The sequence below is a fragment of the Ornithodoros turicata genome, chromosome 1 (genome assembly GCF_037126465.1).
Source record: "Ornithodoros turicata isolate Travis chromosome 1, ASM3712646v1, whole genome shotgun sequence".
Taxonomy (NCBI): domain Eukaryota; kingdom Metazoa; phylum Arthropoda; class Arachnida; order Ixodida; family Argasidae; genus Ornithodoros; species Ornithodoros turicata.
The window spans coordinates 223561448-223633536 of NC_088201.1; the positions used below are offsets into that span (position 1 = coordinate 223561448).

At 45.8% G+C, this 72089-nt stretch overlaps 2 protein-coding genes and 1 long non-coding RNA gene across 3 annotated transcripts; 2 read left to right on the forward strand and 1 right to left on the reverse strand.

Moving 5' to 3' along the window:
• Positions 1 to 22779: 22779 nt before the first annotated feature.
• LOC135377063 (uncharacterized) lies at positions 22780 to 50110 on the forward strand. Its single transcript, XM_064609409.1, has 5 exons — positions 22780 to 22826; positions 26388 to 26498; positions 35000 to 35110; positions 40559 to 40693; positions 48536 to 50110. Exons 2-5 carry the CDS (start codon positions 26393 to 26395, stop codon positions 49957 to 49959), a joined length of 1776 nt encoding a protein of 591 aa, XP_064465479.1. The 5' UTR covers positions 22780 to 22826; positions 26388 to 26392; the 3' UTR covers positions 49960 to 50110.
• Positions 50111 to 60136: 10026 nt separating this feature from the next.
• Positions 60137 to 60919, forward strand: LOC135377064 (uncharacterized). The gene is made up of 3 exons (XR_010417997.1): positions 60137 to 60152; positions 60727 to 60821; positions 60901 to 60919. It is a non-coding gene; the product is annotated as an uncharacterized LOC135377064 (long non-coding RNA).
• A 6425-nt stretch (positions 60920 to 67344) lies between these two features.
• Positions 67345 to 68927, reverse strand: LOC135377065 (uncharacterized). The gene is made up of 3 exons (XM_064609411.1): positions 68447 to 68927; positions 67976 to 68012; positions 67345 to 67694 (listed from the first exon to the last, which is right to left on the reverse strand). Exons 1-3 carry the CDS (start codon positions 68771 to 68773, stop codon positions 67618 to 67620), a joined length of 441 nt encoding a protein of 146 aa, XP_064465481.1. The 5' UTR covers positions 68774 to 68927; the 3' UTR covers positions 67345 to 67617.
• Positions 68928 to 72089: the final 3162 nt, after the last annotated feature.

The following is a 72089-nucleotide window of genomic DNA, read 5'->3' on the forward strand; positions in this document are numbered from 1 at the left end:
GCTTTTGCCCGTACAATAAATGTACAGAATTATTGGACATACGGACTCCGCAGGGCGTATGGACTCCGCAGGGTGTATGGACTCCGCAGGGTGTATGGACTCCGCAGGGTGTATGGACTCCGCAGGGTGTATGGACTCCGCAGGGCGTACAGAGTCCGCAGGGTGTATGGAATACAGACCATAGGTGTCCATACATGCTGTGCGGACACCCTAGCCTGTACCGCACGATGTACGGAATAGGCCATACGATACCATACAGGCTGTACAGAAATCAGGGGCATGTGGAGGTCATTTGGGTCGCATAAAGCAAGCAGAGATCACATGAAGTAGCAAAATACTTACAAATTCTTCATTTATTGTACTATAATTTTACATGTTTGGAAACTCGAGAGACGGTTCTTGCAGCTCATGTGCTGGTGTATGTCACGAAACGCAAGGTAAGCACCTGAAGGACAAAAATACATGTCACATTACTACAAGGTAGGTGCATTTGTCGTGCAACACTGTCTAGTTCCTGAACTTGTGGTAATCAGTCGACCACAGCTTTCCAAGTCTCACTGTGCGCAGTGATTGCCTGCAAGTTGATGCCCTTAGCGCCAGCGATATAGTGGGTTTCCGTGGGTGCCAGTCATATCATGGGATCCTTCAGGAGCCTTCTAGAATATATTACAGAGTGTTAAATAAAAATGCTATGAGATCGAAAGGGATGTCATTTTTGCAGTTGAGTTATGTGGCCCAGCAGAGGTCATCCTACATAGACCATGTAGCCTCTTGATGATTTGCTACTTAGAGTTCACTAATTAACTCTTCAATGACGAGAGTTACGATAAAAAGTGAGCGTTCAGTGTGATATAATCCTTGATGAAGGTCATTCCACCTTCTAAAAACCCTGAAGTGATTGTGCTCATTAAATATCCATTTCTGGACATTGCCATGCAAGAGTGGCGACGACATACTATTCGCCTGACAAGTGCATGTCCTTGGTCTTCTACAGCTTTACATGTACAGCAAAGGAGTTGATCTTACCAACATATCAGCACCTGCTGGAATATCTTCATCTCTCTAAATCATGTGGCCCTCAGATATGGATGCAACCCTATTTCCCCCACGCATCTGGTTCCCGCGTGTGACCTAATTCACACACCAATATTCAGGAATGGATATTCCAACGTGCACGATCGATTCAAGGTCTTTGTAAGGTGGAACTACTGTCATTGAGGAATTGTCTATCACTCTGAAGGCTCAAGTCCCCTAATTAGAGAGTTAGCTAATTAACTATTAATCTCATATTAATAAAGTACCCTGTACAGTTTTTAGGGTCTGGGGTTTTCGGGTTTAGCAGTTTCTTTCCCAAATGTACCCCCGAATCACACATGTAACCATTCGGGTAAAACCTGATTTCTAACCCGAGCTGCAGGTCCCTTTTGTCACGCAACGCACGACTGGAGTAATGGAAGACCGGGAGGGATATCCGATGGAAGGAGGTGACCTCAAAGCTGTGAGGGTGAAACGCATGAGACGCACTTTCCCCAGCGTCAGAATGTGGCATGTATGCTGTGGCCGTGTACGCGTTGCGAAGAAACGCCCAGGGACGACCACCTGAAACGCAAGACACACGCTGCGCAAGTGACAGACACCAGTTTTGCCACGTTCGCGTGCAAGCACCAGTAGTCCAGAGATTCCGGCGTAATGTCCCTGCGCATGCATCTGAGGCGCAAGTCAAGAAGTCTTTGGAAAAACGCTGCGAATGCTAACTGCAGGTTTGAGTTACTGTAGACCTTTTAACACAGTCCTCATTTTGTCACAAACAGCGTCAGTTTAAAAGCGGGTTCCTTTTTACATTTATATGTGTATAACAAGCATGATAAAGCAAATTTTTAACTGTATCTTATAATACATTCCACACCCAAGTTGGATGCAAATGTTTCCCACCTGATTTCTACCCCTGAATTTGACAAGATATGCTTCCCAAAGGACCTCAGACTATACATATAAGTATATATGTATAAACCATATGATTTACTTACTACAAGTTCTTGAGGTAGTCTGCTAGCAGCCTATTCCTTTTAGCTAAGCGCTGACTGGCTGTGAGTCCTTTTGGGCAGATAGCCTTGCCGACGTACACCTCAAAGGCGTCTACAGAGAACGAGAAAGCACACCTCATCAACCAAACTTTCTGAAAACTGGCTACACCAAAGCAACATAGAATGGCCATAGGCCGTTCTAGGTTTGGGATAAAGCAACTACTGATGCTCATGTCGGTCGCAGTGAGAGGTACAAGCCACCAATAGATGGACACAAAAAAGGGCAACTCTCACAATTCAGGCCAGTGCAATCAGGAATGCATGTGTAGGGCAAATTGCTTGCTTACTTGTGAGAGATGTGAGCTTTCGTGGTGTGAGGGCTCGTCTGCCATCAGTCCCCTCCTTGAGACGCCTTTGACAGGGCTTCCCTGTGATACTGCGATTATGCAGCTCGTCAGGGCTCCATATTGTCCTGGTCAGCTCCCTAAGGAACCTGGAGTCTCAACTGGACTTCATCATCCACTCCATCTTGCCCGACGGAACAAGGCCTCCACAGCCCAGATGAAGCTGAAATTGAGCAGTGTCCGTATTACATTATGCATGTTACATAACATCACATGCACGTTGCTCTTCTGCACCACCACGCTCCAGAAATTTACGAGGGTTAAGGAAACATCCAACACCTCACCATTTGAAAGCAAGGGTTCAGCAAAACTAGTACGGTTATGTGTTACGTTATGTTAACCCCAGGTTATGTGAAAGATTAGAATGGGCGATGACACTTCTCATTCATCATCTAGCAATACAGTTCTTGTCTGTGTATGGTTGTCAAAGGTTGGAAGGTTGGAACGATAACCTTTTTAGAACAGAATGTCTTTGTGGATAGGGTGGTGCACCTGCAAAACTGTTAAGCTTTGCATGGTAAATATTTTTCACCTGACTTCCAACGGCTGCCATCACTGGCAGCAATGAAGCGTCATTAGTTTGACTGTCAACTGTCATGCCAGGTGAGCCTCCTTCCTGGTAAGACATGATCAATGGATACCATCAGTACTTCAGGTCTACCATAGCAAATGGGATCCTCACCTGTACTGTGCAAGGTGAACATGCTGAAGGTGCTTGGTCTTGACCAGTGGTGGGAATAGTGGATGGTGCAGCAGGCGACAGAAATGTTGACGTGTGACGACGACGTGTTGTTGGACAGAAATCCCGCTTAGACAGCCAACAAGGAAAGGAACTAAGGACTCAAACACTCGATATGCTGTATAGTTTCGGATTATTACAGAGAGTCTTTTTTCGCTACGGTTCAGTGCTATCGTTTGCTCATGTTCGGAACCCACATGGGGCTAATACAGTACAGTACGGATGAATTAGACTTTAAAAGCTTCGCTGGAATAATCTAGCTCTACCTAACTGAACCGTTACGAAAGCAATACTTCTGCGCGGCATGTGCTTTGTTCAATACGTGCATAGTCCTCGGGGCACCGTTACTACAGTACAATTAACTTACAAAGAAACCAATCAGTCCCATCGGATCGATGCATTACGTTTTAAATTCATCCAGGGGTAATTATAAGCGATCATGAAATGCAATGTTCGACAGAAGTAGCTCACCTGGCGCAGTTTCGTATTAAATACAAACAAACACAATTTTTTGTGAACTACATACGTCATGCCCAAGATATGCACTGGCTTCTATTATAAAGAATGAAAACATACCTTTCAGCATGATGATTTGTGCCGGATAGTAGTCCTCAAAGGCGCCATCGGGGCTTCTCCAGTACGCATAAACCACGTGGGAAGGGTTAAAGTAATTCAGAGAGTCGGGACGGAAGCTCTTAATTCGTGAGACTGCTAGAATCGCTTCTATCGTGCCTCATACTTCACGTAGGCGTACATTGCGCACACTCAGAAGTATGCACAAAATTTCACAGTAAATTCAAATAACAACAAGTGCAACGCGCCAATTCAACCCGGCCAGCCAAACAAAGAGCAACCAGCGTCCACCTGGCGTGGCTAAATGAAGAAGCCCTCTCTAGGAATAAAACGAAAAAGATGTGCTCTCTTCTGAATCTCACGTTTCTTTTATTGCAATTGTTTTTCATTACTTTTCTTTTGTGGAGCATTTCAAAGCACCAGGGGAACTGTTTACTGAATACCGTGCTAGCTAATGCGAGTTTCGGTTTCAGTATCACGATTGAGCAGGACGTGCATGCTGCGCTTGTTAATTGCAACATTCCGGCCCTTCCATGGGATAAACTATCGCCAATTTTACAATGGCCAGCATGATTCCCAGTCAGTGCCGTGTTCCCAGTAGTCCAGCTAAGGCCATGTCATGCCTATCGCTATCACAATCAGCTTCCCACGCCGGATTCCGACGTTGTCCCCGTGTTTGCGAAAGCCGTATATTGCCGGACAACGCGCTGCATACTGTGAAAAAAAAACAAAAAAAAACAGCTTCAAGGTCGAGTTTGAACTCTAATTAATGCCTGAACAATGGACGATCACAGTCAGGTTGGTTCAAGTGAAGAGCATAACTTGTGCAGCCCCGAAACACAACCGCGAAATGTGAAACGAAGAAAGCAGTACTTAAACAAAGGTGAGCCGTTCACAGTCCCGCGTTCAACACGGTATTACAGACTGGTTAAGTCATTACGGAATGCTGAACAGGGTTCCAGCAATGACTGCACCACATCTGATGCAGCGGTGCCCTACGCAAATACGAGTACGGCGGGTGCAGCAGTGAACAACGTAGAGACTGAAAGCGAGCCGGCCGACTTTGTTATGCACCTCCTGGACAGCGGCATACGCCTAGGCACGGAAGTTAACGAAGCACATGGAGGGACGGATGACGACACCGTACCGCTACTGGGACAAGCGGTAGATCCAAACAGGGACGCTAGCGGAGCGCATAGAGAGACAAACGAAGATGACTCTGAGCTGTTACTGGGGCAAGCGGTAGACCCAGACGGGGAAGCTAATGGAGCACGCGGTGGGACAGAGGAAGAGAACACTGTTCCGTTACTGGAGCAAGCGGAACTTCTCGCTAATTGTATCAGTGAATTTGGTGAAGAGACGATCCCGCACTCGACGATAAAGAAAGCTGAAGCAGTAGCACTTCTAACTGCCTTTGCAGCCGGTCATTCATTGACATGGGCAGCAGTCGAGGATTTGTTAAAGTTGATCAATACACTATTTGGGTGTGAAGTTGTCCCGCGCAGCCTTTATATGCTGAGGAAGCTTTGGGCTCCGAAGACAGGAGCTGATGTCAGATATCATTACTATTGCGAAGACTGCAGCATGCTTCTTCAAGGAAATGATGATGCGAAGCTAACATGTGATGTATGCCACAGAGCATACGAACAGAAAGAACTAGGAAATGCTGGTAGCTTCTTCAGCATTTTGAACTTCTCGCAACAAATGAAGCATGTTGTGAAGAAAAACTGTGACACGCTTTATGACAACCTGAAGGCCATAGCCGCTTCTCCAGATAAAGATGTCGTGACCGACATCACTAGTGCCGCTCTTTGTACGAAACTGCGGGATGATGGGGCTCTCTCTGCTATGGACCTCACTATTACCTTTAATACAGACGGGAGTCCTGTGTGGTCCTCATCGAAGGTGTCTGTGTGGCCGATTCAGTATATCCTCAATGAACTTCCACCACAAGTTACGTTCAAAAACTGCATGCTGATCGGTCTGTGGTTCGGGAAGAAGCATCCCAACATGGCAATGTTTTTGGAAAAGTTCGTGGAGGAGATCAACAAGAACAAGACAATTGTGTGGAGGCACAAGGAGGAAGTGATCACATCTATGGTGCTACCAATCCGTTGCTGTGTGGACACCCCTGCACGTGCCATGGTGCAGAACCATGTTTCTTTCAATGGGTATCTCCCCTGCATATGGTGCTATGTTCCTGGAACATATATTGATGGTGAGATGTGCTTTTCTCTGTGTGTTTCTTTATTTCTTCATGGTGAGATTGCAGTATTTACTTATGTACTTTTTTTTTTATTTAGGGGGCATGAGGTTCCCAGCGGAAGAGCCACACAGCGAGCGCACCAATGAAATGGTTGTGAGGGACATGAAAATGGCCCCTGACATGCAGTGCACCATCAACGGAGTGAAGGGGCCATCTCCATTGATAAATCTGACAACCTTCGACTTGGTGTGGAGTCAAACTGTTGACTACATGCACTGTGTACTGCTGGGTGTCACAAAGCAAGTCACAGAGCACATTCTGACCCTCATCAGCACAGGTGAGCAACCTATTAATGGTTACGAGTTAAGCTATTATTAGTATGATTAGCAACTTAGATGTGGGAGTGACACCAAATGTAATGTGGACATTGCTTGACAATAACACGTGTGTTTATGACATGCGATCCATCAATTGTGTTACAGGTGACGTTGCTGCGATAAACAGGCGGCTCGTGACCATTCGACCACCACACTGCTTCACACGGCTTCCTCGCTCACTGGCTGAGCGGGCCTACTGGAAATCCAGCGAGTGGTGGCATTGGTTACTGTTCTACTGCTTGCCTTGCACCGCGGGAATTATTTCTTCATTATACTGGAAGCACCTGAGCCTCCTTGTCGAAGCCACGCACCACCTACTCCTGACAGAAATAAGGCCATGCTTGCTCTGTTGCTTCACAATCTACCAGATTGGAATCGTGATTGTGAAGCTAGAGTACAGAAAAGTGAAGAATCTATTTCTGACTATATTCACGCAAAGATTAAAATACTCTGCAAGTGCCCTTACCAGCTCAGGGAACGTGACAAATCAAGCCTAAAATACAAAGACCCAAAGGACTACACCAAACATCAAGACAAAGACAAGAAACACAGCTACACTGCTTCAATAAGACACGACTTACCATCTAGACACCCCGTGAGACCCGTCATCGAGATTCTTGTAAACAACAGACCGGTCGACGCCCTGGTTGACACGGGTGCAGACATCTCAATCTTAAGAAAACAGGAAGCAGAGCTTTGGGGTATTAACATAAAACCATGGAGTGACTCAGCAATGATCGCCGTCGATAACGAGTCCATGCCGTTCGGCGAAGCCGTCGTGGAAGTGAAGTTAGCGAACACAACTGTTTCTCTCCAAGTTGCTATCGTCACTAACATCATATATCCTTTCATACTTGGTAGCGACTGGCGCACATCTGCCAAGTTTGGAATCACCGTTTGGCCTAATGGACACGTCTCCATCCAGTCACCTCCAAAGTCCCACCAGGAGAAGATCTTCAACAGCATGTTCTTAAAGAAAGACTTCCTCCAGGAACTTTCTCTATCTCACGCTGAAGAATTCAGGAAAGGATCTTCTACAACACGACATCCAAGGATCAAGACACTTCGACAGACATCAAAACACATCACATCCTTCACGCTTCCAACAACGTGCAAGTAAATAACAACAAAGCCTTGACATCAACGTGTTCATCAACACAACGTAAATCTCCACCAAGGAACTGTCCATTCCCACTTCTCCCTGGCACCAACATCGTGGCACCCCAGGACGGCCCCAACATCGTGGCATCCCAGGACAAGGTGAAGATACCATCTCGTCAAGCAACATCAGTCTCCGCAAGAACAAGTTCGTCAAACAGTTTTCCGGTGAACAACAGTGTTTGTGAACGTGTTAGTGAATTCCGTAATGTTATCAACCTTCATACAACACAGCCATCTCAGGTATGTGAAAATGTCATGTTGCATAACGACGAAAAGGATGAGTCATCTGACCTCTTGCTTGTGAATACCGTACAAGTCAATGACATCATTCCTTTGGATAGGGTTGTTGTACGAGAGTCAGATGCAAAAACTGAAGTACAGCATGCTGAAATCTTCAACTACTTGGACAAACTTAAAGACAAAGCAACCTCAGACATAAATGACACACAGCTTAAGAAACTCCATGACATCATTCTTAAGCACGCCAACGTGTTTTCTAAGCAAAAGTATGACATCGGATTTTGTCAAAAGACCGAACTTTGCATCGATCTCTCTGACAGCATTCCTGTTTGCGTAAAGTCTTACCGCTACTCATGGAATGACAGTAAATTCATCAAGGAAGAAATCGACAACTGGCTTAAATTAGGTCTTGTTCGAAAATCGGAGTCTCATTACGCTTCCCCAGTTTTCGTTGTTGATCAACCATTTCATCCGTCAACACCACGCAGACTTGTTGTTGACTACCGTAAGGTAAATGGGAAAACCGTCAAGAGAGGTCTAACCTTAAATCTAAACCGTCTTAAATCTAGGTTGTTCTGCATTTCGGGACAAAAGATGCTGCATGCTTCTGCCAAGGGCCCTGGCATGAATCATGTTCTTTTGTTTTATTTTATCCTGTTTCAGAACAGCTTCGATTTTAAACTGTTAAATTTCTGCATTACCGTTATTGTAGCGTTTCATTTTTCCTCACTGTACTGTAGCTCATTCGGTCCTTCATCACCCAGATTGCTAGGTATATCTTTCCTGACATTTATTCATTGTATGTATCATACCAGAGTGTTAGTAAACTGTCTGTGTGTTATCCAAATGCCGTATTCCTGAATCTTATTTTGAGTTTGGCAGATAGCCAGGGACATCGGGTCCATCACCAGCGTTAACACCTTTCTTCACCCCTTTCCCTTCGTCTATCTTGCCTCACATGGCGCAGTCGACAGGATACGGCAAGTGATTTCTTCAGATTTTTCACTTCTGGTTGATATCGTATTAATTTTTGCAAGAACTTCGACTTTGAAGTCTTATGCTTTTGACGTAGTTCGAAAGGCTTGTTCGATTTAGGCTTAGCCTCGTCGTTCGAATGCATAGCATTGCATTTTTCGAACAGTTCTATCCCTTCGTAACCTCTAGTTCACTTTTTGTCACGTATTAATTGCGTCTTTAGTTTTTCGTTGCATTTGTGAATTTTTCAGTCGTTCGCAATTTCGAACGCGACGTTCGACGTTAGTTAGGTTCAACTGCTAACACCTATCTGGAGCATGGTGCAGTATTGTTTCCGTCTCTCGGTTTTTCGTTGTGTCTTAACGACAAATATCGTCTTTTGAGTTTGCTCTTTCATGGAAAGTCCGAAGGTGTTGAGACTTCTTTTGCGTCCAGCACAAGAGTTGTTTGAAGAGTGCGTCTTACGTAATCTCACACTCCCGGAGAACGCTGATCCTCGTCAAGCAGCAATGCTCATCATGCAAGACGATGAAAGGAGGTAACATGCATCTACGAGAGCTATTCCCACCAAAGACGACAACGAGGAATACCAAACATCGGAAGAATGCGAATCATCAGAAGACGAGCATCAGGATGAACAAGTCTCATCAATGAACAAAACAAGTAAGAAGACACGTACCGCGAGTTCCTCTCCTCCGATCACCATCGATCAGGTAGCCGAGATTTTCAAACAGGTGGTTTCCACACCACAGAGGATAGTAACCACCCCCGACCTTAGTCAGATACTGAAGTTCTTTTATGGCCGGCCCAACGATGATTTTCGCGCATGGCTTTCATCAATTGAGGTGTTACGTATCCAGTACGGTTGGGACGATTATACCGCTTTAGCCATTGCAAAGAGTAAGCTTCGTGGTGCGACCAAGGATTGGGACGATGGATCCGGAAGAAGTTGTGTCACATGGCAAGACTGGGTCAAAGGCTTGAAAGATCAATTTGATTATGATCCAGATCTACCAGATTGGAATCGCGATTGTGAAGCTAGAGTACAGAAAAGTGAAGAAACTATTTCTGACTATATTCAGGCAAAGATTAAAATACTCTGCAAGTGCCCTTACCAGCTCAGGGAACGTGACAAGATCCGTTACATCACCATGGGTCTACAGAGCGAGGCAACGAGGACAAGTCTAACTTCCTACTACATGTCTACTGGATGTGACTGTCTCACCCTGATCAAGCTGGCACGACAGATCGAACCTTCTCAGAAACACCGTGATCCAAAGTGGCGTCAACAAGGAGCCAAGCCAAAGGACTACACGAAGACCCCGGACCTGCTTCTTCGCCCAGGTGTGACCACAAGCATGACAATATCTGTCCTCTCGTTAACGTCTCGTTCTCATACACGCGTTTCCGGATGAGACAGCCCCCTTAAGAATGTTCATGGCCCGTTGTTTGGCTTAATGTTGGTGTTTTAATGTAGCCTCTAAGCATATTATTTCAACGACTTCAAAGAGAGGAACCACACGAGACCATTCAAATGACACCTTTCTATAAATGTGTGCGTTAGCGTGCATGTTATGGGTTGGAAGGGACGTTCTCTTCACTATGTAGTGAAGGCTACGTAGTTAAGGGCGTATGTATTGTATTTCACTGAAGCAGTATTCCTTTTTCTTTTTAATATGACGGTTAGCGTTATCGTAAACATATTTTTTGCACTGACCACGCCCACTTGTTATATGTTTTCCCGTTTTCGTTCAAGCAACCCTCTTCTACCGATTGTGGATAACCATAGATTCAGATGTACAAAAGAGTGTGTCGCCTGTTGCCTACCTCTCTCTCTCTCTCTCTCTCCTCTCTCTTTTCAGCGATCTGTTCCGTCATCGCAGGAGCTCCTCCTCTCCATGTCGGCTCACAGTGGGTTTCGAACCCTGAGAAATAATCTCCTTCACATTCCGTTCTCTCCCTTCGTTGTGAGCCTCATTACAATCTCGGAATGACGTCTTTTCCGATTTGAAGTTGAGTAGCCAATTACGATGACGCGCGTGTCGTGCGCGTGATTGACGGAACTCACGACTGACGTCCTTATAAACGGCACGAACGCTGTTCGATCTTAATTCTTCAGCATCGACGTCTGGTAAGTTCATGTTCCTGTCTTCACTATGCTTGACAGAAGCTGCTTTTTGAAAACAAAACCCGACTATGTAGCACTATGGTAAGCACTCTCTTAACGTGACGTTGTTGGAAATGCACTTTCTTCAACTCCCTTCTTACCTGAAAGCTGGACACTTTTGGTAAGATTGACGGATCTTAACGCTGTGCTAGTGTACCGTCGAAAGATATACACATATTGCATCACACTCCTCTGTGGCTATAAATGTGGTTTTTTCCGACTCCGCGCCTGCTTGTAAGCACGCGGATATTTCGGTGCATTTTGTCACGGGGGATAACGTTTTTTTCGATTCTATTCTCATTAGTGTTTCTTTCTGCTAGTGTTTCCCTTTTTGCATCGTTGTTCAGCCAGTGTCATTTCAGTAAAGTTCATTTCAGTTTCACTTTAAACAGCACAATTTCCGGAGTACGAGAGCAGTTTATAGCCGTCCTCGTTACGAGGAATCATTCACTCTTGCTAGAATTGGATGATCGTGACATGCGTGGATGATAAAAACAAAAAACAAAACTTGTTGGGGTTGTTAGCACTGCATGAGAACTTCTCGAAAAAAAAAAAGGGGGGAAGATAACTTGAGTGAGCGAGAATGAAAACTGCCGAGGTCCTGGACATGCCCGTTGCCTGAACACTATGCCGCGTGACACCGCTCAAGGGAAAGGGAAAAATACGAAGTTGTTGTTGGCCGCAGTGACTCAACACTCTTAAAAATAAACTTCACCACATAGCACGCTCCTAGTGAACCATCATCTCGAATGACAACGTTCTCGTCCGGAGATTTGCAGAAAACGGGAGGCGTACGCCTTTTTGCAACACGGGAACGTTTCTGCAAGAGTGCCACAAAAAGGCGTACACCTCCCGTTTTCAAGAAATCAAGGGAGGGAACGATGTCACTCGCGATTATGGTTCGCTAGGAGCCTGCAATGTGGTTCTTTTTTTAAGAGTGTAGTAGTTACAGTTACATTCCCAGAGATAGTTTCTAACCACTTTTCAGCTACTATGCAATGGTTTAACTGTCTTTCCAAGTAACCTCCCAACAGTGTAACCTCCCAAGTAACCTCCCAAGTAACCTCCCAATGGAGTACGTTCCACGAGACACGTGATGTTGTGTACAGTGCGTTGTCCGTACATTTCACACTACAGTGAAGTACGTACGCACAGTACTGTATACGTACGCTACCGTACTATACAGCGTGTCCTTTTTTTTTCTATGCAGATTTTTCATTTAAAAAAAACTAGAAGGGCTAAAGACATCCCGTATTCACTGCTATCATCTCTGTGCTGACGGACGTTTTTTTGGCCATATCTGTTGCTCAGCGAATGACTATTCATTGTGGTGCTCCAATTAAGCGCGTTGCGGCATTACATGGAGAATACGTCAAAGCACTGATTAGAGAAGAGTAACAAAAACGTAACAACAACAAAAAAAAAGACATGGAATGTAATAACACTAGAAAACAAAATGCAATGTCGCTAACAACTAATTGCGTAACAACATTAGCATCGATTAGTAATACCACAAAGGGAAAAAAAGAACGGAGAGCGGTTTTGAATGATGTGCCATTTACAACTGAGGTGATGGATGAGGGAAAGAAGGAAAAGAAAAATGTCATGGGAGAAGAACTTAGTATTTCTCAGCGTTCTCCAAGCGCTGGCTTGTGTAATGTGCTGGTCGGATGTTAGGAAGACTAAGAGCAGGGGCGGCGTGTGCAAAGGTTCATGAAACAGATGGAGTATTTGGAGGTTACGGCGGTGATCTGATGGCTCAAAGTACGAGAACTGACTTTAGAGCGGTGACGCCAGAGGTGCGAGGATAGTCCGATAGGATGAAACGAGCAGCGCGATTTTGTACTGGTTCGATTGGCATTTGAAAGGATAGATTGATGATGGGGGCAAGGCCTGCACCCGAAATGACCCAGGCAGCGGTTCGAGTCACTGATAATGTCGTTAAGATGAGCGTGCCATTGAAGGGTGGGCGTGATTTGACGACCAAGGTACTTGTAGGAGAGTGTGCGACTAACTAATGTGTTACCGAGTTAAAGTGTAAAGGTACAAGCGTAAGAGTACAAGAGTAAGTGTCCAAGGGTACAAGGGCACTATACTTACCTAAAAATCGTTAATTAACTTTCTAGTTACAAAAGGGTTGTCCCAGTGAGAACATCTGGTCTCATTCGTCACCTCATCCTGTTTGCCGTTCGCGGCACCAAAATCCTTTGGATAGATTGTCAAAAAAAAAAAAAGAATAAAAGAAAGAAGAAAATCGTGAAGGAACACCACCTTTTGTTTTATTTTGTCCATTTGGCATCTTGGGGGACACGTCTTTTCTTCACCCCCAGCTCCTTCACCCTTTCGCATATTGTGAGTGTAGGAAAGACTTTTCTCTGGAAACGCCCAATGAAAAAAAAAAAAGGTGTTCTTTCACGAATTTTCCGCAACGCGATATATGGAAATGATTTTTATTCTGAAAACACCTTAATAGTACCAGGTGACCGAAGGGGACTAGGTATTCTCATTGGGACGAAGTTGTAGCTTTTATAACTAAAAAGTGAATTAAGGATTCTTAGGTAATTATTCATTCGACGCTTGAAGTAACAGTTGGTCAAGCGCGTCCGTCGGCCCAGAGATGGTAGAAGTGAAAACGGCATGTCTAGAGCCATTACAGGAAGCAGGTAGAACTCTGCAACAGTTTAAGCATAACATACGCGACGACCGTTACCACATGTATAAATTATAATATAGCGATGACGTATTCCATTTAACTTATGTTATCCTACTTGTCCCGTACTCAACATTGTCAACATAAAAAAAAAAAAATATTTTAGGGGCCTTCCAGTGTTGAAGTGGCGCAAGACTGCTTCGTGTGTGTGTGATCCAGGCACTCAAGTTGACGTGACAGAAATAGCTGAAAGCAAGTATACAAAGTCCACAGATGGAAGCACTAGATTTGTTACGTTTTGGAGACTTTGTGACACTTTTTGGAGTCTTTGGACAGGTGCAGAACATTAGTATGACGTCAACAATAGGAGAAGAAACCGATGAGTACTACTATAGCTTGTTTGAAGGGTACAGGACTACTTCCTGTTGAGGTGTAGTTATGACTTTATGACTAAGGAACGCTAATTAATTTTCTAGATATGCATCCTCTACACTTGAATGCCCAATGAAACAGCGAACGTTCATTGTCTTTGAAGCCCCACTACTGGAATTGTTCAATGTGTGTAAGAGCTGTAGTGAGCCATGCAAGGTTACCACATCATATTGGTCCTAAATTTGCGGAGTTCCCCTATCTCGGACGCAACTGTCATTTCTCTTTATTGCTCTTCCGATCCTACCTTCTCAGAGATTAGTGTGATTCACCATACACTGCATGGGCACTGCCTTTCTCAACTCATGCTTTCGGTTTCTTGTTCTGTTGAATAAATATCCACTTTAGTTTGCAGCCATCACGCTGTCTACTGTGTTTACCCCTCATCTATATTTATGTGCTATAACGGTATAGCACATCAACATACCAACAACCTACCAACAACTACCAAACAACCTTGCCTAGTACTACTTTTGGAAGGAAACTACACGATGTGGTAACATCCACATATATAAAGTTTTAGTCGACTGAGATTTGCTGTTTTTGTGCAACCTTCATTGTACATTTCTTTTGTCTCACTTAGCATGCCTGAAGAAATGTTCTCATCATCAGGTCATTGTTTGGTCTGCAGCATTATTGTTCCTGTAATCTTTTCACCAACAGAGAACACAAAAGTGAATAAATGGTAAAATATACCTAGCTTGTTAAATTCAAAACCAAAAGGCAAAACTGTTTATACGCCTCTTGTTTATTTTGTTGCAGGTTTTACAACTCTATCAAGTACGTCAAAACATCAGAGGGCAGGAAGTCCTACTCTGTTTCCTAAATCCCTGGACGATAAAAAAGAAAGATATAGTTTGAGTTGTGACGAAACCTTGATTCTGCTCTTATATTATGTTTCATTGAAATATTAACGATGCATTTGTAGTGTACACTGAAGCCAGTTTCAATTTGCAGGGCTGTCAAAAGTACATCTCAATTACAGTGACACATAACTTATTCAATACATTATTTAGCCAATTTGGAGCACTATGCACACCAATGGTGCATGGTTATCTTTGAACCCAGATAAAGGGTTATTAATAATTGAAGTCAGCCCTCAAGTCCTTCTTTATAAATGTTAGTTGGTGACGTGATAATGAATCAGTTACAAGTACTCCGTTTAGCAAAACAGAGTTAAGTGTTAAATCCCAATCTTGGTTCAAATATTAATTGACATTTGGAAACGTGGTCACTAAGAAGTATACTAAAAGGTAATGAACACAGTTCAGCTGAATGACACTGATGAAAATTATCTTCCTTACTCCTCACATATACAATTGAGACATGAGTATAACCTACAAATACATCTATGCCCACAGGTTACTTAACCCTCCAGGAAAAAAACTAGAAATTATAATATGCTGTGAGAGCAAAGAAAAAGCAATGAGAAAAACTTGCAGCAAGCACGAAATGAAAATATGCTGATATCAACATTTCTACAAATCAGCGCACTGATGGGAAAGCATCCCTAATTGCACGCATGACGCAGATCGAGATCCAGTGGAGTACTTTCTATTGTATTTTCTCGGAACACCCCATATCCTTCTTGCTAATGGAAGACAGGTGGTGTAACGGAATTCCCTGCAGAAATAAGTTTTCCGTCCAGTTTGCCGTTCAAGTAGCGCGTAAAGACCGTGCTCTTCAGTTTCTCGGATGTATGTAAAAGACACCTGCAGTACTTCGGTGTCAAGGCACAGTATTTCGAAATATTCGTTAGTTCTGATGCAATTGTCTGTCTGCCTTCCACGCGCATTCTCTACCTCTCGGCAGCAAAAACCGTAGTATCCGTCGGATTGCATTTCACACATGAACACCTGAAAGACGAAAAAACAGCGCTTGTTTCGGCTTACACAAGTGCTTCTCCCTGGTACATGGAAATTTCACAAAGCAGTGCATGTTCACGGCACGGTGAGCTACTGCTGAGGACAAATGTGTTTCCGATTAATCTTTGGACGAGGAATCTTCTGCTGCGAAGAACACACTTTCCATCACGCTAATGCACGAACAACAGTTCTGTGTGAGCGACCGTTCTCGAATGTGGTATTCCAGCGCACTTATGTTCAAGGGGCTCGACATTCTCGACGTAGAAAGTGGTCACAAATGCCCACTGCCATTTTCGTTTTCGCCGGTATAGCGCCCGGAAGTGCGCGTATTACATGCGTCCTCGACAGATGGTGGGGGGTCATGCAATTGTTGACAGACTGCTCGGTTTCCTACTAGGTCCCTGGACATGCAATTATGGAAAATTTGATTTCAGAAAAACTACAGCGATTTCAGCGGAGTTGTTTGATATTTGAACTTTTGAAGGTTCAAGCTTTTTGCTGAACATAAAGTTTTGATAGGTTTATATTCACTTTTCGGTCCCTTTAAATTTATATATCAAACTCGAATGGAATCTCGTTGCAATACACAATGCGGAACTCGGACAATTTTTTGTCACCTGATGCGGTACCGGCACCTATCATTTCACTCTGTCCAAACTTTTCAAAGACACGGCACCCAACGAAAAGATACAAGAAATACTTGTACATTGCATAGCTATCTGTAATGACACCGCACGGTTCACAATATATAATAAGAGAGAAACTGATGTTCTGAGGCTGGAACAACATAGAAGGGACAGATACAAACAAAGCCTCAAATTGCCTAAGAAATCAACGATGAAAGATGAATGTCACTGAAAATGTTAGCCAGCTGTAGGGATCGAACCCACATCTTCTGGATTACCGGTCTAGGGTCCGGTAATCCAGAAGATGTGGGTTCGATCCCTACAGCTGGCTAACCTTTTCAGTGACTTTCATCTTTCATCGTACAATATATAATATTCGTTTAATAAAATAATCATGCTCCTGGATCGAGAGGTCCTGGTAGTCCCGTCACTTCTCTTGTAGCCTTCGGCCTCTTAGGAGGATTTTGTGTCAGCGTCGCCGGTATGGCAATTTGGAAACGACTCTTGTCTCCTCCGGTGAACAACGATGTGTCCGAACCCGACAGGTCTGAGAGGCTACCTCCCTTTCTTGTTGGATGTTGGTCTTGTCTAGATGTGCTTCTATGTGCTAGAACCCTTGGTCAAGCACGGTCAAAAGCGTGCGCGTCTCAAACGAGGGACTCCATCATGCCGGGCGAGAAGCTACAGGAGAACCCTTTTTTTTTTCTTTCGGGCAAGCACACCGACGCATAAACTGCAGTGGACTCCCTGCGGACATTTCTTAACAGATAAGCTGAGGATAATGCGCATGAAAATACGGCGTACTGAAAATACCCGTATTGTTAACGGTGAACACAATGCAAATGAGTCATAGATATACATTCAGTGCCTTGTGTTGTACCCGTCTTTTGTTTACCCTGCACTTGGGCCTTAAGTGAAAAAACGTGCTTGGCCCAAGGTCGGCTGAGCAGAGTTGGCCAACTAAGCCAACCTTTGCCCCAAGCTAAGACAACATGGTTAGGCCGAGCGTGGGGATCGACAATGGCCTGAGACTGGCCATCCATTGGCCACCAATATAGGGCCAACCTTTCTGGCCAACCTGGCCAACGCTGACCCATATATGACCCTATCATGGCCCAGTGAGAAATTTTGCATGACAACGCTACCTCTCAGCGCGAAAAGCAATATTGGCGAAACACTGGGCCGACGTCTGCTTCCAACCTAAAAGTTGTCGTGCCAAGTTTGCAAAAAAAGCTTGGGCCAAGATTGGGGATTGACAATGGCCTCACTCGGGCCGACTTAGCCGGCACAAGCAAGGGCCAATGTAGAGGGCCGACCGAGAGTGTGGCGAACTCACGCGAGTTGGTATGCTTTGCCCTAAAACGTTGGACAGAAATCGTCACTGGTTTGACGGGCCTTGTTTCCTATGATCTGGTGCAATTCACTTTATTTCTATCGCCCACGATGGCGACGTAGCCATTTCCTATCCACCCGGCGTAGCCATTTCGTACAGAAAGCACGCGGGTGTGGGAAACTATCCCAGCTAGAGATAAAAGAGACACGTCCCGCCAGCGAGCCCAAAAACGAAGGAATGATTTATTCTGCACGGCCTCGCGCTGAGGCGCGATGCGAGGGCGGCGCCAGCTGACCGGCTTCGTCGTCGGCAGTCACCATAGCGCCCCCCCCCCCCCCTCTCAGTGTGCTGACGGTACGGGAAGGTTATGATCGCTTCAGATGAGAGGGCGCACGGGGTACGTAGTCATTCCAGGTGACATGCTTGACACTGTACGGGCGTAGGAGGCGCTGGAAAGGCTTGTCCGGAGAGGGAGGAAACGGGAGGAGCGTGGTCAATGAATGCAGGCTTTAGCCTGTCGATGGAGACGGATTGAGGCTGGCCGTGGACATCGATGACAAAAGTCTGGGGGGGAACGGCGCAGAACCTTGTAAGGCCCGGAATACGGAGGCTCGAGTGCGCGACGAAGACGATCCGTCTGGAGGAAAACGTGGGACGTTGTACCCAATTCTGACGGGACGAAGGGAGGTGATGATGCTACCGCTCGGGTCGGAGTGAACTGAAGCGTGACAAAAGCTTGTCTGAGGCGGGCGAGGTAAGCAGGCTGATCCGTGCAGGGGACGGATGAAGGTACAAATACGTCGGCGGGCAGGCGGAGCGGGGTTCCATATACCAGCTCCGCCGACGAACAGCCAAGATCGACTTTAACTGCCGCGCGGATGCCCAATAGGATGGACGGGAGGTGATCCGACCAGCTGGCACGATCACCGTGGGCCATAATGGCTTGTTTGAGGTGACGATGGAAACGTTCCACCAGGCCGTTGCATGCCGGGTGGTGGGCGGAAGTGCGAATGCGCTCGGTCCCGAGGAGGCGCAGGAAAGCTGCGAAGAGGTGGCTCTCGAACTGCGGTCCCCTGTCCGTGACGACTTCCTCTGGGACGCCGAAGCGCGAAATCCAGGTGGACAGGAACGTGTGCGCAACGGTCTCTGCAGTCGAGTCCTTCATGGGAGAGGCTTCGGGCCAACGCCTATATCTGTCGACGCAGGTCAATAGGTAACGGTGGCTCTGTGATGAGGGTAGAGGCCCGACAATATCAAGATGGACCGTGCAGAACCTGGCGCTAGGAGGCAGAAAGGTGGCGAGAGGAGACGGGGTGTGCCTATGGCATTTGCTGAGCTGGCAAGGAATGCAAGTGCGCAGCCAACGACGGATGTCCTTGCGCGCTCCTGGCCAAACAAACCGTTGAAGAATCAACGCCGTGGAGGCGCGGACTCAGGGGTGTGCGAGGCCATGGAGGGAGTCAAAAGCAGCCTTCCGCAAGGTAGCGGGAAGTACTGGACGAGGCTCAGCATTGGTAGTGTCACACAGAACGGGCTGCGTGCAACCAGGCAAGGGCAAATCCTGAAGTTTGAAGCTTGTTGAGTGACCGTTACGATGTGTGGGCGATATCAGGGTATTCAGATTGCGCTTGGGCAATGGCGTCTGCGATGAGGACTGTCGCTCCGGTCACGGCGTGAACACGACTCAAAGCGTCCCCTACATCATTGCTGGGCCCTTTGATATGGCGGATGTCAGTGGTGAATTCAGTAATATAAGCGAGGTGCCTAATCTCGCGAGGGCTGTAGTTCGTGCTAGCGGACGAGAAAGCGCCGACGAGTGGCTTATGGTCGGTGAAAATGGTGAAGCTTCTGCCTTCCAAGAAATGGCGGAAATGACGCACAGCAGAGTACGTCGCGAGGAGTTCCTTCCCGAAGGCACTATATTTTGACTCCGTGGGACTGAGCTTGCGTGAGAAGAACGCGAGCGCCACATGGACGCCGTCGACCTCTTGCTGTAGAGTCGCGCCAATGGCGTTATCTGAGGCGTCAGCGACGAGGGCAGTGGGAGCGTCGTGCCGTGGATGACTAAGCATTGTAGCCGAAGCCAAGGCGTCTTTGACGGAGTTGAAGGCAGCTCGCAGGTCTTCGTTCCAGGGCAAAGGTGCCGTGGGAGAGAAAGCTGGTTTGATCTTCAGCAATTCTTCGAGGGGTCGGAGTAGTACTGCGCAGGACGGGACGAAACGTCCGTAAAAGTTTACCAGCCCAAGGAAACGACGTAGCTGGCGGACAGAGGTTTGCAGCGGAAACTCCTTGATCGCTCGCACTTTTTTGGGAAGGGGGAATATTCCGTCGGCAGAGATCTGATGCCCGAGGAACTCCAGCGAAAGCTTGCCGAATTCGCACTTCTGGGCGTTGATGACGATGCCGTGCTGTTGTAATCGTGCGAACACCTGGCGGAGGTGTTGGGCGTGCTGCTCCTCGGTTTCACTGGCCACGAGGATATCGTCCAGGTAGGCAAAAGCAAACGGCAAACCTCGCAAGATGGAGTCGACGAATCTTTGGAACGTCTGCGCGGCATTCTTCAATCCGAAAGGCATCCTGAGAAATTCGAACAGCCCGAAAGGCGTTGTTATGGCAGTCTTGGGGACGTCTTCGCCAGCCATCGGAATTTGGTGGTACGCTTTTACCAAGTCGATTTTACTGAAGAGACGGGCACCGGCCAAATTCATGGTGAAATCCTGAATATTGGGTAAGGGATATCGATCCGGCTTGGTGACCACATTGAGTGCCCTGTAGTCCCCACAAGGTATCCAATCACCCGTTTTCTTAGGGACCATGTGCAAAGGGGAGGCATAGTCACTTTGAGAACGTCTCGCAATTCCAATAGCAAGCATGTGTTGGAACTCAGCTTGGGCGACGTCGAATTTTTCAGGCGGAAGCCGATGTGGTCGAAAGTGTGCGGGGGGACCGGTTGTTTGAATGTGGTGAACCACATCGTGACGTACTAGCTGGGTCAAATCCGGAGGCTTCGTCAAAGACGGGAATTCGCTGAGGACAGCGGCAATAGACGACTAGAGCGAGGAGCTGGTGACGGCTGAAGGAGGCTGACGGACAATAGAGGGATGTCCGGGAGTACGTAAGGTTGTCTTTGGGTCCACAATGGCTCTGCGACATAGGTCGACGACCAAACCAAAATGGTGCAGAAAATCGGCACCGAGTATGTTGTGCTCAATTGCAGCAGTTTTGAATATCCAGGGAAAGGAGCGCCGTAGGCCGAGAGACAACGTCACCGAACGTTCACCGTAAACAGGGATGCCGGTGCCGTTTGCAGCTGCGAGGTGATAGATGGGCTGTCGTAACCGTTCTGTTCGAGTATCAGGGATTACACTGACTTCTGCTCCGGTGTCGACCAGGAAATGGCGTCGGGACGTTCCGTCGGAGACGTAAAGAAGGCGGCTACCGCTGCTGCAGGTTGACGGGGATGCGCACGCCGCCGTTAGCGACCCCCGGGGCGGTTTCCCGGCCAGGCGCAAGGTGATTGGCACCTTCGAGCTGTGGCGCCGAATTGCCAGTGGAACCAACAGACTGCGTCGGGTTCTCTTTAGGCACCGGCGAGGAACGACGGGCTCCGCGGGGGGATCTTGTCTGACGACGGCGACGCGCGACGCTGCGGCCATCTGTGTTGGGCTGCACATGTGGCCAAACGGATGCCAGCAGAGACGTTATGTTCCGCACGTCGTCCTGCAGCTCTTGAAGGGCGGTACGACGGCCGCTGTTGTGATCTTCCGCTGGTGCAGAGAGGAGTGGGCATGGGACAGAGCCGGCGGACGACGTGTGAGTTTCGGAAAGCTGGACCGTTGAGATAGCCGGAACTGCCACCTCCATGATCTTCTCGGCATGTTCCGCAAGTTGAGAGACGGGAAGGGTGTTGGCTGTTGCGAGTAGCGTCTGTACAGCTGGTGGGAGTCGCTGCAACAGGAGCTCCTTGAGCTAGGGTTCGTCGAAGCTGGCGGCACGCTCGCCGAGAAGGCGCTGCATGTGACCTCTGCGGACAAGAGTTGCTGAAGGCGCAAGCACCAGTGTGGGAAATTATCCCAGCTAGAGATAAACGAGACATGTCCGGCCAGCGAGCCCAAAAACGAAGGAATGATTTATTCTGCACGGTCTCGCGCTGAGGCGCGATGCGAGGGCGGCGCCAGCTGACCGGCTTCGTCGTCGGCAGTCACCACACGGGCACGTTTCTTTCTTTCTGCACATGCTTTCTGCGATAAAGCCTAAAATAGGAAGACAAGAAATGGCTTCATGATGAACAACGGTGGCCGACCGACCGACCGCGGACTCGAGCTCGTGAGAGGGCATTGGTGGGACAGGTACCTGTGGGATTCATCCATACAAAAGGTATCATCCCCTAAACAGCACAATGTACTGAGAGTGGAGCGCAATGGGAGGTGGCCGGTATGTGTCCCATCAGTGTTGTTTAGTTGCACAAGTATGTTCAAGGCCTTCCACCTACCCGTCCACCCCTATTGCACTCGACTTTCAGTACATTGTGCTGGTTGGGACGGCCAACAAGTTACAATCTATATATAAAAAAAACAGTGCAACGGGACAACGTATGAAAGTGTCGTGTTTGTCTCGTTTTCTGTCCCGTTCGCTGTCGTCTTGCACTGGTGGTTTTTTATCGTTTTCAAAATGAATCATAAACCCGCCCGGTTTTTTTTTTCTTTTTATAAGTTAAAATCGCCGTTTTGAGCCGACACAGTCGGCGGTCTAGTCTGCTAGCGTTGATAACCCTTTAAGGAATCCGCGTTACTTCGCGGCAGTCGTCCGAAACTTTTATTTTAGTTACATTGTCAAAATGGACAAGTGTTGTGACGGCACTTCAGATCCTTCCACTTGAAACTCAGGAAGCATTTCTTATCTCGTAGACAGGCCGTCCTATGCCGAAGGCGGATGCAAAGTAGATATCGAGGCCGGGGCCAATCGGTTGCAGCCTTGCGCGATGTTTCGCCATAAGCACCGTATCCGTTTCGTACGACGGGTTGGAATGCGGCTGGCTGTCTTTCGCCTGCAATGAAGTGAGTATCTTGTTTTTTTTTTGTACCAATACATGAAGCGTCCGTGCCTCCTTCCGAAGTAAGATGTGAGATCACAGCTACTTAGTGGTAGGTAGCGTCGTACATAATCGACTGCACGTCAGACTGAAAAGGAAAACAAATTGTTCAATACATTGAAACCAACATATTCTCTGCCAAGCTGGCACAGTAGTCATGCGCAGGGCGCACATTCCCGAAGTCGGAGCATTCTCTTGAGACACCTCTCAAATGCGTTCAGCGGGTCATGTCCTGGATGCATGTTATTCTTCAGGTGTCGGACAGCGAACTCGCCATGCTAGAAAATCGTGCGAACGCGTGAATTTTTTTTAGGAACGAAAATATGACAGTCAATTCCGAGTTATAACGTACGTTATCAGTTACGACGTAACTCCAGTATTTGAGTTGGTGATGACCAGTTCCCAAATGGTTATTAAGTACATTTCCGAAGCGCTCCTTCTCCGAGACAAAATTTTAATGAAACAAGCACGGAGACCCAAGATATTTCCATGATTGCGAACGGTGCGCTACACATGTAAAATGATACTTTCTGTAGTCAACTTTAGGCAGTAATACAATTTCAATGGCGACGTTCTTTTTTTTTCATTTTGTGTAGTACTGGAAGAAAACGTTTTTGTCATTTGTGCCCAAATAAGCACTAATAGCGCAATAAACATTTACATGCGCAATAAATTATAATGCTGTTGTGATCCACCGCACCCAATTCGTGACCCTGTACTGAAAATGCAGTATTAGGAGGGGAGAAAAATAGGCTTTTGCCCAGATATCTGGGGTCTCACTACGACAACCTGAGCACACGAGGCATGGCACGAATCTAGAATGCGTTTGCAATAATACCCTCACATGTATTTCGTATATTTCATGTTAAATATTATTCTACTCAATCTAGATATTCAATATATTATTCGCTTATTATACGCGTTCAATATACATTCTATCAAACTACCATCGCACAGGCAGCATCACATCAATGAAACAATCCCTGGGCTTGCAACAACGTCAGACACGCAAGGAAATATCTCCTCCGCTTTGTATCTTTCATAAAAATCAGTCAGCGCGCCGAACTGAGTACATAATTCATTACTCGTCCTCTTCGAACAACGTCCCGCACGGATCATTGTTGGGAAGTTCACATCCCTTCGTGTGACGCTAATGTTACTTTGATACTAGGGATGTCCCAACCAAATCCGCGAATCCTCGAATCCACGAATCCTAGGGAAGGGTTCGAGATTCGGTAATCCGAATCCCAGTGCCCAAAACGGCGAATCGAATCTTTCGAATCCACCGACCATTTTTGTTCGTTTCTTTTTCAAATCGGCGCCTCCGGAGTCACCCCAAAGCTTCATTGACCGACGGGTGTTTTCTTGTTTGGTTGTTTGTTTACATTGCTCTGGACTGAAAGAGTTCCGGCTAGGAACTGTTACGTTACAAGTTTAGAGATAATATGGTTTTGCTTTTGATTGTTGCTTTATGGAAATGGGCTCGAGGATTTATGTATTTCTTGTTGTCGATAAGCAATATGTTAAGTAAACTGTATGGGCGTGCTTTCTCCCGAAACTGAACTATTATTCTGTTTTTTTAAAACAAATGTATGATATTCTGCTTGAAAACAATTTCTAGTAGAAGTTTTTTTTTGCTTTGTAAACTATTTTTAAAGAAAGGATTCGTAAGATTCGTGGATTCCCAGCACCTTGCTCGGATTCGGGTTCGTATTTGCAAAATCTGGATTCGTCCCGTCTCTATCGAATTCCCTTTGCCCGCGCACAGCAGTTCAGCGGAACCATGTTCCCGGAAACACGTTCTGATAAGTAATCCCGATTCAGTCCCCAAACCAGTCTCCGGGCTCCTGCTGTCTTAGCAGCGTTACTTGTTGTAGTATTGTTTGTATAGTTTGTATAGTTGTTTGTAGTTTGTATAGTTGTTGTGTATAGTTAGCGCCGCGGAGCAACTGTGGCTATGAACGGCGTACAGACGTGCACAGATGGAGAGAGGACAGCAGAAACGACTGAGAGAAAGCGCAGACTTGTACAAAAGACTGCGTAAAAGTATTTGAAATCAGGTACTAAGTACTCAAGGCAAAACATATTTAAAATATAATACAAAATACTCAAAACTGAAAGTAGTTTGAGTAGAATATTAAATAATCTAAGACGTGTTTACGATGCTCCTTAAAATGCTTCAGTATTAGCGGTAAGTCAAACGCGTTTTCCGGACGTGGCCGTACAATTGAAAGGAAAAAAGAAACACTTCATCTCCTACGGTTAAGCATATCTTTCCTTTGCAAGGTTTTGGCGTCAAGTAATGTTTGGCAAACTTTCGTGAAAACAAGTTGAACATAGATGTTTTGATTGATTGATTGATTGGGGTTTTGTGGCGCAAAAGCGACAAAGGCCGAACATAGAAGCAAAATGCAAGCGAGCTGCTCTCTTGTGCTGTTCGTTGTGTGTGTGTGTGTGTGTGTGTGTGTGCGTGTGCGTGTGCGTGTGCGTGCGTGCGTGCGTGCGTGCGTGCTTTGGCTTTGGCTTTTGTCCTTCTCCCAACCTCGGGAACATGTTGTCAACTTCAACAGTTTTGAGCTGGGGTAGTTGGAATGTATTAAAATTAACCATACACGAACACGTGATTGCACGTGACAAGGACAAATGGAGAACGCAGACTAACTATTCCCTGCACTTGCAACTTCAGAAATTTTAATTTCACATGCTCATGGGGGGGGGGGGGCATAAATATGATGCAATTCCTTCTATGCACTTCTTTCTGTTGATAACAAAGCCAAGGAAGCGATGACAAATATTCTATCTCTTCCGGCAACAACGCTTTTTAAACCTTGTGCGAGTCAACGAATCGTGTGTCTCCGTTCTCCTTTTCTCGCACGCTGTTACGAGGTTTAATCTTACTCTGAATAGTTTGGTATTATCAGCGTTCTGGGGCATGTAGGTATGTTGAACCACGGCCTACTAAATTATAGGGACCACGTCATACGGACTCCATCCCAACGCCGCATTTGGAAGCTAGCGGTGGCTTTACTCGTCGGCCCTGTTATTGCTTCCTCGATTTCTACAGTACTCTGTACTTTAGCTTACCTTGGTAATTTTGTGCAAGCGGTGGATGTCCCACGAGAGATGCTTCCTTCTAAAGTTGCTCATCATAATCATCCTATGCGTTTTCATAGGAACTGTTGCTGTTGTCTGCTACGGTAATTGTGCGTTCGCTTCTGCGCGTTCAAAATTGAAATTTCCGTTATCCAATCGTGATGCAGATCTCGCGGGCCGATTAGTGGCGCCCCTAGCGGATCGTGCGGGCGGGCTCGTCATTCGGTTTGCCGTTTATGACATGGTCGTTATAATCTAGTAGGTCGTGTGTTGGACACTTGACGCAAGTCGTTGACGAAGATGACGAATAGCAGTGGACCAAGTTTGGAGATCTGTATATTTATTAACCAATGGAAAAACAGCAACTTTATTTCAGGATGATAGGTGGATTAGCCTATAGAAAACGTAAGGTTGCATCATGTTTTCTTTGCAGTTAACATGACATCGCAACCGCGGCCAACAACAGAGCTCCTACGGGAGTTGTATGACCGGCTCGAGAGTGCGAATCTACTTCACCATTACGACAGCAGATGTATCCAACTCCGTGAGTATCATCCTCATTAGCAGAAACTGTCTCTTAAAAAACAAAAATATTTTCTGAAGGAACTCTATAGCATTTACTCAATGGAGACATTACAGTTTCCGTAGTGTGTAATATTGGTCACCGTAATTCTATTAATATTCCAATTGGAAGCGCATTGGAATATCAATGCTAGATACGCGCACTCATTAATGAGTGCGCGTATCTAGCTTTTCTTTAGAATTACTCTAGAGGCGTGTCACTCTATAGCATTGATTGGATGGGGACATTACAGTTTCCACAGTGTGTAGTATTGGCGACCGTAACTCTATTGAAACCCTAATGCGTTTCGAGTGCATCAGTTTATGTCCGTCTTCCTTAGAATATCTCCAGAGGCGTGTCACACTACAGCATTGACTCAATGGGTGATAAGAGGCATGGAAATTACGAGGAAGCGCAGTGCAGTCAGTCTTGAACATTACTTTTAAAAAAAAACTAAGATATTTTCAGCTATTTCCTCTGTCATTGTACTTCCTACCCTATTGAAAATAATTCCTGAGGTTACCTCAGAGTCTGAGGTCTTGAGGTATTATGGGACATCTGAGGTCTTGAGGTTGCCTCAGAGCTTGAGATCCTGTGGTTACCTCAGAGCTTGGGGTTCTGATGTTACCTCAGAGCTTGAGGTCCTGGGGTTACCTCAGAGTCTGAGGCCCTGCGGTTACCTCAAGGCCTGAGGTTTGCACAGACTGGACCTGAAGGCATGGTCAACACAGAGCGCCCGTAGCACAACTTCACGTGTTCAAAGACTTTTTATTGGTATTGAGGTCATCAGGTACTAAATATTTTTCAGACACTTTAATTTGTCGTTCTGTGTCGCGACTCTCTTCATTTTCTTTCTGGTTTCTTCGCCTTCCTCCGTTCTGCTCTTGAAGCACTGAAGGTATGCACCTACAAATAAAATTCAGTTCAGGTACGATAACCAAAGAGGTAATACAAAACAATACACGAAATACCGAATAGTGATTACCAAATTGAGTGAGCACGTCTTCATCTACGAAATTAATTGGCTCCACGCAGTGACAAAACTATAAAAGTTCATTACGGTAAATTGCCATACTCAAAACGTAGACGGCTGTGACCACAGGCATACCTAAAGTCTCCAAATAAGTTTAGTAGGTCTATGCATACCAAGAATATGCGTATAAGTTTTCGACAAGAAAAAGTAACGATAAATGCTTGTCAAAACAGAGGGATAAACAGTCTTTGTGAGCAGCACCCTCAGGCACGTTGTCGTATGGAGAGCAACAGAAGGACATAAATTTGGTGGCGATAATACACCGTTCGAGATATGTAGGTATGTAAACACTCACATTATCCTGCGTTTGTTGCGGTTCTGGTTCACGCCTTGATGGTTTTCCTATCCGCTTTCGTTCGCTGCAGGCCTTGGCGATATCCTCAGTGCCTATCACGCGACATGCAATCGATCTGAAATGCATCGTAGGGAGTCTGAAAATTCGGTATCACGAATACTAGAAATTCAAAGTTACATCAACTTCTAAAGTGTCACTTTCCATTCACAAGATATTCAAGCATATTTTTTGCTTTCAAACAAGACACACACACGCACGCACACACATACAGCAAAAACTATATACAAGAAAATTTCCTTCGCGTACCTTCCAGAAAGAAGCTTCCATGGGCTTTCTCGCCCTCCTTACGGAAAATAGCGTGCACTGGATTTTCCGTGTTAATATTGAAAATCTGTGCGATCGTTGTCTTACAGAAAAATTACTCACTTCGTCCACGGAAGCAACAACTCGAATGTCGCCAAGAAACTCACGTATACACACGTCATCATGGCATCTTATTAATAAGCGGCACACAGGACGAAGCAAATACACACGCATGCCATGGAAGCTCGCGCGTAACTGCTCTAACCAGAGGGAGGCGATTCCGAGAACCGCGTTACAAAAGCGGGAACTTAGTGCACGGCCCCGAAGCAAAAAAGAGGGAGAAATAGGTATGCGTGACTGGAGCGAAGCCACTGAGTGGAGCTCGAAAAAGGACACCGACGCGTGTTTCCCGCGTTGTTGTTTTCTTTTTTCTTTTTTGAAAACCAAACGAAACGAAATATTCCATCTTTTGTAGATTATTTGCACAACATTACATTGTGGCGTAAGTCAACCTGTTTGAAGCTGGTAGAAGCAGAGAGTATTGCAACAAGTCTTGCTTGCAATTTTATCGACCTATTATAGCCTCTAATAGAAATTCACGTGTGAATCTACCGTTTACCCCATATTGGGCTTATTGTGTTTTCAGATCACTGGTCATGCGAAAATCTGTAGTGTATTTTTCACACGGGCAATGTGATTTCTGTTTGCATATTACCAAAACCCCCGAGACTAATGAGCTATGAAAACTGACGCACCCGGACAGTGTCCGGTTGTTTTCGTAGTTCCCTAGCCTCGGGTTTTAGTAATATGAATTATAATATCCAGCTCGTTTGCTTTTTTAGCAATTCTTTCATTGTGATTTTTGTGTAACGGTCATATTGGTGTACAAGTTGTGGGCGCTTTTGCTAGCAGAGCTTTAATTTATAACCGAATATAATTGACTTTATCCCTTCCTGATGATTTATGTGGATGACACTTATAAAATTTCACGTTTTGGCGTTACGGTTTGGTGTAGGCTTAATTCACGTTGCCAATTTAATGACGGTAGCGTAATTAAATTACAAGTCACCAAGCTAAATACTACTCAAAAAAACCTTGCGAACCTCTCCAACGAAAAGGTCCCCTGATAAATTCCCACAGAAATTACCAAGGCTGTAAGGCGTACCAAGGTGTGAGGCCCTATGTTGAATCTCAAGATTCGCTGAGGTAACCGTAGGAGAGCTACGGCCTGGTCTGAGGCCTTGAGGCGGAACCCTAAAAGGACCACAGCAAGGTCTGGGGTTCTAAGGTAGAACCTCAGAAGTTCTTGAGGTTACCTCAAAAGAGCGAAAGCGAGGTCTGAGGTCCCGAGGCAGAACCTCAGAATTCCTTGAGGTAACCTTAGAAGAACCACAGCCGGTCTGAGGTCCTGAGGTAGAGCCTCAGGATTTCTTGAGGTAACCTCAGAAGAACCACAGGGAGTTCTGAGGTAACCTCAGACAATCGCAAGATATCCTAAGGTAACCTCAGGATTCCTGGGGTAACCTCAAGACGTTTTTCCAATAGGGTAAGTTCGAGGCTTCAATATACAGGGTATTTCACTTAAGAGTGAATTATTAAACAATATTATTATATTATTAAACCTAATTATTAAACAAATGTACTTGATATAAAACTTAGCAACCTTCTGCGTCATAATTGTGAAGGTTTTCGCCTCCCAAACGGATGGTTTCCATCAGTGTACCTCATTAGTTTGTCTCATTAGCTTAATTGAACTCAAAAAATTCTGAAGGAAAAATAACTTTTTTTGCGCTAATTAGAAAGCCCGTGGCCACAACACCCCATTTCAGTCACAATTACAGGATCTTTCACGGTCTTTCCACAAAAGTTTGACACCCGAAAACTTGCCATCTTGGCAATCCCGTTTTCGGATTTCATCAGTGGCGGCGCCATCGGCAAGGCCCGAATCGTTATCTCAAGTAGATTTTTTTTAATAATTAGGGGCCACTCTTAAGTCAAACACCCTGTATATTGAAGCGCAAAGAATCTGAGAGGTCGACAGACCGCCCTGCCTGTGAAGCCCAATGACCAAGGAATCATATTCGAAGTTAACAATGCCACAGCATATGTAAGTGTGACTCACTGGGACACGGCAGTTTAGCAATTAGCAGTGGAATCCAGAGCGCACTGTCAAAACTTGACCTCTGTTCGTTGACCTCAACTCTTTTGTTGAACACAGCATCGTTATTTCCTCCAGTTTCAAGGAAAAACAGTGAAAATGTGTTTGGTATAATTCCGGTTACGGAGCACGTAGGCGTGTTCACAGGTTTCTTGTCGAGGGCTAGGCAGACCATTGACAATGAATAAGAGTGAGAAATATGGTAGGTGAAGAAAGGGTGCTGCACTAAAAAATATCGGTATTGGTAACGATACAGGGATCGCGTTACCATAATTTTGTAACGGAAATACTTTTCCGATGCCTATTTAAAAAAGTATCGCATTACGCACTCCGATACCGAAAAAGTATCGATTACTGTAACGGCGATACGAACAACATTGGCTACAACAGAAACGAATATCGGTTCAGTTACGCCCACGGTTGACTGTCAGAACACTGAAAGCGGTTACGGTTACGAGATTCGCCGTTTTAGCATTTGCGGTTACCGGTATAACCAAACAACTGAGCCGTTATTTTTTGCGGTTTTCTCCAGGATGTATCTGCAGGTCGCGAGGATGCCGCAAAGTTAACTACGAAGTATAAACGAGTTACAGTGAACATATTTATCTGCTGCGTTCCGAAATGGTGGTGCAGCGCCATCTGCCAGGTCTAAGAAAGAGTGAACGCTTTCTTCGATGCACTTTGGCCGTTCCCGTCATTCCCCGTAAAATAATTTGCTGCGGCCTCCATTATCTCGTGCACACTGATTCCGCTCGCGCTGTAACAAGATACGGGCAAGAAAAACTGTGTGCGTTCAGCGACTAAGCAAACAGTTCATAACTTTAAACAGTCCATACAGTTAATAATACCCGTCCATAACTTATAAGGGACGTACGCAATACGTGTGATAAGATGCATCATCACGTGTCAATACGTGTCGTCACGATCATCACGATGAGAGGCAGTGAGAGGGAAGAGGGATATCGCCGCCTTAGCCAATAGGGCTTCCCGAGTGGAGTAACCGGGAGAGGAGATATGCGCAGAACGCTCGATTACTTGCAGAGCGTATTTCTGGTCAGGAAACTCCTCTCGAATACCAGAGACAAGGTCGTTAGGGACAACTGCTCCCGCGTGGGGCGATAGCTTCGTTCGGGGGGAGACACCCTCGTGGAGCAGACGACGTTTCCATGGCGCTGCGTGCTTTTAGGGGAGATTTCATCACCTACTCTTTAAAGTTCATTTCGTGTTCAGAGCAGAAATTAATTCTTGAATAGGTTCATGAGTTAAGCCGGCACATTTCAGTTCGGTAAACGTAAATTTGCAGATTTCCCACGAGATTGCAACTTTCGTTGTTATCTTTTTTTTTTTACACGGAAAATTTTGATTTTGATCTCACTTATATCTCTCAATGAAGGTCGAGAAACATATTAATTCATTCAGTTACACAGTCGGGCAGAAATTAGTGATGTGTTATAAAGTAATGACGCTTTCGGTAGTTATTGCGTGTGGGCGAAACATTCCACACGCGTGATTTCCTTGTAGCATGCAGTTTATTGCAATCTGAGCTGAGATAAAATTACGAGGTGATTCTATTTCAGGGAAGACGGATAAGACTTCAGAAGAAGTACTTAAAGAAATCCTGCGTTGTAATCATGACCATCTGAAAGTCGTCTCTGGCGGTATGAGAGACGGGGGATACACCTGTCATAAATCGCAATGAATCGCACGACTTTCGCTGAAGTTATGTTGTTTTCCGATGTGGTTGACAATAACTGATCTATATTACACTATTAACGTATTGTACACAAACACTTTCGGAAGATAGGTATCTACTTAACATAGCAATGGCTCTCGTGCGCTCCCTTTAGAGATAATGTCATGATCATCCCATGATAATATTTCTGAAGGACACTTGGACTGACCAACCAGTTGCAGTGACGGATGACCAACATGATTCAAGCCGTGTTACTAAAGTAACAGGATAGAATTCCCGCTTACTGAAGTGTGGCCCTAAGAGCGCTTTCCAACTATAGCAATTGGCTGACGAGATTCGGACCTGTGTCAAATTCATCGCGTTGGAGATAGCCTCGGCGTATCAGTCAGATCAGTTCCAGGACGTTCCAGTGAACAAACTACATCAAATGATGAATTTGTTTCGGGCGTGTGAAGCAACAGAATGAAGTTTTATTCATGGAAGGATAGCGGGCGTATTTTCGTTACTACTATATTTTCGTTTCCATTATCCGTTTCTGATACCAGCTTTTAATTTCGTTCGCGTTACTGTTTCCGGTAATGGAACGGTTGTTACAGAGCTGTGGGAGGACAGCCCTTCCGGCTCTGTCAGCACCTATGCTTTGTCCAAGTGCTGCTTCGGTGTCACGCGTACACTCTACACAAGTGATTTTACGCCGTTGGGATGCGCACATCTTGCAAGATTTTTGAAGAAGTGCAGGAACATGTCTTCAGTCAGTCTTCTGTTTTCAGTCACGATTTCACCCACGATGGGCGTAACCTTCATCCAATGTCATATTCATATGGCGAATTCGGGTGGTCATTTCGGAGCAACTTTTTTTGCCAGATCTCGAGCAGTCATGTTCGCTTGGTCAAAATGAAGCAAATCTTGCATGTTCGCGTGGCGCTTTCCGAGCACTCGGAATTTGCTAGCTAGCACTTTTTTGCCCGGTCTCAAAACGATCGAGCAGCAGATTGCTCAACTGTATCCCGTGTCGTCACATCCGCACTGCAACGGTGGCGAGTGCCCTCATTGGCCCGCATGTTGAAATCACGTGGTTTAGCAGACGACAGAACTCGAAGACTTGCGACCGCGACGCCCCAAGCGTGATCCAAGTACGTAAAACCGCTAGAATTCCTAGCAATCATGTTCGGGTGGCAATGGTCACGTGATCCAGCTTGGTCGCCGACCTAGCAATTTCCGAGCGCTCGGCCGTTTTGCTACGAAATGACCACCCGAATTCGCTAATAGGCGGATGCTCTCAGCAGTAAACAATACTGCCACTGTGAAATGAAGAAAGTACAAACAGTCGTACGCTGGTCATCCTCGCGCTATGGTGGAGTAGAGTGCGTGGAGTCTACGGTGTGTAAGTCTCATGTCTTGATGTCATGTAGGTAGGTGATGTCACGAGTAGGTAAGCGAGTGATGCAGCCTCGATCTGCAATATCGCGCTGCGTTTCCATGATGTCATCTAGTATTTAGAGCATTACAGGGAATGGAATTATCAAAATACAAAATAAAATGAAAGGTCATTTAAATATCATCGTACAACAGTAATAGTCATTACACCGAATTCAATACCGGACGACAATTTTCGTTTCCGTTTCTGTTTGCGGTAATGGAGGAGTGTGCTATGCGTTTCCGTTATCGTTGCCATCTCCAATTTCGGTAATATACCGTTTCTGTTTCCGTTACCATTACCCTTGCCCTTCCCTTAGGAGCAGCCACGGTTCTCATAGTCGGAAATGAATTTTAGGAAATAAAATAACTATAAAAAATAAAATAAAAATAGGAAATAAAATTTGGATAGGATCAGGTTGTTGTAGTGTTTGTTGCTCCAGAAATCACGCTCACCGCAGTACACCTCCAATAAGGCCATTAGCGAATGTGTTGTATTTATTCCCATGTTCCAAGTCATCGCTGTTTTCTAGACAAAGAAAAAAAAAACAGGTTTCACTCACTTCTCCTCAAGTTAAGGCACCCTTTCCACGAGGAATATAGTCACCCCAGAATGCTGCGTGCTCGTATCAGTCTCCTTGATCTGTAGATCACTCTTACACACGAACAGATTGTAAAGATTGAAGTAAACTGCAAGGATATTTAAAAAATATATATATGTTTACGCACGCAAAACGCAAGCACCAAAAAAGAGAAGGTTGTCACTACTAAACTCCGCAGAAACACTTTGCAATCCATAAGCTCAGGCAGCGGCGGACACGAAAGTCTCCCCCCCCCCCCCCCCCCTCGAACGACGATGCGCCGCCATGCGTCGTCGAGGTGTCCTAAGCGAGCTATTCGCTGGAGTTTCCAGACCAGAAAGAGTATTGAGGGACCGTGGTACGACGAATCACTGTACCGTTCGATATGTAATCGAACCCAAATCTTTAATTCAAAATCAAATAACTTCACTTTTAGTGCGATTGATGACTTAGACGCTTCGTTCACTCACTTCGTGTGTGTGTGTGTGTGTGTGTGTGTGTGTGTGTGTGTGTGTGCGCGCGTGTGTGTGTGTGTGTGTGTGTGCGCGTGCGTGTGTGCGTGTGTGCGCGTGCGTGTGTGCGCGTGTGTGCGCGTGTGCGTGTGTTCTTCCCCCAACCTCAGGGACATGTTTTGAACTTTAACAGTTTTGAACTGGGATACTTGGTATGTAGTAAGGTTAGACATCGTAGCAGCGCACGAGACAAGGGCGAAAGGAGAACACAGACACACGACAGCAACGCTTCTTAAATCTTCTGCGAGTGCAGCGAATCCTGTGTCTCCGTTCTCCTTTCGTTTTCCGTTATTCTCTTTTCTCGTGCGCTGTTACGAGATGTAATCGTACTCTGACTAGTTTTATATTATCACCGTACTGGGACATGTAGACACGTTGAACACTTGACTCGGGTTGTTGATAAAGATGACGAATAGCAGTGGACCAAGGTTGGAGCCATGTGTAGTTATTAGCCTATAGTAAACGTGAGATTGTACCATGTTTTCTTTCCAGTAATGCCGGCACCTCAGCCGAAGCCCACAACAGAGTTCCAACGTGAGTTGCATGGCCGGCTCGAAAGTGCGAATCTACTTCGCTATTACAACAACAGGGGTATCCAACTCCGTGAGTATGATCCTCATTAGCAGGAACTCTCTCTTGCAAAAAAGAAAAAAAAATTGTAAAGAAATTATCAGATAAATCCCCGGGCTAAATAATTCGCGAACGGGTGCACCAGTCGAAGAGCGTTCTTTTTTACAAGTATCTGTCTGATACCACTACAAGTTGCACACCGTGTGAATGAGTGGAGGGCGCTCAATATTTAAATAAAATATTCAAATTAGTTTCGTGAAAAACAATTTCTACAGCAGGGCGTCGCCGGCATTAAAATGGGTAATACCTCTCTTGGGACCTTCAGTGAACACCTTTTCGATAAAATTCTGCTACCGAACCGGGTCATTTGTTGCAGTAATTAATTGGTTTATTAACTGGTTACTAGTAATTGTTGGTTCCGGTTTACACATTTTTTCGTCGCGGTTGGTCGCGGTGAAGCGCAAAAGGACGCTCTTCCAATCCCTTATCCAGCAGTGAATTGCGTGTTCTTGAGCGCACTTCGCAAGGAGGAATGCTGAAGGAAAAGTAACAGCGCCAGACGGGATTCGCCAGTCCCACTCGCCGCTTATCTCGGTGATATGCGCCCCTTCTCTGTTATGATCGCAAGGACGCAAGGACGAAACACAGTTATTAACGTAGTATCTTGATATCGCCATGCCGTCCATTTTATTTCAGCACTCCCCATAGACGACCTGCGCCCCTACGTCATCATAGATTACGTAACGCCGCCGCGGAAACCATGCTGGTGTGCACTATCAGCTTTATCAGCCAATCAGCAGACGCGTTATTCACTCTCCTTGCCCACCACATCAAAATATAACCTTGAACCGGTCTTGTCGCGACGTCACATGTTTGTAAACTGTGGTATTCCGTTCACCCAAATCCCACTTGGGGTCGAGCTCAACCAGTCTCCTACCGAAACCACCGCACCGAGAGACACAGACAGGAATCAATCAATGCCTCGTTTATTGTCCCACAGAATGTCAACTTACATCATGGTGGGCAATCTTCCTCTGGCTCGTTCGCTCACACTCTCTGTCGACCGCCGAGCATCGCCTTCTCAATCCTCCCGTACATTACGCGCCCGCCCTCTCTGAGCACGTAACTGAACATGTCTAACATGCGCGCCCTCTCTGGGCCCCAGCCGCGGGGCGCGACACCACAAAACAGAGGGCCGTCTATTGCGAAGTAAGCTCAAGAACACGAAATTCATTGGTGGATAAGGGAGTGGAATAGCGTCCTTTTGCGCTTCACCGCTACCAGCCGCGGCAAAAATATGTAAACCGAAACCAATTAATTACTGCAAAAAAATGACCGGCTTCCGTGGCAGATTTTTATCGAAAACATGTCCGCTAGAGGTCACAAAAGGAGTACACACTTCCACACGCTCCACGGAGCCCTGCTTTAGAAGTTGTTTTTCACGAAACGCATTTGGATTTTTATTTAAATAATGAGCACCACCCGCTCAATCACACGGTGCGCAGCTTGTAGGTGGTTTTCGATAGATACTTGTAGAAAAGAATGTTATTTTATTGGTGCTCCCGTTCGCGAATTATTTAGCCCGGGGATTTACCTGAGACACCCTGTATAGCATTGACTCAATAGAGACATTACAGTTTCCATAGCGTGTAATATTGAGCACCGTGATTGTATTAAAACTTAAGTGCGCTTCTAATGAGTGAGCTTATGTCGCTTTTTAGAATGTTTATAGAGTCCTGTCACTCTATAGCATTGACTCAATGGAGACCACGGAGTAAGAAGATTAGGAGATGAAACTTCACTCTCTCCCGCGACCAGAGAATGTACGAGGAGCGCGCGCTCGGCGTTTTCCTTCAAATTTCTCCAGAGGCGTGTCAGTCTATAGCACTGACTCAATGGAGACATTACAGTTTCCATCTCGTGTAATATTGGTCGCCGTAAGTCTATTGAAACTCCAATGCGCTTCTAATGAGTGAGCTTATGTCGCTTTTCTTTAGAATTAATTTGAGGCGTGTCACTCTATGGCATTGACCTAATGGAGACATTAAAGTTTCAATAGCGTGTAATATTGGCCGCTGTAATTATATTGAAACTCCAATAGGCTTCTAATGAGTGAGTGTATGTCGCATTTCTTTGGGATTTCTCTAGTGGCGTGTCACTCTATAGCATTGACTCAACGGGGACATTGAAGTTTCCATATCGTGTAATATTGACCACCGTAATGCTATTGAAACTCCAATGTGCTCCTAATGAGTGATATATATCGCATTTCTTTAGGATTTCTCTAGGGCCATGTCACTCTATAGCAGTGACGGAATGGAGACGTTGCAGTTTCCATAGCCTGTAATATTGGAAATCGTAATTCTATTGAAACTCCACTGCGCTTCTAATGAGTGAGCCTGATGTCGCTTTTCCTTCAAATTTCTCCAGAGGCGCGTCAGTCTATAGCACTGACTCAATGGAGACATTACAGTTTCCATCTCGTGTAATATTGGTCGCCGTAAGTCTATTGAAACTCCAATGCGCTTCTAATGAGTGAGCTGATATCGCTTTTCGTTAGAATCAGTTTAGAGGCGTGTCACTCTAACATTTACTCAGTAGAGCCACTAAATTTTTCGTAGCGTGTAATATTGGCAGCCGTAATTCTATTGAAACGCCAATGCACTTTTAATAAGTCAGTCTTTGTCAGTGTCGCTTTTCTTTAGAGGCGTGTCATGTGCTTCTACCAGCAGAAATGTTTGTTACGCATATAACAAACAGGCATATGAAACAGGACAGGCATATGAAGCAGGCTCTTGGCGTCAGCAGGGATGTATGTATTGGGATCTCAAGGCTCATTTGAAACACTCCCCACCACTAACTCTTTCTTTGCGACATAGCTGTAGTGATAAACGCCTTCTTTTTTCTACAGCCCTCTCTCCATGTTTGCGATTTTGGAAAAAACTATTGATGCATTGCATACAAGCACATACGAAACCGCAGTCAATAGTGGTCGTCCTCGAAGGTGCTGCCACGAGCAGCATTCCGGGACACCCCCCTCTGAAACCCGGCTTGACCTGATAGCAGAGGACTACACAAGGAAGCTAAGTTTACAGGGTGGTGCGTGAGTACGTGAGGAGGAACCGAAAGAAATAATAGCGATAATCGGTACACAACAAAAAGCTTCGGACATAGAAGTAGTCAGCATAAGAGTACGTGTGCCTCTTAATCCCCGAACGAGGACACATAGGTGTCAATGTCATGGGTTACACAAATTTTCACTTAGCAGTCAAACGAGGACACAAACTAAGTGACAAAGACAAGGTCTCTTGTAATGGGGTGTGGGAAACCCTACCAGTGCAGGAAAAAAGGTCCCCGGAAGAAATGGCCCCGGAAGAAACGTCTCCGGAAAAAATGTCCCCAGGAACAATGTCCCCTACGTGTATTATTGCTGAGCGATCGCCAACCCTGCCTCCGTCGCGGTCAGGTGCCCGTGCAAGGTAACGGCCAATCTTGAACTCCACTTCTTTTTCTGTGAGCATTCTGTGCCTAGACAAGATAGCTCCTGGAACAAAAGAAGTGCTGTTACAAAAACTTCACATTAGAGATATTAAGCGATGAAACCGTTTCCTGCGTGAAAATCCCCATACCTCCCATGTATTCACGGTCCGAAGAGCGGGATGTCTGGGGAAGCAAACGCATTTCATGTACAGCGATATTTTTCGTTTGTATAAGGTTAGAATAGATGTCTGAACGTGTATCCTCGGGAATATTACGATAGAACCATGCACACTTCCCCATGCAACTACTTCCCCAGCATCGTGAGACATGACACCCATGACATGACACCATGTATTCACGTATGGTGTAATGTGAAATGATATGCAGGAATGAAAAAGATGCCAACATACCTGTAATCCAGTATCTCATAAGTTTGCTTCGTTTCCTTAATTACTACACGCACACCTCGTAAAGGAGTGCGGAGTATTTGACCCTACAGTGTACCGTTCTCCTGTTTCTAAATCAACGCATCTCACAGAACAGTGTCGCCTGTTGAAATTTCTGTTGACGTGTGTTGCCTTTTTGACAGTTACTTTTTTTTGTCCCCAACCACTTCACTTTATTGAACAAAGTTGAACCGATGTCGTAGCAGTTGTTTCAGGGGACCCAGAGCACCTTCAGCTTTTAGAGGCACCGCGGGCCTCTTGAAGTCATCAGATCAGACGGCACCTATGCGTCACTGGGTTTAGAGTGTAGGAGGGCATTAGCAAACTCTTAAACCAATGCCTTAATTAACTTTCAATAATTAACATTTTAATTATAAAAGTTACGAAGTTGCTCCAATGAGAACATCTGTTCTTTTCGGTCAGATCATATCGTACCGTTTTCAGAACAAAAATTCGTTCCGCAAAAAATCGTGTGTGAACACAGTTATTTTTCTTTATTTTGTTCTTTGCGCATCTTGAGAGACGCGTCCCTCCTTCACCCCCAATGTGAAAGGGTCGCAAGAGCACACTATCGCCTCTCGCGGCCTGGAAAGAGGTCAAAAGGAAACAGAAAATGCAATCCAACATTAGGCTACTTCTGATGGAGTCATCTGAAGCAATTGTTTTTGTTTTGTTTCCGTAAGTTAAAGCTCTTCTTCGACGCATGAGGCGGCACTGAGCACCTTCACCCTCTCACACTGTGGGTGAAGGAAAGACCCGCATCCGAAGATTTGCAAAAAACAAAATAAAGAAAAAGAACAGTGTTTCTTCACGATTTTTTTGCGGACAATCTTCAAAACGGACTTTTGTTCTGAAAACGGCTACGATAGCAGATGACCGAAAAGAACAGATGTTCTCACTGGGACATCTTAGCTTTTTATAATTAAAAAGTTAATTATTGAAAGTTCATTAAGACAGCGCCTTAGGAGTTTGCTAATGCCCTCCTAAAGAGTGCCCTTCAGCATATGCTATTTTGCAATTGATTTCACCTCGCAAAAAGTGGTATATATATTTTTAAATATATGTTCGCATTTAGCTGGGATATTGTGCACAATATGCCCAGTTGGCACAGACACGACAAAAAGGGGGTAATTAGACACTGAAAAAGAATATAATACGGAGACAACTGCAAAGGAACCAGTTTCGTTCCCTATTTGATAATTTAGGGCCCACGGGACGTATTGTAAACTCTATATATACTTGCGTAGGCGGACATGTGACACTGTGCATGATGAAGCGCGGTCCCCACATAAAAGCTTGTATGTATTCAATGAATCAGTGTTGTTGTTTTTTTATTGTGCTACATGTAATCTTCCTCTATATGAACGTTAATCGCGGCGTTCTTTGGCTAGAGAGCACCTTGACGAAGGCCGAGGTGTGCGGAAGCAATCCAAAGTCCGGCAAGTCTGGCGTCTTGCATGATTAAAATCATCTCTGGACATGAAGTCACCAGTTTGCATTGTTATATCAAAACTGTTGTGACCACTGTCCCACGGTTGTTTCTCGCTCGTTTCAGAGGCCACGGATATGAAGGACGTCTGCATCCTGAACAATAGGGATAGATTGCTACGCCAGCCTCCACGTAGATTTGTGCCAAGGGAAGACGCTAAGACATGGAGGAAAATGTCTCTGGAGTGGTTCAATAGCAGAGGTAAATATGTGGTGGGTGACGATGAAGGACGGGTCGTGCAATGAGCCTTGTACAGCTCGCAACAATGTTGACTTGAGCGCTCCAGCCTGCGAAGCGGGAAGAAACTCCTGCGTCTCCCTAGCGGCGCCTTGCAGAAACCAACGCCTTCATAACGGGGATCACAACTCCAGCTGTAAGCACAGGGTGAACTTAACGAAGCTTACACATTTTGATCGCGTCGCAGAAATAGATGATAACGTTTCTGATACTTGAAGCTTTCCAGACTGACTGTCATTTGCATGAAGTTTTATCGATTTTATAAAAATGGTCTCACTTTGTAGAAGTCAGAGTCAAATCAAATTCGCACCCCATGCATTTCCTATGGTTCATAACGCTCCCAAACCACCATGTTCTCCTCCGGCTGCTTCGCGTTCAGTTTCCCATGTGTCGGTGGCGCTTCCTCGAAGCCTTGCATCTGGTCCATCTGGTTGATGGTTCTTCCATAGTATTTGGGTCTGCTTCGTTTCGAGGCAGCGCCACCTACACGTAGTGATACAAACGTGAAGTAGGCAGAGGAAACAATGACGGTATAGGCCAACGCCAGGAAACGCATGGGGGTCAAAATTTGCTTTCCTTCTAACTTTTGTTTTCCTGCAAAGTGATAGCATATCAAAAAGAAAAAAAAAAGTATATATATGGAAAGAAATGAAAAGATGACAAAAAATGACAATTGTAAAAAAAATATAGATGAAACTTCAGGCGGATGACAATCAGCCTGCAAAGTTTGAAGCACCAGAGACATCACGTTGTATTTTTACGATTTGATCGAAATGTATAACCTTCGATAAATTCACCCTGTAGGTGACCAAAACACTCCCCGTTGTTTCTACAAAGCACCACCAGGTTCTGCAGGGTGCAGCGCCGTTCAAGTTTACTGTGGTGCGAGCTGTGCTTACACTTAATAGGAAAGAGCAAGACGCGGACACAAATATGGACAGCAGCTTTTAATTCAGCATGGTGGAGCACTTATCTCTAAAACCCGCGCTCCAGGGGTCTCACCTTTTCTTTTTTTTATCTCTCTCTCTTCTAATGGAATAGCATGCCGAGCTTGGTCTGGCAGACCTTTCCTTTTAATAAACGTATATTCCCCGCCCCCTCTAAAACGCTGTGGAGGGGAACAAAACGAAAAAGGGTGCATCTGCACCAGACAACACCGCTTGTATCATATCATATCATCGGCACGGGGGGGGGGGGGGGGGCTGACATACAATCGAACGTTAGCACCCTAAAAAATAAAATTCATTTTTATGTGTAAATAGGATGTAGTGGAATGTGGAATGTATCGGTTGCTTTACTCTCCGATTACAGCCCCCCCCCCCCCCGCCCCTCAGCAAGTAAAACACCGTGTGTTGGGCGTGAAGTGCGCCGTTCTTCTTCGTTTCCTTGAGAGAATATGTGTTTGGAGATGTCCTTTACTAGTGCCAGAGGCGGCAGTGGCTATCTGGGTTGGTTCGCCGAATATGATTAGCACATAGTACATACATCGAGGCACAGCAGCTCATAATACGTGCGAACATGGCTCGATCGTTCGATCAACTTTTGCCCCCATTTCCACAGGAGGGATAGTTTAATACACGTAAAGGAGTACACAGGGCCATCAAAAAACAAAAAAACAACAACAACAAAAAACAGGCTAATATGGCTGATGATAAACAGGCAGTTGTTCGTTGTATACTATCCGAGTGTTTTTTTGTTTTTTTTTAAATAGTTAAATACATAAAGGATGTATGCATGAATGAACGACTTCACAAACATTTCTGCGAGTAAACAAACGTTGCAAGAATACTGATGCCAGCGAGTGGGTTTGGATCGAACATAGACATTATGCGCAAAAGGAGTCAGGACGCTATATAGAGAGTCAACCGATTTGAGCTGCAGATTGCGTGTTAACGCATACTCTATCAACAAGACGAACACCCAGTATACTGGAACACGCCCCTGCAACATCCAGCGCTAAAAGACAGGCAAGCAAGCACGTTCAACACGCTAACTCCATCAAAAGCACTGCGAGCAATTACAATCACTCCGTCAACCACGCATTTACATGCACAAGTTCCAATGCCATATACTGCATTGAATACGGCGGCTGTTCTATGCAATACATTGGTGAAACCGGCCAACAAATGGAAAACCGCCTTACCGGACACAGAACCGACACGTCCAACAAACTCCCCTAAGCCGTCGCCGAACACTTTAACATTCCTCGTCGCAATTTTGACAACATTAAACTATACCGGGTGTTTCAGTTAAATCCCCGGGCTTTTAAATAATTCGCGAACCGGTGCACCAATCGAATAACTTTCTTTTTTACAAGTATCTGTCCAATACAGCCCACAAAATGCGCACCGCGTGAATGAGCGGGAGGCGCTCATTATTGAAATAACAATTGAAATGAGTTTCGTGAAAAAAGCTAACTTCTAAAGCAGGGCGCCGTCGGCATTAAAATGGGTACTACCCCTTCTGGGAACTTCAGTAGATACCTTTTAGAGAAAAATCTGCAACCGAAGCGGGTCATTTGTTGCAGTAATTAATTGTTTTCGCTTTACATATTTTTGTCGCGGCTGGTCGTGGCGAAGCACAAAAGTACGTTCTTTCACTCCCATGTCCACCAATGAATTACGTCCTTACACCAATGAATTACACCGATGAATTACGTCGTTTTGCGCTTCGCCGCGACCAGCCGCGACAAAATTAATTAAAAATATGTAAACCGAAGCCAATTTATTACTGCAGGAAATGACCCGCTTCGGTGGCAGATTTTTCTCTAAAAGGTATCTACTTAAGTTCCCAGAAGTGGTAGTTCCCATTTTAATGCCGACGGCGCCCTGCTTTAGAAGTTAGCTTTTTTCACGCAACTCATTTCAATTTTTATTTAAATAGTGAGCGCTCCTCCCGCTCATTCACGCGGTGCGCATCTTGTGGGCGGTATTGGACAGATACTTGTAAAAAAGAAAGTTATTCGATTGGTGCACCGGTTCGCGAATTATTTAGCCTGGGGATTTAACTGAAACACCCGGTATATTCGATAAGCCGGGTTCAGATCCACAAGTGACAGACGCGATAGGAAGTCTTATCTCATATAAAAGTTCAACGCCTTCACCCGTTCGGTATCAACAAAATCACAAGGCACCCTAGAAACATTTCACAAATAAAATACGCCTTTTATAATAAAAAATAGACCTTTTCCCTTCTATCCCCTTTATCATCTGTTATGTTCGGCATGCCCATTACTTTTTGCTTTTTTATTGCATGCCACAATTACAAATATATATCTTGCTTTGAAAAAAAAAAAACTGCTCATAAAAATATAAAATGCTTTGCTCGCTCTGGAATTTTGACGGCGTAACCACTAAGCTCCTTATCTTTCCGAATGCTCGCCAATTCAGCCTGTTGTCCCATTTCATCTCCATGTTCGTGAACTTCCCATTTCTGTAACCGGTTCGGAGCCAAGACGACTTCATTCACATAATCTCCTCAACACTCTAACAAAGCGGCCATTCAATTCGCCCGTAATAGCCTACACGGACCCTCTCTACCCTCCCGGCTGTTGACCCACAATTCGCGTGAACGTTTAGCACGTCACACCTAACCCTTTAAATATTATGCCAATGATGAGGACGGTGCCCAGAAGAACAGTCTCTGTTCGAAATATCGGCGGCTCCCGTCCTGGGTCAACTCCCTTCGTACTTCTCTAGAAGTTCGCTGCATTTCTATCCGTTGCACTACTTTCAGTACTTCGTCTATGTGCCGACATGCTTACGTTAACCCTTTACTCATTACTACTTCACTCATGCTGCGATTTTTTTTTCAAATTCACCGTGTTAGTTACGCTGTTTAAGCGGTACCACAAACACAAGTTGGCAATAACGTGTTGACATCGAATGACAGTTCCACGAGATGGACCACGTGACTCCATACAACGGCGGAATGGCCTCCATGGTGATCTTACCTATGAACCTATCCCTTTAATAATGGATATGACTCCTCTTTCTCAAAAAGGTAGATACCGCACGAGTGCCAGCGTACCGTTAGCCCCTTCAGTGCCGTTCTATTGTTAAAAAAAAAAACAAAAAAAAAACACGTGAACCCGCAAAAATAAAAATAAATGCATAGTTTGATTACTAGTGCATAAAAATCACTATATACCGATATAACCAAAACCAACCTATATATATATATATATATATATATATATAACCAAGAATAACATAATCAATGTTAGATAACTTAAGAAAAGCAGGAAGGGAGTTGCCTCAGGACAGAAGCCGCCGATATTTCGAACAGAGACTGTTCTTCTTCTGGGGTCTCCAAAAACGGGAAACGAGGCGGGCCTTGTGGTGCATTGTTTACATCAAGTATCATCAAGCCTGCACAGCGGTGCCGGATGTGCTGTCTGGCGTTTTTCCTGGGCTTTTCTCAGAAGCTTCCAGATATATGTCGGCACAGTTCCCTTAGAAGTCGGCCCAGGACGCACATTCCCCGAGGTCGTCAGTCGTGTCGTTGCCCACCACCGTGAGGCGGAGAACGGCGATTCTTTCACCACCACCACCACTGTGCACGTCCATGGCGTTTTCTACCAGAGTGCTGTCGACGAGCAGATCGACCACGGTACTGAGGGGACTAGCAAACAACGCGGGGGACATCCGTGCGAGGCGCACTTTCATTAAGGACCATTAAGGGATCATTAAGAGAGACCCGTGTTCGCGTGGTGTGGCGTGACCTAGGGAACGTCGCAGCGCTCTCTCCAGTGGCACAGAAGTTCCCCGCTCTAAGTTTCCCTCTACACTTCTCCCTCCCCCGCCTTCCTGTCACATTCCTTTTCCTGCAGGATAGAATGTCGTTATCATGGGTCGTTTTTCAGTGTTCGGTGACGACACAGATTGGAGACAGGGCGGACGTGTACAAGATCTCCTTTGGTGCGCTCTCAAATTAAGACTGTGCCAGCTTTCGTAGCGTAGCGAATTGGCAAAATTCGTTTTTGTCAAAATTTGTAGAGTTTTTTCGGTGGTTTGGGTGGCCCTAACAAGGATGGAACGGCATGTTCCCCACACAGGCGTGGCACAAGTTTCAGGTTTCGCAACCAGAGCCGTATATTAAAAGGGAGTCTGGCCATTAATGGGTCATGCCTATACTTGAAGCTCCACCCACTTTTTCAGCTTTCTGATCAATGAAGTCTTGAAATATGGGGCGCTATCAGTCAACCTATCCTCACTATTTGTCCACCTATCCAACATGGGCAGCGCCATTTTGGGTGGCAAGTGGATTGGATGGGATTGAAACGGATACCTCTCGCAATCTGCAACACTAGTGGAATGTTCGTGCAAATTTGATGAATGCCACCTAGGGTGCGCGGGGCACGTCGGGTATTGTGGTCTGCTTCCGTCGCTGTACCGCGACCGGCAGAACCACCTGCTGGGACACATTCCATAGTTGGTACGATTTTAAAACAAATTTACATGAATAGTTGGAATATAAAAGGCAAGAATGATGATGTCCATGAAATCCCGCAATTAAATATAAGTTATTATGTCTGTCCCTTCGTGTTCCCTAGTCTCGGGGTTTTTACATTATGCATCATCTTCACCAGCTTGCTTGCTTCCTAGCCATTTTTTCATTAAATATAAGACTGTACAGCACAGTGCCGTTTTTCGTTATGATTTCGTTGTGATCACCGCGATCGCAGTGTTCACTAGGCCTAACACAGGCGACGAAACGTATTATTTTCGGCTAAATATCGATGGGCTAAATATCGGCTAAATCGGCTATCGGCTAAATATGGGCTAAATATCGGCTAAGTATCGAAAAAAAACTGATGCGAAAATTAGCATCAGTTGAAACTGATTTCCGAGAAACGTATATGAAGATGTGGATTTGCAGCGTGAAATCAGAGTGGTCTGTGAAAAATTTTTGTCACGAAATCCCCGCTTCATTGTGTTTGTTTTCGTCGCCATTTTGGGTGGCTGTGAGGTGTCATGATGGCGACTTCCTTGATAAAAAGCAAACCAATCAGTGGTGCGAAACTGTGATTGACAGGTCGAGCCTCTTTTTGTGACCGCTCCCAATGGCCAGACTCCTTTTAATATACATCTCTGTTTGCAACCACCCTCAAGCGGTCTATTGTGGCGAAATCACCATCTTGTCCTGGTCTGACGTCACGGCAAATGTCATCGCGGGTCATGCGACCTTGTGTATTTTCTGTTTCCGTGCAGGGCGACTTTTGCTTTTCAGCGTGAAATTCTTAAATGAACGCATTTTTGCTGGTGTAAATTGCACGATGCTTGTCACTCGACGCTGTGCCATCGTTCTGATTCGCGAGAAGTGCTGGGCCACGTGGGCAAGCCTACCTGCTTAACTGCATATCGGATGAAAATTGCCGGTATACGGGTCGGGGGGGGGGGGGGGGGGAGACGTTACAAAGCAGCGCACAGAAACGGCCGTCACTTTGTTTACGAACGCTACGGCCGTCCTCGTTTTTATTGTCACGTGTACGCATCGCAAGGTCGCGATGACGTCAGGCAAGAACCAGTCAGGAATACATTGCATTCTCCCGGCACCCTATCGTCAATAGAGCGATATGTTGTGGGACGCTCCTGTGGTTCGCCGGCGAAAGGATGCCAAGGGCTGCGGCTTCTGGTGCTGACAAGAAACGAGGGCGTATAAAAGGAGAGGCTGATAAGCCCATGCGAACGCACGCTCACTAAGTGATAACTAAACTAAAAGATTTGTCCTCGCCATTACGTTATAAATCGTGCCATTAACTTGATGTGAATACAAAAGGAATCTGATTCAACGGTTGTGTTGTCCGTGGCTCATGCACGTCAAAACTCGCCATCTACGCTTTCCCTCTTCAAAAATTTCCAAAAAGCGCGACTCGGCGGTGCAGTGTCATCTCGTACTTATTTATCGCAGGAAGATCGTTTTCGGAGACCGGTAGTAGTGTAAGTTTCGCAGGCTGTACGTATCACTGAGACGTATACAACCCACCAACACCCAAACAACGATCTGGTTCAATTCCCACCACCAACACTTGCTGACTTTTCGTCAAGTGTCGTCTTTCAAACCACGAATGGGCCGCAACGGATTGCCGCGCAACGAGAAAGACACAGGGAAGGGGAAAAGTGTGCATGGCCCTTTTCTTTCTCGCTTAAATCACAAACGGCGCCATGGACTCATCGTGTCGCTTTTGTTTCGTATTGTTGTCAAGATAAGGTACGTGTTTTTGCACACTGGGTGCCCATTTTCAACCAGTAATACGTACGGGGCACCTGGATAGGGTAACCACAGGAGAGGACCATTTTCATTCGTTGTTTCTTTTTTGTGCTGTGAATTGCAAATACACTTTGCGATGAAAGATGGAAGTCACTGAAAAGGTCAGCCAGCTGCAAGACTCGAACCACCATCTTGTGGATCGACGGGGGTCGACGGGATGCGGCGATCCCTTCATATGATTGTTTGTATGAATGAGAAAAATGTAAGAGTGAAAGGGGATGAGTGAGGGAGAGAGAAAGTATGGATGTGTGCCTTCAGATGACGCGTCCTTGGAAGTCGCTGGGGGAGGTGCACTAGCTTAGCTCAATTGGTAGAGCCCTGGACCGGTATTCCAGAAGATGTGGGTTCGAGTCCTACAGCCGGCTAACCTTTGCAATGACTTCCCTCTTTCATCTTCACTTTGTTAGGCAATTTGAGGCTTTGTATGCATTTGTCCTTTCTATGTTGTTCCTGCCTCAGAACATCAGTTCTCTCACGCACACGTTGCGAGATACACATAGCCTAACGACACCGTTTCTCGCATTCCACTTGCAGCATTACTCTGCGGAAAAGTGGTTCCACCCGACCAGCCTGACATGGACGAAGAAACGTCTGCACGGCACGAAGATGTCCGAACGGAGATGCACATGGCGATCGAAGAAAGAGACCTTTGTAGCGCAGAACAGTGTCTATATTCCGCCCCTCAGCTTACATGGTGGCTATGTCCAAACACCGATCAGTCAGCTCTACACCGAGCAGTGAAGAGGAACGCATTCGACATTTACGCCCTGCTCGTTGCATGCAACTGTCGCTTCCTCAACGACGCTGAAAAGAGCTGCCTGGACAGCTTATCGGTTGTCCAGCGTTGCGAATTACAACGAAAGACGTCATTCATTGATGATTACTTTAGCCAACACATAACGTTCCTTAATAGTGAATTGCATGGTATGTCCGAACCTTTCAAATGCAGAGTGAACGACTTGTTCGTTAAGCTTGACAGCATCTCTTTCGTGAGGATTATTCTCAAGGTTCTCGCCACGACTGAACACTTGATTGTTGATTGCAACGAAGAACGCAGTGGCGTCGAGTTCATGTTGCCTACCCGAGTACGGACGGGTCATGGGACAATCTACTTGGGCGGAAAAGAGGAAGAAGTTCTTGGCTTACTTGCGCGTGCACTCTGCTCCTTGGCCCTGCATCTGGTATTTGACAACGGTGGGAAGCCGTACCGTAGCTATGGTGGCTTTGCCGAGCGCCACTACCAAGAAAGTGTGGAGTGTCTTATGAAAAAAAGAGCCATATCAGACAGTATTTTGAGATCTGCCTTGTCCCACGACTCCAAGACGGATCTGATCACCGGTGTGCCTCAGGTGCTTGCTTACTACAACGATGCAGGAAAAGGAGACACTCTTCTGAAGCAGGAGGCTGGGGAACTATACCGCTTCTTCAAATACGATGTTGTTTCCAACATGGAACTATACATTGAGGACACCATGCTTGAAAGGGAAGCCAAAAAAATCAGAAACATCAATGCAAGACGACGGGCTGAGGGTTACCGACGCTTACGACTCGGGGTTATGAAACCCTTTCAATTCAGTCATCTTCCTGATGCTTGTCTTTCTGTTCTCACAGCGCCTACCTTACTGTTCCTTGAGGAACTTGTGTATGGAGGCCTTTACGATGCAGGCGGGTTTTTGTTTCTGGAAGCCTGTCGGTGGGACAGCGTGGAGCGCAAAGTTCTCGCTGAAAACCGGTGGCATATCGTGACAATTTCTTGCGGGGGAAGGTGTGATATGCAAGGAATGCTAGAAGTGCTGCACGACGTGAACGAAGTGTACGGTGCAAAAATCATTCTGCTTGTGGAAACAGAAAACACCGACTTTTACGTAACACAAGTGAAGGGAAACGCCTTCTTCGAGAAAAAACACTCCGTGAAGCAAGTAGACCGAGCTTGTTTCGAAGACGTCTGGCACTATTAGGAAACCAAAATGTTGAAACAAGTGACAGTGCGTCTCCTTTCATCCGACGCATCGTTTTCCTATGAAGAGCTCTTCAGCATAAGCGACTGTGTTGGCCTCCTTAACGAGGCTACGTACCTCAAGTTATCCAATAAAGAATGTCTCGTGATTAGTCAAGGCCTTCAGGGAAGTAGCCAAGAGCCCATCGGAAGTGATCATCTGGACGACTTGGTAGAGACCACTAATTCATATAGTTTGCATCGGATTACGCGGAAGTTTGAGAGAGCTGTAACGCTTGACCTGAACAGTCTCGAGACGCTCGCGGATATGGACGAAGCCTTTGCGATTTTTTCCCTGTACTCCAGAGAAAGTATAGCTTCAGAGCTACCCTACGGAGAAAACATTTATAGCATGGACGAATTAGGCGAGTTCCGCAAATTCGTCTTTGTGGAGTCCGCTGAACAATATGGTGATCTAATCAGGTCTAGTTATTACAGTCACAAGACAGTTCATCTGTTCGAATTCGACACATTTAAAACACGTTTCCTCTGGAGAAAGTCCAACGGTCCTTCAAGTCACCTCCCACATGCGAGCCAAGATACAACGACATAGGGTGCGCGTTGAATACCAGAGAAAAAAAACATCATTGTCTGTGGAACACCGGGGATGGCGAAGACAACGATCGCTCTCCAACTGGCAAATGAAGTGAAAGCGGAAAGTGGTAAAATATGGGCTTTTTATGTCGATCTCCCCAACCAAGAACGGCTGGGGAATTTAAGAGATCCGTTCGGGTTTTGCACGAAGCTCGCAGCTGTATTCGGAGTAAAGGATGAGGGTATTGAATACGGCGTCTTCCGACAGCTGATAAGCAGCACAAGTCCAGCTAACACGTGCATTGTTTTAGATGGGTATGACGCCATAACTAAAGGTGCAAGAGAAGTAACTTTGAATTTCGCAGGGTGGCTTGCAGGAAAGCCCTCTCTCAAGGTGATCGTATTCATTCGCACTGTGTTCAAGGCTAGCTTGCAAGATGCCCTACACACAGTACCGTACAAATTAGCACCTATCCAGGTGGAAGAAGGGAGATGTTTTTTAAGGGATGCAGTCGGAATAATTCGTCACGTTCAGTCCACAGTGAAGTGGCTCAGGACTACGGGAACGGTATAAACTTGACCGCAGCCTTGGCGTCCGTGTGTGAAACGGAGCTGCAAAAGCCTTTGGCAGTTCGCATAATAGCCGACGTGCTCTGTGGAGATGACGCTGAACACAGTTCGAAATTCGTCCACGACTTTTTCAGACGAAGCGAAAACGTTACTCCCCTCGATCTCTTGAAGTTGTACGTTGAGACGAAGTATATGGCGTACAGGAAAGAGACGGAAGAAGCAGGCGGCCACGCGGGCACCGTGTCGCACCATGGTGGAGCGTCCAAACACGAGTTTCATGAAGCATACGGCCTGCTTGCTTTGAGGGCCACATTTGAGGAGGATACGTGCGCGCGAATTTTAAACAAGACGCGGCTCGAAAGAACAAGTCCCGATGTGCAGCTAAGGAAAGACGTGGCTGAGTTCGTGAGAGGTCATGGCATAGTGGTGGGCATGAGCAACGGAATTCCGCTGTTCGCACAAAGAACCTTGGCTGAATTATTCGCTGCCGAGTACCTGTTGCAAAGAGTGAGGCACATGAGGAGTACGACTGAACGAAAGAAAAAAAAAAGCATTATCCAATAATATTTCATCTATGTGCGCGGATGACGCGTATCACGGAGTACGCAAGTTCATCAAGGCTCTGCGGGAGAACCTTCGAAAGTTGCAGTCGGCCGTCGTATCTGAAGATCAGAGGGTATGTGAAAGTGCCAATATGACCCAGAGCCTAAAAGACAGTGAAACCGTTCGCTAAAGACACACCGGCGAAGAGCAGCATTACCCGCTACCGTTGCGTTGCATCACGAGGCGGAGTTAGTTATTACTAGCATCATTGTACGAGGTGCTAAGAACAATAAAGATGTACCAAGACGGACGCACAGCACGCTCAGTAAGGTTTAATGATCTGCCACCTCACACGATACACCAGCGCCACGTCGCGGAACACTAAAAGTACGCTTGTAGCTCGTGTTTTCAGGGAATTCGAGGAATGCGAGACGAAACAGGCCAAAATTGGTGCTTTATTCAATCACATACCAAACATTCGGACGTCATAACATATCAGATCGCCACCCGGCAGCTACCTATGTGGAATGCGCGATCATGAACGAGAACCTCGGAAAAACCAATTCTTCCTGTGACTGGGAAGGCGACCAAGCTGTTGGAACACGTTTGCGCCCCAATCGGGTTATCTCGTCATCATTGGCACTCAACGACTGTGTTGTCGTCTAGCCGGTCGGTCGTCGCCTGGGTCCCCTCACACACATTTTTTTTTTATCCCAGAAAAAAGGAAACACAGTGCTCGTATTCCTTGCCACTGTCGAGCGTCATTCACAGTGTGATCAGTTGGGTCTCGGTAGGGAGGAATTGCAACTCTCGGGAGCGATACCAGTCATTCTTGGTAATCCTAACATTGGCTGCCAACATTGGCTGATTTTAACGCTACCACGCTCAGCGTGCTTCCTGCCGTTCGATTCGTACGGATAATTGAAACGTCTGGCAACGAGACGCCTCAGTGTCAGCCATGGAGGTAAGAAACTAAGGAGAGGGCTATAAGCACGGAGGGTCGTGGGACTTCTCTAGCGGTCGCTCCTGGCAATACCACACCCATCCAGTTGGCCGGTCACGCGATCCCCACATGGTTCGGTGTTATGGCGGTGTGCACAAAGGCTTGGAAGTTTAGCAAACCTCATCTTCAGCAAACCCCTTACCTTTGGACATTCTTTCCATTCTTCCATTTGCACAATACTTTGAAGGTAATGAGGTGTTTCAACATTGCCGCGTGATAAATCACAACGAAAGTTCAGCAAAACACAAGAGAAGCGAGGCAATGTTACGATGACACGCGTACGTCTTCTACCGATTTAGTGATCCATTGGTTCTACACATAGCTGGTCTATTTTGTGTTTCAACGGGTATGATAACTTCTATCTCCTATGAAAGCGGAAGCAAGTTATTCGGTTACAGCTCGTTTCTGTATTCAGGTAAGATACGCCGCGGGCATGGACAACGCCAAGCTTTATGACGTATTGCCGTGACGTTTATGAGTCATGTGTGTGGGCAACTAACCACAATGCCATGCGCGGGCAGGGCACGCCGGCTTGCATTGGGAGAAGCGCTTAGGGCATCTCCTTAGTTTCTTACCCCCATGGTGTGAGCCTATTTCGCAGCAAGTGGATCACATGGAATACCAGGTGTTTCGAACACAGAATACGACTTACCGCGTCGACCGTTGGTTTGTTGATGGCAGCCAGACGAAATAATCTGAAGCGATCTACAGCTTTTCCCGGCGTTATTAATCCTGTTGTCGTACATATTAATCCTTATGCCATGACATTTAATCCTTTTGCCATCAGAATTAATCCTCCTTTCATTATTTTTAATCCTTGTTTCACATAATTTAATCCGGTGCTCATACAATTTAATCCAAGTGACTATGTGTGGGCTATGACCTTTTTGTGTGTATTTTGGGACAATTCCCATGCGTACGCATATTGCACATGCTTTTCACTAATATTGTGGGTTTCAGCACCACAATGGGATACTGTGGGACTGTCAATCTGGATTACGGTGTTGCGGGACTATTCCCATGTCTACGAGTATTGCCCATCGTTTTTATTAAAAACGTGAGTTTCTGCATTGTAATGGGATACTGAAAATGGATTACGATATTCTGGGGACTATTCCCCTGTGTACGGATATTACCCATGCTTTTCATTAGATATGCGGGGGGGATATGTTTAATGCAAAGTAAGAAGAAAGAAAGGGTAGACATGCGGGTTTCTGTACTGTAATGGGATAATGTGAGACTGTCGATCTTCATTACAATATCCTGGGAATATAAGCAAGCCTACGGTTATTCCCAGTGCTTTCCATTAGAAACGCGTTTTTTGTCCTATAATGGGATACTATGTGACCGTCAATCTTAATTACGATATTGTGGGACAATTTCCATGTCAATGGGTATTAACCATGCTTTTCATTCAAATGCAGGTTCCTGGCGTATAATGGGACAGCGTGGGAATGTCGCTCTGGTTTAGGATATTGCGAACTATTCCCATGTGTGAGGGTATTACCCACGCTTTTCGTTAAAGATATGGGTTTCTGCACTGCCGTGGGATACAGTGGGACAATTCCCATGTGTGCGAGTATTACCCATGCTTTTTGTTAAATATGTGGGATTCTGTACTGTAATGGGACACTGTCGAACTATTCTCATGTGTGCGGGTATTACCCATGCTTTCTGTTAAATGTGCGGGTTTCTGCTCTGTGATGGGGTACTGTGGGACTATTCCCATGAGTGCGGGTACTACCCATGCTTTTTGTTAAATATGTGGGATTCTGCACTGTAATGGGATACTGTGGGACTATTCCCATGTGTGCGGGTATTACCCATGTTTTTCATTGTGCGTTTCTACACCATCACCCAGACAGAACACCATCTGTTACGGACATCCGAAATAGATCCCAATGTCCATATTCAAAAACTGACCTCCGTGGGACTCTCCTCGAATATTTGTGGAAGGATATCCGTAGCCGTATATCCGCAGGAGGTCCTGTTGCGGCCGGGTTCTCCGAATCAGCTCCGTGATGGGATGCTGTACGGATCATGTATTTGAAGAGAGAGAGAAACGCGCGACGATGTAGCACTGCAGAAATTCGGCTTTCCATGAACCTCCTGTTTCTGTCCGTATCTCCTTGTTATGTCCGCAAAGTGCACGTTCGTAGGAAGTTCGAAGCCCAGCCAAGTGGATCTCCGTAGTATCTCCGCGGGAGGAATTTCATTATTCTGCGGACATCCGTGTCTCCGTGAAAGTACATATATCCGATGGACATCGATAGGACAGAATTTTCTGATTGGGATGGGATACTGTGGGACTATACCCATGTGTGTTGGTATTACCCATGCTTTTTGTTAAATATGTGGGATTCTGCACTGTGATAGGATACTGTGGGACTATTCCCATGTGTGCGTGTATTACCCATGTGTCTTGTTAAATATGTGAAATTTTGCATTGTAATGGGATACACTGAGACTATTCCCATGTGTGCAGGTATTACCCATGCTTTTTGATAAGTATGTGGGATTCTGCACTGTAATGGGATATTGTGGGACTATTCCCATGTGTGCAGGTATTACCCATGCTTTTAATTAAATATGTGCGTTTCTACACCGTAATGCGATACTGTGGGACTGGCAATCTTGATTACGATATCCTGGGACTATAATCATGTCTATGGGTATTCCCTGTGCTTTTCATTAAAAACGCAGCTTTTTGCACTAATGGGATACTGTGGGACTGTCAATCTGGATAGCGGTATTGTGGGACTATTCGCATGTCTACGAATTAAACATGTGGGTTTCTGCACTGTAATGGGGTACTCTGGGACTGTCAATCCTGATTACGATATTGTGGGGCTATTCCCACGTCTACGGGTATTCCCCGTGCTTTTAATTAAAAACGCGGGTTTTTGCGCTGTGATAGGACTCTGTGGGTTTGTCGGTTTGGACCACAATAGTGTGGGACTATTTCCATGTCTACGGGTATTAGTCACGCTTTTAACTCAAACCCCAAGAGCACACGCGGTCCCCAGGATGTCCTCAAAGTGTCATCACGTCCTCGTCCGTGATGGGATGAACGGAGGAGGTCCACAGACTCTCATCATAGGAGCTTCCAGTGATTGTCATTTGCGTACATCCTGCGGTCGTCAACGGAAGGACAAGCACAGGAGAAGAAAATTATTTTAATACCGCGTTGTGAATTTTAATACCTGCTAACAATAATCAAGTTCCCGGATTATTTCTCATTCCCAAATGCAACCAAAGACGGAGTGCTCATGCATAAATTGCAAAACAATTATAAACAAAAAATATAAACAGATAACGGGTGCAAATACAGATTACTGGATTTTAAACGAATCCGTCCATGTACTAGGTTTGACGTGCAGTAAAATATAGTTTGCTAGACCATTCTCTGCGGTCTAGTTGCATGAGCGTCCGCGAAGGATCCCTGGCGGGACGTTGCACGGAGCATTTTATTTCCGAAGAGACAAAAAATGATAGTGTTGCACTGCCCAAGCTTCAGTTACGATGCATGCCCCAAACCAAAGCAGTAAGAAACAGGGACATTACCTTGATAGCGATTTAATACTCAAATGAATTTCGCACTTCGTTCTTGGTTATGTGCGAAATCAAGTTAAAATTAGTTACCTCACCCTTCATCTAGACTTTGATGCGAAGAGGACTCCCGAGTTTGCGGAAGTATGGAAGACAAGGAATCAGTTGTATCTGTTCTGTCTTGGAAAGGAAATGCTGCTGCAGCATATGTCTTTCTAATTGGACTCGCTGGTCTAAATGGCCTAAGGGCCTTTTATGTATATCTATTTTTGCCTTTTAAACTGTGTTACTCATTGTTTATGATGAGAAATACGCTGAACGAATAAAGATAAGAAACCACGAATGAGAAGCTGGTGACCGAGGATGTATATATATATATATATCCTTGATATCGAGAAACTGTCTGTTGTCACATTGCAATTGGGATCCAAGAACGATAGGGAGCGTTAAATAAAATAATCCTTTTAATACATGAATTCAATCCGGCCCTAAACGAAGACCCGGGATCGCTATCCAGTGTCAGAAACATGAATAACAAAAAATAACGCCTACAACAGGAAATCACATCAGTTTACGCGACGCAAACGAGTCCTTTCCACACACATGCCTATTTCTCGGGGACTCGAACCCTCACCCAGTTGCGAAACGCACTCGACAGGATCCCCGCACACATTTGTAACCTCCCTTCGGCGACTCCATCGCACAGTGGGGTCGCGCATAGGGCAGTAAAAAGAAAAAAAAAAGAAGTAGACAGTTCTCTTATATCATTTGTGTTAGAAACACGTGATACCTTTGAAGATGAACCCTTTTTTATAACACAACATTTATAGGAATGTCGTCATTTTTTTTTTGTCAACGCTTTGTGTTAGAGATTATTTCTCCAGCTATCGTGGGCTAGTTATACTCACGTTGGGTGGACCGGCTGCCGTTCCAAACACGTTGATTACGGCTCGTATCGCAGCAGGCTCGTAGCCGCAGAGCCATCTCGGTGTTGGGGACAGACGTTCTACATTGCCGAACCGTTTCATCATGGACTCTCTCAGGTTACGAAAGATAGCTTCATATGCCCGAACACATGGTTTAGTTTTTCTTGCTTTTTTGCCAGTATCAACTTTGCCCTTAATACATGTACAACGTTAGACGAGTTGCATTCTAGATCAGTGTCGATTTTGTGCTCTTTACTGATTGGGTAGTTTGCATTATTTTCGAATCTGGCATGTCCGACGGCGGCGTGGGGGCAGCATCTTGTGAATTTTCTGGTTCGGTTGCCTGGTTCCGTCTGGTTCCGTTCTGATCGTGTGTCACCTGCAGGCGTGCACGCAACTGACAAGATAGCCTACCCAAGCAGCACAATGTACTGAAGGTCAAGTGCAATAGGGGCGGACTGGTGGGTGGAAAGCCTTGAACACACTTGTGAAAGTAAAGAACATTGATAAGACACATACCGCCACCCCTATTGCACTCCACTTTCAGCCCATTGTGCTGCTTGGGTAGTTCCCTCTAAAGTATTCGAACCAGAAAATTAACCAAGTGGCTGCCACCCATGCAACTGTCGAATTTCCATTTCTACATGTTCCATGTTGTGTAAAATGTAAATGATATGAAAAGAGCGAAAACGAGCGAAAACGAGCGCGCAAAATCCTTGCTTTCTGTTTTTTCTGTTTTTTTTTAAATATGCCTAAATATTTGCCTGTTTCAGTACATATGTGTTGGAGGTATACGCACGTGTGATATAAATCAGATGAAAGTGCATTAAAAGCTGAGTGAACGGATACTAAGTGTGCTAACGAGGGACCTCTACAGCCAGAGAAATCACGCCTCGAAGCTGGAACAAAACTGGACTACAGAACATGTTCGCAATTTTTTATAGCACTGAGCGTTGCACCTGAGCGCAAAAAATGCACTGGGACTGCTGGCCTGGAGGCATACCAAAGCTTCAAAAACTTCACTACCGTATATTTTAAAACTTACAAGGTATACGCGTGCAAGCACGGCAAAACTACCCCAATTCAGGGCCGGATTTTATCGATTTTGTGCGAGATAACTATAGTTCATCATCCTGTACGACATGAGCTTCTCAATATATATACACAGGGTGTCCCAGCTAACTGCGAACGTATTATTTAAACAAATATATGTGACACTTTTTCCAAGATAAAATCAATTGCAATATCGCATATGCTGAAGGGCACTCCTTAGGAGGGCATTAGCAAAGTCCAAAGGCAATGTCTTAATTACCTTTCATTAATTAACTTTTTTATTATAAAAGCTACGAAGTTTTCCTAATGAGAACATCTGTTCCTTTCGGTCACCGGGTAACGTAGCCGTTTTCAGAACAAAAATCCGTTCGGTAGATCGTCCGCAAAAAATTCGTGAAAGAACACCGTTTCTTTTTTTTTATTTTGTTCATTACGCATCTTTGAAGACGCCTGTTTCCTTCATCTCCAATGTGAGAGGCGGAAAGATCACATTATCGCCTCTCGCGTCCTGGAAAAAGATTAAAAGGAAACAGAAAATGCAACCCAAGATAAAGCCAGTTCCGATAGAGTCACCCGATACATTTGTTTCTGTTTTGTTTCCGCAAGTTAAAGCTCATCTCCGACGCATGAGGCGGCACTCTGCTCCTTCACCGTCTCACATTGGGGGTGAAGGAAAGACGCGTCTTCTAAGAAGCCCAATGAACCCCAAGCAGCACAAAGGACTGGGATGCGTCTGGGAACGTAACGGGGATGATGGGTTCGAGGTGGCCGATATCGCCGTCACGAGCCCGACTGCTTCCCGACTATGTGAGGGGGAAGAATTGAGGGAGAGGGAAACTACATAAAATTATTTCCCGATGGATCCCCGTTCGTGTCCCGGTCAGAATTCTTTCCCGATAGATTCCCGTTTGCGTCCCGGCCAGGATTCTTTCCCGATGGATCCCCGTTAACGTCCCGATCTGCTGTGGTGTACTGGCTAAGTATTTTTTCCCGCTCGTCTCCCGATGTTTATGCAGATTCGGTAACACGTGATCGGATGGTACTGCTTGAGACAAAGTTTCTGAAACACGGGTATTCTGTATTGGACTTTTCCCAGCCACCTTTGGGGAATGCTTGTTGAACAGAATCCTTGGGGAAAATCTGTTCAAGGATTCTGTTCAACAAGTGTTCCCCTTAGGCCGCAGGGAAGGCGTAGAGAAGTGAAATACAAAACACCCGTGTTTCAGAAACTTTTGTCCCAAGCTGGTACGAGACAGTGAAGCATCCCTTCAGGAAGGAATTTGGCTGTCTGGTATGAGGTAACTCTTTCAAACATTGGGCTGCAGTTCACTTCATGTGTTGTGTTGTGTTGTATGACAGAAAACATGCACACTCAGCACCCTGAACAGAAGTATTAATGGAGCCTCGCTGCAAAGCAGGCAAGTACAAGATACTCGGGAAGAGCCGGCCACGCCCGAACTAAACGACCGAATCACCCGAAACGAAAAACTCACGTGAAACGAAACGAAGAGAGCTTTAGCTAGTCGAACTGATCGGACGAAAACCGCTGCACCTAAACCCGCAAAGACAACGCTGGAGCTCCCTGCATTTGGGCTACCGCGACTGCCATCGCCATCATCTTTGTTTTGTTTGTCATTGCTGGGTGCAAATAGCCGGCGTGTGTGTTGTTAATGTTTCTGTGCTACAAGTTTTGCAAAGTTTGGTTCGGAGGGAGTATGGAACGCCGTTTTGTGGTCAACGTGGCCAGAGTGCCTCAAAAGTACTCCTGCCGCATTCTGATCACTGTTATAAGTGTGATGCCCTGACACCATCAGCAGCTTTTAAGTAGATTCATGGCACATGAGGAACCTGTGATGTACACCATCGCACACAGTCAAGAAAAATGCAGCATTTAACCTTGCTTTCCTTCATTATAACAAAAAAAAAGGAAAAGAAAAGAAAGAAAGAAAGAACACTAGAGAAAGGGTCGGCAAAACAGTGAGTGCTTTGTTGTTGTTGTTGTTTTTGATTCTATCGATCTCTCACTGTCAGATTGCACTGCCGATCTGTTCACAATCATAACTAACTAATATCTTAGCTTTGGCCAACCTCATGTTGCAATTTTGCTTCAAACACAACATTCAGTGATTCTTATGAATACAGCAGCATTTCTCGAAAGATCCTGGAACGGCCACAATTTCAAGAGGTAGTATGATTCTACCCGTCGTCATATTTCGTCCGCCAAGCCATTGCGCGGTAATGTTGGCTCGGTTGGCTCCATGCCCATTTCAACACTGGCTCACTCGCCCGCGCTCGCGCGTCGTCGCTGGTCTTCCATGCCACCAGCCAGCGCTGCCTGTCGCGCATGCGCTGTTCTTGTTGGGTTCGCTTTGGCTACTGTAACGGTCGTTTCTCGTCGCCGCGCGTAGTTCGCGTAATTGCGAGTATTCCAGTAAGTCTAAAGCGTTTTAGAGGCTTTGTATTGTTGTTCTCACCTGATGCTGTCGTTCTTGCAACCCGTCTGATATTGCAACTGTCGGTAAGTGGAAGCGTTTCTTCTAACCGCGAGCAGACCAGTCGGTCTCGTTTGACATGTCAAAGAGTGAAGACGCTGCCTTGCATGTGAAGCCAAATCGTTCTTCGCCTTCAGGATTCTTGCCGTTTCAGGTGAGTAATTAATATAACCGTGAAGTAATATTTTCGACTGCGCCATGCATTCTCATTGTCGGTTTTACTCTATTTGCAGGGATCTGCACAACGACAGGGAAATAGAACGCCAAGTGAAGTCGACTGTATGCTTTGTGCAGACGGTATGTCATATGTCTCTACACTGCTCTACATATAGGTGTCCTGCCATCGTATTTTCTGGAACGATATTTCTTGCATGTTCAGCGTGTATGACGCAGCGGCCTCCAGCAAGAGAAACTGAAGCACCGTGTTCAAATGCGGTGGGGACTCTTGCTCGACATGACAACGCTTAGAAGTGCTTTTTCGGAAGAAGGACAAGTTGGACCGGAAATGAGGACCTAGGTGTGCTCTTTTGTGTTGTTGTTCACCGTTCGATCATTACCAATTTCTGTGCCCCCGTGAGTTCAACGCTCAGGTATGTTGATGATAAATGGATATGCGTTAAAAGGTTCGTACTCCGGAGTGGTGAATTGTTGTGGTTAAGTGATTTGCTGCTATCTCCTGTTTCGTGAGGGTTCTTGTCGGTACTCATATACCGCAGGCATGAGGGGCTTTCTTTGCAGAACATTTCAGTGAACCAAGACTGCAGCATTTTCAAGATTGCCATAACCAGCATCAATGCAGCTCTTATGTCAACATCAGCATCAAGACAGCTCTGATGTGAGCATCAGCCAGGGCAGCTCTGATGTTAACATCATCATCAGAGCAGCTGTGATGTTAACATCATATCTGATGTGATTTGGGACACTGTCTTGATGCTAACATCAGCTGGTGTTAACATCAGCATCAGAGCAGCTCTGATGTTAGCATCAAGACAGTGTCCCAAATCACATCAGAACCTCATGTCGCTTTTTTTTTTTCAATAGGGATGCTTCTCCTGGACCATGTTTTTTTTTTTTTTTTTGCTTATTGACGTTTTTGTGAAGGAACGCTGGATATGTGCACACCATTGACTGTCACCTCTAGTCCCGGTCAGCTGTCATTTTTTAGAGTTTTCGTTGTAGTAATTGCTAGTCATTTGCACCAAAGGCGCTGAATGTGAACTATTTTCCCTTTCCTGGACTTGCATTTCTCCCAGTCGTTGGCTTGGTCATTTTTTCATAATTTAAATTTTCTCTTGGTAACTCTTGAGTTTCATAATCCCTACGCTGTGCATTTTACCATTTTTGAATAAGCTCATTCCACATACCGTGCACAGACTATTTTGTGCTGACGTGCAGCAATTGTTCCGTTACGTCTAATGTTACATGCCATTCATTTTTGTGACTGGGCAGTACTGAAGCGTGAGCAGATAGGCAGACTGCCTATTACTGTATAACTTCGTTTTCTTTGAGACACCACCCCTTGTGCAGGCAGACCGCCTCTTGCTGTATACTTTTTCTTTCTTTTGAGACACTGTTGACGTGCCAGTGGTTACGCAGGCAGGCTGCATATTACTGTATACCATTTCCCCCCATGCAACAATTTTACCGTTACGTCTAATATTAATGCTACAAGCCGTTCATTTCTTCCTGGGCCACTACCGAAGTGCAAGTAGTTAGGCAGACTGCCTACTACTGCATACCTTTTTTGTTTCCTTTGAGAGACCACCTCTTACTGTGTACGTTTTCCCCCCTTTTGATACACCATTGAAGGGCCAGTGGTCACGCAGGCAGGCTGGATATTACTATAGACCATATCCACCCTTATCTTTTCAGGCTACATTGCCAACGACAGTAGTTATGCGGACAGGCTGCATATTTCTGTATACCCTTCTTTTTTTTGTTGTTGTTTTTCATTTCAGACACAATTGGTATGGATTGGGTGATGCAGGCAGACTGCATGGACCACTCGTCGTTAAGTCTATTGAGCTGCTACAAGTGTTGTGTCAGTCTATTTCCTTTCCGAAAACAAAATGTTGGGCTCCACACACACTGTTTACACTCGAAATTATTGTAATTCTTAAAAATAAGCAAATTAATGCTAAAATATGCGTGTGGGGTAAATATGCATGGGGGCAGCCCCTGCCAGCATTATCGGGGACCTGCTAGGACCGAATACTTGCTGCCGATGTCGGTCCTTAATCATCCCGGTGTTGCAAACTGGAGGAGGGACCGGTATCGACTGGTGGCGTGCCCCCGACTTTGTAGGATTCTTTCCCGATGCTGGACCGGCTTCGCCCCGGTCCTTTGTGCTGTTTGGGTACACGACTCGAAATGTACTTAACGTAAAGTAAAAGTACTAAGAAATGTAATCGAAATACTACGTGAGTAGTTGGTTCTTCTCCATCACCGGCTAGGAGAAAGGTGCGTAGCACGTTTCGCTCTTGAGTTTCTGCAGATTAAGCCCTCAGGGTCTTTCTTGCGGGAGTATAAACTATTTAAAGTTCTTTTTTCCGTATTTGCTACTCAGTACTCAAAATATGTATGTATGTATAAATATGTACGTCACCGTCACGAAAGTTTTTCGCTCTTTTGTACTCTAGGAGCGGTTGGAATTTTTTTGTTCATACACTATTATAGCGATCCCAATAAAGGCTTCTGAGGGATGTTTGACATAGGCAGCTCCGTGGGATAGCCTGGGTCCTTCAGGAAGGCGGGCGTAACACGTGTTATTCGTTTTTTAGGGCGATACTGTGTTGTTTTTGTAACGCTCTGGAACGTGGATGAATAAGAAAATCTGCAGAAATAAACAATATTAGTGGTTGATATTATTCCCGATAAGTGTTTCGTTATTGCATGGACTTCCCATTGGCGTTATCACGGAAATATTGGCGCAATATGGCCAAAATGAACTTGCCAATATGAATATCCCATATTGGTCCAATATGGAACCTGGTTGCACTCCACATATTCTGCTCATATTGGCAGCCCATATTGGACAAATATTGGCTATCTTGGCAGCCGAAATGAGTCCAATGTTGGACTAATTTTGGCGTGCTCGTTCGATCTTTAGTGTTTTGCACTCATTGCCTTACGGAGTCTGTTCTTGTTTGGGCACCGTCCTCGTCACTGGCGTGGTATTTAAACGATAAGGAAGACGTGTTAAATGTTCACGGCAACTCTGAGTCAGCGGCGCCGCGGGAAGAAAAGGTCCATTCAGATTTTTACGAACAACGTGAACGGGACGTTTTTGTAGAGTGTGGAGGGGACTAGGTGAGTGAAGGCATCATTGCACCGGACCTGTTAGGAAATATGCGAAGTTCACAACAAAGGCACGAACAATGGGACGAAACAGGACGACAGGCAGCCATGGGCGAGCATTCCGAAAGATAAAGGCGGTAGTGGTTACGTGGGGAAGTTTCGAAAACACACTTTTTTGTAACATGAATTTGTAACACACAGCTGTGGCATGCAATAAAGAAAGTAGCGGTCATGCAAAACATAAAAGTGTAGATTGACAATGAAGGGGATAGAAATAGTACGAGGAAAAGGGTCTCAGCGTATTTTATTTTGTGAAGTGTGTATGGTGCCTTGTGAATTGCTAATGTCGAACAGCTCAAGAGCGTTGATCTTGTATAACAGATAGGACTCCCGGTCACGTCTGCCGCGTGTGGATCAGATCCAAGGTTCTAGAGTATACAGGGTGTCCCAGCTGACTGCGAACATAGTTTTTTTTTTTTAATGTGTGCAACTTTTTCTGAGATGAAATAAATTGCAATATAGCATATGCTGTACGGCAGTACTTCTGAGGGCACCAACAAGCTCCTAAATCGATGTCCTAATTAACTTTCAACAACTAACTTTTTTAATTATAAAAGCTACGAGGCTATCCCAATGAGAACATATGGTCCCTTGGGTCACCTGATTCCGTCGCCGTTATCAGAACAAACACTAGTTCCATAGATCATCTGCAAAAAAATTCGTGAAGGAACACGATATTTTTATGTTGATCATTGTGCACCTTCGGAGGTGCATCTTCCTTTCACTCCCAGTGTAAGACAGTGAAGGAACCAAAAAGGTGGTAACGGCGGTGCAATTGTGATAATGGTAAAAAAAAAATTACTTTAACGAATGTTTTCGGCAATTAGCTTGCACATCGTTTTACAAACTCCTCGAGGATGACCCTACCGAGGAAATTACGGCAGATGCTATCCACAGGCTAAAAGCTCTGAAGGCGAGAAAAATGCTAGATACCACCCAATACGACTATCTACTCCCCAGAAACCCCATAGCGGGCATATGTGTCACATGCTCCCGAAAATCCATAAGCCTGGAAATCCAGGACGCCACGTGGTTTCATGCAACGGTACAGCCTCCGAGAACATGTCAAGCTTTGGGGGCCACCTCCTTAAAGGGACAGTCGCATTCTCCGAGGTCAATTTCGAAACTAATGCGAATTCTAATTCCTTGCCGAGCACTGAAATGGGCCCGAAAATACCATTTCGATCCGCGGCGTACTTTAGGCGCAATCCGATGAAAAGGAAACCGGAATCCTTGCGCCCTCGCTCTCTAAAAGTGGGAGCAAACGTCACCCGGATAAAGCCAATCAGCGCACGCCCTGGGTAAATGCGAGCCGCGCGCCTGTTTGGCGATCGCGAAGCGAAGGTAGCAAACATGGAGTCTGAAAACGAGAGTGATTTTCTCTGTCTGGGGGAGATTCTGATGAACATGTAAGCGATAGCGGCGACGAGTTAATGCTGGATGATGACCCATACTCTACGGACCCAATGCCTCTGGAACCCGCCGACCAGGCACGAGATGTGGCTGCGGCTAACCCGCGGGATGACATTTTCAGGTGACGTATCTCTTTGCATGGTTGCCGTCGGATGTGCGAAACAGTTTAGAATGTTGAAATTGTTGTCGGCAGGTGTCTGTGTGGAGTCTGGGATCCACAGGAGCCCGACGAGCGCCTGTGTTGCCATTCTGTTGCCAGGGTGGTAGAAATGTGCAACAGTGCCGCCGTGCAGTGCATAACACAACACCCATTACTCAGGGACATCTGCCTCCGTAGGGAGCTTCTAGTGGTGTACGCGCCTCAATTCTGCCGCTATGATCAACATTTTAGGCGACTCAATCCCCAGGACCACAGGTAAGCCTGCTGCAGTGCTCTTCCGTTTGCTGTGATTACGACCGTAATGATTTTTTTTCGGTTTAAATGACCTCCCATCAAGATTCGGAAGGGTAAACTCGGGTGCTAGTCGGGTGTTGTTGGTTACGCAAATTGTCGAACCTAAAGTGGACAGGGGTTGTATACATTCTCAGCAGCCTTTTGGCCTACACCAGTTTGTCCCCCATAAATCATAAGCGTGGCCGACAGCCGTGGAACGACCCAGAATCCTGGTCCAACAATTCCATTAGGAAAAGTGAAGAAACACTCTCGATATGCTCTCAATTATGCCAGTTAGCCATGGCCTGATTGGCAACACAAAACTCTGATTGACAGATATCCAGTGGGAATTCTGAAGGATAGTCTTACAAGTCTGAAAACAGAAGCATTGGAGGTGCCAATAAAGGGGGGGGGGGAGCATGTTACTGAAGAATGTAAGAGTAATATATTTTGGGAGAAATTGGATTTTGACGGAATTGGAGGGAAGCTGGTTCGGGAGGGAGTTAGCTGTTGGAATCGGGTTCATCCTGAAAGAGGCGGACCATTTTTCTGTTGTACTATGTTGCACACCTGCCAACCTTCCACATTCAACATGCGGGAGACCCCGGAACTAAGAAAGGAATGCACAGGCTTTGAACTCCAAGGTTGGGAGAGTGTCTGTTCTTCTGTTCTGGCCATTGTTTTCCCAACACTGTGGGAGATTTGGCAGGTATGCAAATGCCCACAAGATATAATGCTAAACAAAAAGAAATGTCATGTGGATTTGTCTTTTCCAGGTGCCTGAGGTTCACGGCATACTCGTCATTCACGAGATGGGTCTGGGGATACCTTGGTCCAAGGAACAGACGACAGGTTCCTGGATGCGTTGTCCGAGCCATCAGGAGGGAGTTCCCATCTACATCCTATCAAGGCTATCAGCGTTACGACCATCGAAGCAAGGGTGTCTTGACCAGAGAGACAAGCTGGTGCATACTGATGGCTGGAACTGGAGACATGTAGTCGCAAGACAAAAATTTTGCTGACATAGGCACACTTTGTGTAAATGAGCCCTTGGTCATCCCCCTTGCCTCCCATCAGAGGTTTTGGAGGATACTATAGGTGTGTGGTGTACGGATAGGTTTATCCGTACACCAGACACCAATAGTATCCTCCTAAACCTCTGATGGGAGGCAAGGGGGATGACCAAGGGCTCATTTACACCAAGTGTGCCTGTGTCAGCAAAATTTTCGTCTTACAGCAATCTTCGTCTTTTCGTCATTGCAGTGTGGGGGATGTTTTGTCTTGTCACTCTGTATCTCCAGTTGCAGTCAACAGACTGTCGACCCATCTGTACAGCAAAAACTACTACACGTGGCAGTATTAGCTCTGGCATCAAATCCAGACTGTACTGCACTAAGCTAGTGCTGAGGTGGGAATATTTTGAATTCTGTGCAGATTTTCAATGCGGTGTAGGGACGGGAATAAAGAATGACCCTATAATTGTATCGATTTATTGTACAGTGGAGTATGACGGAGTGGGAATAACGAAATAGCATAGGTTTATTTGCCTCCCATTATGTATGGGAGGCAAATAAACCTAAGCTATTTTATTATGTTGTGCCGTGGTTCTACATTAATGTGGTGTGAAGTCTGGGCGGTTACAGGTACGCTGCCACAGGGATGTTAGGAGGGTTCATGTTGGCAGATCCATATCTGGTGTACTAATACGCTATGCAAGTCTGTGTCCATTGTTTTCCTCTTCCTGGAATCAGGGGATGACAACCCCCTTGTGAGATGCGCCGTGAAGTGGGTCCCCAGCACTTGCTTCAGCCATGACCTCCACATCTGAAATATGGCCTTGAGTGTTAACACTCAAAAGAATGTTGAGGGCCTAGCAGGTACAATAACAAATATAAAAATGACTATGCAAATAAATCTTCCCCTTTGCGGTCCCTGTTTCATTGGCACAGTTATTTTCCTGTCGACATTACGTTATAAACGCTGGCTGCTGCATCACACAAGATTCCTTTCACAGAACTCTACAATTTTCAGGGCTCGTACATATCCATTATTTTGTGGGACGTGCAAAAAGAATTGCAATATTTTCGTGGCTTGAGAAAACATACCAAATCCAGTTGATTCCGTTGACGTGCTTGCTGCCGCCTGAAATAGAGTCAGAAATTAGCAACAAGGCTGCAGTAGAATACTGATGCAAGTGTCTCGGACGTAGCCAAACACAGATTGCGATGCTTTCACATCCCTGAATGCTACCATCAGGCTTACACTATGAACTGTAGAAACATCCACTAGCTGCAATAAGATTAGAATAATGCTGTCATGTGGGAGTGTTACGTTACTCCTGCATAATACTGGCAACAATTAGCACAGCAACAACACACCAATCTTTTTTCTCTAGAGTACGCGTACTATTGCGTCAGGATGCTGCAATCATTGTAATAATTTGTGTACATTAGTAGCCGGTGTGACTGTGACGTTACAATCGGCGGCGAGGCCAGGTGTTCGCGATTATGTTTACTGTGACAACTGACATTTTTCATCGCAGCGTATAGCTGTGACCACGCAAAATTGTCACTTACCTCCGTTACTGGTTCCTGCCCTTGTTCCTGATCGAATGTGGTAGGGGTGGTAGGCACGGCGTCAATCTTCAGCCGCTTCTGTTTCTGCCGTAGCCCAAGCCGAACTTGCAATACATCTTCATCAAAATAGGCGTCGTCGGCGAAATGACAGGAACAGACGCGTGAAACATTCAATCCTTGGGCCACACCACAGTAGTGGCTGGCGATCGCTGCCACCCACTTTCGTTTCGTTTCGCCATTGCGAGGTCGTTGAAATGTAAGCTCGGGATTCGCGTTATAAGTCTTTCTGCACCTGAGCACGTAGCACCGGTTTCCTGGCTGTGACATCGCACGTCAACGGCGTGAAATCCTAGGCCACACGCTATGGTTCAAAGTACTTCAAAGCAAACGCGACAAGACAACAAGAAAAAGGGGCAGCCGCACGCACAGACACACACAGAATCTGCGGCGGGAAGGAGCGCCTCCTGATGGTTGGTTTATCCGGGTGACGTCATCCAGTGACGTCATCCAGTGACGTCAGTGACGTCAGTGACGTCAGTGACGTCATCCGGGTGACGTCATCCAGTGTCGGCGCCTTGCGGGGATTGCCGTGCGCGCCGGAAGCGCGAACATTTAAAAATCGTTTCTGAGTCAACCAAGTGGATTTGTGCGGAGAAAATTTGCCGGCGTACATTATGAACGACAGGGAACATGACCATAATAGTTCCGGAACACGCTTCCGGATGCGACTATCCCTTTAAGGATATACCTCCAGAACTACCATCCTGCGTCAAGGATACCAAACACCTTCTTCAAGTAGTAAGTAAATATCGACCTTCTACCAGTTCGCGAGTCGCCCTAGACGTTTCCTCTCTGTATACTAACGTTCCAAACGAAGATGGCATTGCTACAGCTGAAAGGGCGATGATTTTGAGACCTCCTACGATCCGTGCGTTCTATCCACATCTCAAATTCAACGGTAAGCACTACTTGCAAGTCATTGGCACAACTATGGCTACCAAAATGGCACCTAGCTGCACAAATGTTTTCATGGGAGCACTAGAGGAGGAATTTTTGTCCATGCACGTAAAGAAGCCCACGCTTTACAAGCGGTTCCTCGACGACATGTTCATAGTGTGGCCACACTCAGAAGATGACCTAAGATGACCTAATTAGATTTATCAACGACTTTAACCAGCACATCCGGTCATCAACTTCACCCATTCGTATTCCGCTTTAACTGTTAACTCCCCTTAGATGTCCAAGCAAAGTTAACCAACGAGCTCTTGTCCACAAACCTGTTCCGTAACACAAACAGCAACGTATCAACAACAGCAAACAAAGAACAAACTTATGTACAATGCTCAAATAAACAATGTTTTCTAACAAACAAACATCTAGCATGCCACAGTTGTCGCAAAAGTAGAGATGGTCGACATTTCGGAGGAAGGTCTTCCTCCTTCTTCCTCCTAAACGTTGTCCATTTGTATTTTTGTAACTTTTTAAATCTAAGAGCTAATTATTTCTGTTAAATAATACAATAAACCTAAACTAACTAACGCAATAAACCAATAATAAAAGGTAGGGTCTTTTCCCCCTTGTGTTCGGCATAATTGGTACAAAAGAGAGTACGCCTCCAATTTTCCTCAAATCAAGGAAGAGAACGTTGTCATTCGGGATGATGTTTGACTAGGAGCGTGCCAATTTTTACGAGTGTACCCGACTAGTTCACAGCGCTCGTGGCCCATTCCTCATCATCCATGATAACAGCACGCTATCTCACCTACGGAACGACAGAACCGCCAGCGCTGTTGATCTGTTGCTTTGAAATGAATACCAATGCGTCTCTTGCGGCTGTTCCTAATCTTCCGTCGCCCCCGTGCGTGAATGCGGCTGATGATCACGAAATTGACAGCCGGATAGCTGATCCAAAGAGCACATTGGTGCACTACTCCGCGCAAGAAATGCGTAAACCGAAACCAATTAATTACTCGGAAAAATCACTAAGTGTCGATGCGTTTTTTTTTTCTTAGAGTACTTGTTACTGAAGGTCCCGATGCGTAAAACAGAGGTTGCGTAAGCGTGCGAAGTAAAGGCTAAAAGTTAGCATGTTTATTTAATTAGTGGGACCATGCAAGGTCCGTAGCTGCACGTTGAGCATATGTTTGTAATTTGGTAGTGCACTCCCAGCAGAGGACAGTTGTTTCGCTGTAGTTCGAGCTCTTGTGCCCGACGCAGGGAAGTGACAAGATCTTTGGTCGACGCTAACAGTGTGCCTCGGCGTAGCACCAGTGTTCCACGGTGACGGCGCCACCTGTGGAGGCCGCAGTACAAGCCAGCAAGTACATATACAAATTAAAAATAGACGAAGGTCCGTAGCTGCACGTTGAGCATATGTTTGTAATTTGTTAGTGCACTCCCAGCAGAGGACAGTTGTTTCGCTGTAGTTGGAGCTCTTGTGCCCGACGCGGGGAAGTGACAAGGTCTTTGGTCGAACCTAACAGTGTGCCTCGGCGAGGCACCAGTGCTCAACGGTGACGGCGCCACCTGCGGAGGCCGCTGTGCAAGCAGGCAAGCACATATACAAATTAAAAATAGACGAAGGTCTGTAGCTGCACGTTGAGCATATGTTTGTAATTTGGTAGTGCACTCCCAGAAGAGGACAGTTGTTTCGCTGTAGTTGGAGCTCTTGTGCCCGACGCGGGGAAGTGACAAGGTCTTTGGTCGAACCTAACAGTGTGCCTCGGCGAGGCACCAGTGTTACACGGTGACTGCACCACCTGTGGAGGCCGCAGTGCAAGCCAGCAAGTACATATACCAATTAACAATAGCCGAAGATCTATAGCTGCACGTTGAGCATATGTTTGTAATTTGGTAATGCACTCCTAGCCGAGGACAGTTGTTTCGCTGCAGTTGGAGCTGTTGTACCCGGCGCAAGGAAGTGACACGATCTTGGGTCGACGCTAACAGTGTGCCTCGGCGAGGCACCAGTGTTACACGGTGACTGCACCACCCGTGGAGGCCGCAGTGCAAGCCAGCAAGTACATATACCAATTAACAATAGCCGAAGATCTATAGCTGCACGTTGAGCATATGTTTGTAATTTGGTAATGCACTCCTAGCCGAGGACAGTTGTTTCGCTTCAGTTGGAGCTGTTGTACCCGGCGCAAGGAAGTGACACGATCTTGGGTCGACGCTAACAGTGTGCCTCGGCGAGGCACCAGTGTTACACGGTGACTGCACCACCCGTGGAGGCCGCAGTGCAAGCCAGCAAGTACATATACCAATTAACAATAGCCGAAGATCTATAGCTGCACGTTGAGCATATGTTTGTAATTTGGTAATGCACTCCTAGCCGAGGACAGTTGTTTCGCTGCAGTTGGAGCTGTTGTACCCGGCGCAAGGAAGTGACACGATCTTGGGTCGACGCTAACAGTGTGCCTCGGCGAGGCACCAGTGTTACACGGTGACTGCACCACCCGTGGAGGCCGCAGTGGAAGCCAGCAAGTACATATACCAATTAACAATAGCCGAAGATCTATAGCTGCACGTTGAGCATATGTTTGTAATTTGGTAATGCACTCCTAGCCGAGGACAGTTGTTTCGCTTCAGTTGGAGCTGTTGTACCCGGCGCAAGGAAGTGACACGATCTTGGGTCGACGCT

Bases quoted from the DNA above. Each gene is read 5' to 3' on its own strand.
- LOC135377065 (XM_064609411.1), bottom strand. From the start codon at position 68,773: ATGTCACAGCCAGGAAACCGGTGCTACGTGCTCAGGTGCAGAAAGACT. The intron at 68,013-68,446 runs GTAAGTGACAAT...ACTCTATTTCAG, and splicing joins GGCAGGAACCAGTAACGGAG to GCGGCAGCAAGCACGTCAAC. The intron at 67,695-67,975 runs GTATGTTTTCTC...GCCATATTTCAG, and splicing joins AACGGAATCAACTGGATTTG to ATGTGGAGGTCATGGCTGAA.
- LOC135377063 (XM_064609409.1), top strand. From the start codon at position 26,393: ATGACATCGCAACCGCGGCCAACAACAGAGCTCCTACGGGAGTTGTAT. The intron at 26,499-34,999 runs GTGAGTATCATC...TTTTCTTTCCAG, and splicing joins CAGCAGATGTATCCAACTCC to TAATGCCGGCACCTCAGCCG. The intron at 35,111-40,558 runs GTGAGTATGATC...CGCTCGTTTCAG, and splicing joins CAACAGGGGTATCCAACTCC to AGGCCACGGATATGAAGGAC.